The 71,584-nt window shown below is 38.9% G+C and overlaps 4 protein-coding genes across 12 annotated transcripts; 1 reads left to right on the forward strand and 3 right to left on the reverse strand.

The window, feature by feature from the left end:
- Positions 1-7,241: 7,241 nt before the first annotated feature.
- LOC136229012 (transcription factor GTE10-like) lies at positions 7,242-17,710 on the forward strand. Its single transcript, XM_066017554.1, has 10 exons — positions 7,242-9,465; positions 9,606-9,654; positions 9,761-9,919; positions 15,851-15,924; positions 16,035-16,104; positions 16,211-16,291; positions 16,370-16,485; positions 16,591-16,657; positions 16,759-16,889; positions 16,976-17,710. Exons 1-10 carry the CDS (start codon positions 8,152-8,154, stop codon positions 17,225-17,227), a joined length of 2,313 nt encoding a protein of 770 aa, XP_065873626.1. The 5' UTR covers positions 7,242-8,151; the 3' UTR covers positions 17,228-17,710.
- A 13,059-nt stretch (positions 17,711-30,769) lies between these two features.
- On the reverse strand, positions 30,770-36,718 carry LOC136229020 (protein PLASTID TRANSCRIPTIONALLY ACTIVE 10). The gene is made up of 12 exons (XM_066017565.1): positions 35,933-36,718; positions 35,780-35,839; positions 35,649-35,678; positions 33,996-34,069; positions 33,724-33,805; positions 33,500-33,573; positions 33,091-33,157; positions 32,541-32,633; positions 32,242-32,418; positions 32,116-32,166; positions 31,540-31,691; positions 30,770-31,373 (listed from the first exon to the last, which is right to left on the reverse strand). The coding sequence occupies exons 1-12, from the start codon at positions 36,683-36,685 to the stop codon at positions 30,941-30,943; spliced, it is 2,046 nt and encodes a 681-aa protein (XP_065873637.1). The 5' UTR covers positions 36,686-36,718; the 3' UTR covers positions 30,770-30,940.
- Positions 36,719-38,352: 1,634 nt separating this feature from the next.
- Positions 38,353-41,422, reverse strand: LOC136231228 (lysine histidine transporter 2-like). Its single transcript, XM_066020580.1, has 7 exons — positions 41,134-41,422; positions 40,667-41,056; positions 39,345-39,738; positions 38,978-39,083; positions 38,793-38,884; positions 38,638-38,706; positions 38,353-38,533 (listed from the first exon to the last, which is right to left on the reverse strand). The coding sequence occupies exons 1-7, from the start codon at positions 41,313-41,315 to the stop codon at positions 38,435-38,437; spliced, it is 1,332 nt and encodes a 443-aa protein (XP_065876652.1). The 5' UTR covers positions 41,316-41,422; the 3' UTR covers positions 38,353-38,434.
- A 5,909-nt stretch (positions 41,423-47,331) lies between these two features.
- On the reverse strand, positions 47,332-53,991 carry LOC136229029 (kinesin-like protein KIN-7L, chloroplastic). 9 transcript variants are annotated; one of them, XR_010688965.1, is made up of 9 exons: positions 53,756-53,991; positions 53,591-53,676; positions 52,681-52,775; positions 51,535-51,651; positions 50,685-50,828; positions 50,436-50,489; positions 50,014-50,356; positions 48,639-49,319; positions 47,332-48,454 (listed from the first exon to the last, which is right to left on the reverse strand). XR_010688965.1 is itself a non-coding variant. In XM_066017571.1 (7 exons), the coding sequence occupies exons 1-4, from the start codon at positions 53,848-53,850 to the stop codon at positions 51,643-51,645; spliced, it is 285 nt and encodes a 94-aa protein (XP_065873643.1). In that variant the 5' UTR covers positions 53,851-53,991; the 3' UTR covers positions 47,332-48,454; positions 48,639-49,319; positions 50,014-50,828; positions 51,535-51,642. The 9 variants fall into 9 exon arrangements, 1 of the variants encoding a protein (XP_065873643.1); XR_010688963.1 differs by lacking the exon at positions 50,436-50,489; XR_010688958.1 differs by having other exon boundaries at positions 50,014-50,489.
- Positions 53,992-71,584: the final 17,593 nt, after the last annotated feature.

Below are 71,584 nucleotides of genomic sequence, written 5' to 3' on the forward strand. Positions count from 1 at the left end.
GACCAGCTAAAGTCACTTACAAGGGTGGTTCCATGTACTTTGTGACACTTGTTGATGATTATTCTAGATATGCTTGGATTTACTTGCTTAAGCATAAGAATGAGGTATTCGACATCTTCAAGTAGTGGAGAGCAATGGTTGAGATTATAACGGGTAGAAAGCTTAAAACATTGAGGTCTGATAATGGTACAGAGTACACGGAGGGAACTTTTAAAGAATTTTGTGATCAGGAAGGCATTGGAAGGCACTGGATAGTCATAAACACACCTTATCAGAATGGAGTCGCGGAAAGATTGAACTGTATACTACTTGAAAAGGCAAGGTGTATACACTCTAATTTTGGATTAGGAAAAAGAATGGTGGGCGGAGTTGGTTGCTACAGCTTGCTACATAATGAATTGATCACCACATTCTTACTTAGATGGAGACACACCTTATAAGGTGTGGTCAATGGAACATCTAGATTATGGGAGGCTAAGAGTTTTTGGGTGCACAACCTACTACCACGCCAAGGATAACAAGCTTGATGAAAGAGCCAATAAAGCAATATTCTTGGGCTATCCAAAATGGGTTAATGGATATCGTCTTTGGTGTGTAAAAGACTTTAAGTTTGTAATCAGCAGGGATGTGACCTTTGATGAAAGATCCATAGTAGCTTTATCAAAAGCTACGGTTCCTACTGATGGTGATGGAAAGACTACAAATATGCAGGTGGTTGTGATATAATCTACAGATCCACCAAATGTTAGTCATGTTCAGGTGGAGAGTCATGATGTTACTCAAGATGAGGATGATGAGCTTAATCATGAGGAATTCAACAGGAAAATACACATGTATTACAAAAGCAGCAAGATAAATATTTGGTAACCACTAGGCCAAAGAGGAATTACAAACCACAAGCAACCTGAATAAGCAACAAGAACATGTGTAGGAGCTCTTGGGTTGACTTGTTAGGAACATGTGATGCATTCACTAAATAACCAATTGGTGAGACATAAACAAAAATGAAAATCATATCAAAATCCAAACCAGTAAATTACAAACCCTGCAACTTAAACAACTAGCCTAGTTTCCAATTATACTCATTTCATGAAACTCTGGAAATGTACTATATTAGAACTTTAAGTTGATGTGTTAGGTTTGCTTGTATATAATATGATGATTAAGTTGAACGAGTCTACCTTTACATATGTGGCTAAGCTACGTTTATATAATGGTAAACCGTTCACTCATTGAAAACACCAAAATAGAGATCATAAGAAAGAAACTTAAAAAATTTAGAGCGGGACAAGAGCTCGCTGTGTTTTTAAGGTATTTATGGGGATTGCAATTTTCGCCAACTTATTGTGTATAAGTAATGTGGCGAAATTTTTATCCCCTCGTTAATTTGTTCTATTTTTGTGGCAAATTTATTATTCAGCACAATAGATAATATCGTATGTGGCTTGTTGGTCTCGTGTAACATGACAAGGTTAGTTCCAAGGGGGGGTTAGGAACTATTTTAAAAATTCCACGTTAAGGCTGACTTCTTTTTCTTTAAGACTTTTACTAAGTCTTTTAGCATAGTGATGCTGAGTAAGATCAGAGACAAGTTTAGTTAACTAGTAACTAAATCTGCTTATGTCGTGAGTCAGGAGATAGCAGTTAAGTCTATTCATGAGCTCAGTGTTCATATCACACAACTCAGTAAATTCGTTTTACGTTTTACTAGGCACAACACAAAGCAAGTATATAAGGAGTAAGGGTTAGAAAGATATTATTCAGTAGACTTATCCTGGTTCGGCCTCCTTGCCTACGTCCAGTCCCCGGAATCCTTCCGAGCTTTTGAAATCCACTACTGGGCTCTTTCAGGTAGAGCACAAACCTCTTACAATAGTTACTTGAGTATACAAGAGTACCTTCCTCTATTCTTCCACTCAACACTGTCTCCACTACTGAGTGCTATAACTGAGCAACTCAGTGTCTCCTTCTATTCTCTAGAATTGATAAAGTTTTTGTTCTAATTACACAGAACATTTTAGATGCTAAAAAATCTAGACTTTTACACAAGATTAGAATGAGTGCAAGATTTCTCTTTTGCTTGCTTTGGAGACAGAAACTTCAAGTAGCTATTTGGTCAGCGTTTCGACTTGGTTGAAGATATGCATCAAATGAAGCATTTGATAGGCCTATTTATAGTGACATCTGAGGCACCAGTTATTTCAAATTTCGAAATAATCAATTGGAGGGAAATGGCGCACAGTCGCTTTCACTCGGTCAGTGCTCAGTGCCTTCGGCCAATAAGAACGTTGCATTTTCTGCCTTCTTCAGTTGCCAGGTACGTCTGGTCGGTAGGCGTCAGATTGTCCCTCTTCTTTTGGTAAAGTCTTCCCGACAGCTTCCTGCATCTTCTTAAACTTTCTCGAAGTGGAACGACTTTGTCTCAAAGTTACCCAGGTCAACTGCTGCCCTGTCTTCTATCCGTTCGACTCATCAACTTCGGTATGAAGCAATTGAGAATGGCTTCTCGATCCTTCTTGCTGCTGGGCTTCAATTCTTCTTGCTGGGCCGCGTGGCTTGATTTTGTTGACTTGGGCTTTGACCTTCTATTGTGGGCTTTTGGGCCTTGATCTTTTAATGTCTTAAGCTCTTATATTTAAATAAATCATCATTGAACAAACACATTAGTATTAACAAAATCAAAGTATTTAAATTTAATGTGTTAGAATACTTTATCATGAGAATTTAAATCTAACTTAAATAATTTTGTCAAATCAAAATCATTGTGGATATGTGTTTCAACATGGCTAAATTCAATGTTTCCCATAATATATAATATTATTTGTGGTGAATTTAAATGTTCCCCATAATATAATATTTTATATGGCGAGTCTGAGATGTCACCATTAAAAACTAGTTATTTGTGGCGGAAATGATATTCCCACAAAAAAAAGAGTGGCGAAATGTATTCCCTCACAAGTTTTTTCCCACTAAAAGTTTGATTTCTTGTAGTGGATGAAGTAAATATCAATGTAAAACAAAATTATATGAAATGCAAAATTGACTAGAAGTAGCATAAATGGTTGAACAACATGAATAAAACTATGAAATTAATCTAAATACCAACAAACACCTTCCTTCATGAATAGTCATGTCCATTCGTGAATAATCATATTTGTTTGTGAACAGTCATGTCTATGTGTGAACATTCATTTTTGTCCGTGAAATGTCGTGCCCGTTCATGAACATACATGTCCTTTTGAGTTATATTTAGGGTCAATTACATGAATATCATCATTAACTACAAAATTACAACTAAATAATATCACTAAACTTAATTCTTAATATGTCATTCTTCTCTATATATTATGATTCTATATCATAATTTAAAAAATTTAGACTACAATTCATAAATCATAAACTCTAAAAAATATATTCTAGACTTCTAATTTATAAATTTTAATCCTTAAAATATATTAAAAGTATTAATTTTACTAGTTTGACATAATTCAAAATTGTGACTTGACATAGTTGTAAATAGTTTCTGAAACATGAATTTCGGTGTAATTTTCCCTTATATTTATATAGAATGGAATTGTCAAATTTCAGGGACTAGAATTTACATATAGTAAGAGTTCGCTTGCGTAATCTGTTGTATCTTGGGAGACGACCGTCAATAACGACAAAATCTATCTTAAGGAGACTGTTAATACATGCCTTCGATTTGTCTAACCTCATTCTTTAATTTCTAGTTTTATTGTTCACATATTATTCTGCGTTCATTCTGTTTTTTGGTTTAATCACTTATAACATTCTTAAGACATATAATTGTTTTTTGATTTTCCAAAGATCACATATAAAAGTATTATTTGGAACAAATTTTAATTATTCTGAAATGGTGGCAGAAATGCTTAGTTCAGATGGTCAAAAGTAAGTATTATTACCATTCATAAAATTAACCATATATGCAGAGAATAAACTATCTGCGATTGGTAATTTCAATTTTTAAAGGAATTGAATATATTGTTGAATGTGCTCTCATATCCGGAAAAAATATAAACAAAAACTGTCAAGTTTATGATGATTTTTTTTTTCAATTACCAATCGTTGTTCATATTTATTTATATTTCATTGAAAGTTTATAAAATTGGGGGAGTTTTTTTTTGTGGAAGGGAATTTATTGGTATTGCATGTGTTAGATACATATGATGCCCATATTTTCTATTTGAATTTTGTGGCTCTTGTGGTTCTATTGAAACTCTGTTTGAATTGTTGGATAAAATTCTATCAATAAAATTTGTTTGTATTTAATCCTATGAATGCTAGTTTGCGACATGCATATCATTGCATATTAGTTAAATTTATGAAATTGTAAGCAGTTGTCAGTGAATAGACTACCGAAACAATCGTATTTCCAAGTTATTTTGCACATGAATCTTGCAAGTTGCAATTAATGATCTTAATTTTCAAAAACTATACCAATTTTTATTGAGAATCTTTTCCTGCTATAGCAAAGTAGGAACAATATCATGTTTGATGAGTGAAGAAGAGTAAGAGAGGGGTGTTGAAATACATTTCCACAATGATTTTGATTTGATAAAATTATTAAATCTCATTGATAAAATATTCCAGCACATTAAATTTAAATGTTTTGATTTATTTATTACTAATGTGTTTGTTCAAGTGTTGAGTATTTAATTCGCAAGTATTGAAAGACATTAAGACCAAGGCCCAAAGCCCATGAAGACAAATCTAAAGCCCAAGCAACAAATCCAAGCTTATGGATCAACTCAGCCCAGCATGTAGAAGGATCTAGAAGGCTTGCTAACTGCTTCACAATGAAGCTGCTGAGTAGAACGGACAAGAGACAAGAAGAAGTTGACTCAACCAACTTGTAGACAAAGCTAATCCATTTAAGGAAAAGTTCAGACGCAGCAGAAGGCTGTCGAGGAGACTTTGCCATAAATTGAGAGACAACCTGAGGCTTACTGACGAAACGCATCTAAGCACTGATCAACGCAGAAAACACAACGTTCTTATTGGCCGAAGACTCTGAGCACTGAGGAGCGAAAGGGACAGCAGAGCCGTTTCCATCTAGCGGTTATTTCAAATTTCGAAATCACTGAAGGCTCAAGTGTCACTATAAATAGGCCATTCATTTGCTTCATTCGATGCATATCTTCACCAAGTCGAACCGTTGAGCAAATTCTCACTTGAAGTTTCCGTGCAAAAAGCAAAGCAATCTTACACCAATTCCAATCTTTGTGTAAACATTTAAACTAGATCATACAAGTGTTTTTTGTTAATAGAACAAAATTATCAATTCTTAATTTGAGAGGAGACTCTGAGTTGCTAAGTAGTTAGCATTTAGAGGTAGCTAGTGCTGAGCGTAGGTAGATATAGAAGAAGGTACTCTGTAACTACTTTTAGTACTGAGTATAGGTTTGTAGAGGTAGGTACTCTGTAAATCTATTGTAAGAGGTTTGTGTTCTACCTAAAAGAGCTCAGTAGTGGATTAAAGCTCAGAAGGATTCCGGGGACTAGACGTAGGCAAGAGGCCGAACCAGGATAAATTTGCTGAGTAACATCTTCCAACCCTCAATTCCTTATATGCTTGCTTTATATTGTGCCTAATAAAACGCTTAACTAATATAACGCTGAGTTGTGATTATTGATACAGAGTTCAGGAATAGACTCATTAGTGCTATCTCCTGACTCAACGGTAGAAGCAGCCTTAGTCTTTAATTAACCAATGCTGCCTCTAATCTCACTCAATATCAAGTGCTAAAAGAAAAATCTAAGTGATTTAAGAACTAAGTCAACCTTTAAAGGATAAAAATTTTAAATAGTTCCTTACCCGCCCTTAGGAACTAATCCTTATATCACAAGGGACCAACAAATCGCTTAGGGGAAAAAAACCCTAAAGAGACTAATCAGAGAAAATCGTGTCGGATTCTCAATTTTGCACGTTTAAATGGAGACTATACAGCCTTAATTTTGAACAGTGCACAATAAGCAAAAAAGAATTTTGATCGTGCAAGTCTCGTTATTGACCAGAGATAAACTGATGCAATTCCATATAGAAGTTGTTGAATAAAAGCGTTATATACTGATTAATTCGTGTAATTAATATGTCAAATGAATATAATTAAACCAAATTGTTACAACTATCTCAATTGAATACTATTAAGCCCTACCGTTACAATCATTTTAAAAATTGAATACAATTAATCTATGAGTTGAATGCAATTAATTTTAAGTGGTTCACTTTGAACTTTAATTTCTCATTCATTCGCTGTCCATTTTGAATTTATAATATACTATTAGAAAACTCTCATGGCACAGACACATTGAAGTATTTCTAGTTATTCTAAATACCATTTATTCATTATATATTTAAGTTTCAAATTGATAAAATAATGCTTGTTTCAAAAAAAAAAAAAAATTAAAATAATACTATAAAAGTGTTATATTATACATATTTTTTCCAAAACGTTTTCGGTCTGTAATTTCTTCCGAGTTTGGTATCTTTATCCATGACCGTAAATAATCAAAACTTTTCAATCTCTTTTATATTTATATTTAGATCAGTGAATACAACAACATATTTAGTTGTTACATATGCTGATTCCATTTTATTTTGTTTTCTTTCCTTAGTTCGCTTTTTGATATTGATATGAACAGATTGAAATATAAATTAAGTGATAGAAATGATTTCACAAATAAAAAAGTGATAGAAATGATGAATTAAAATTTTAATTTGTGACATGAATTTACTAAGCAGGCACGTGATATCAAATTAGCAATGTGTAAGCGATTTGTAGTGTCACATGGCTGGAAAAAGTTGAGGGAAACACGTGGTCGGTAGATATAATTTCTCACTCTCATAGCCGCATTCTCATTCACACGCTGCCGCAGTAAATAACATCTTTGGTCTCCACATGAATAAATAACACGTGTCACTATAATTCGGAGAGTACCACATTTAATCTAAGTCGAGGGCACGTAGTATTTTCTTTCTATGAACTCTTTTTAAATTTTTTATTATTCTTTAATATTCAGGGTTCTAGAACCTAGAATCATACTGTTACTCTTTTTTGAATGCGGCACGGTCTATCAGAGCCGTTAGATCTCCAATTTGACGGTGGCCGAAAAATAAATTAATTTGAACCGTTGATAGTGACGGTTCAATTCACGTACGGTCGGATTTGCGCAATGCAGAGAAATGGGCCTTTAAGTAGAGGAGCGAAGTAGCCCAAAAATGAATTAAGATTGTAAGCATTTTTCTCTCTCGTTTTTACTCGGGTGTTTTCTCTTCTTGGTTAGCTCTGTGGGTGGAAGAATAATTTGCGAGGGATCTTCCGAATCTTTGCTTGTTTAAGGTTCGTTCGAATTAAGAGCTCTGGCGCGAGATCCAGGTGTTGAATTGGACTTTTTGTGAAAGATAAACCACCTGACTAGGGTTTTGTGCACATTCTATTCGAGTTTCTTCGCGTCGATGCGTTTATTTAGTTTCGATTCGATCTAGGGTTTCCTTCTGACTCTGTGGGGGGTTTTTGCTCGAAGGAGCTTAGGTATTTATATTTGTTCTTCTTACGGTGTTATACTTGTTTTGTTTTGGAGAATTTACTTTAATCGGAAATTTTGGGGGTTATAGGAAGCTCTTTTCTTCTATTTTTCATTTTATTCATTTGGGATTTGCGGTTGCGCTTTAGGTTTTATTGTTTCTAATTCAGGATTCGGAAGGTTAACATTACTTTAATTCAGTGAATTGGGGATTTCTCGGTCTTCGATTGATATTTATTTATGATTCATCTCCAATTGGAGATGTTCATGAGTATACATTATTTGGTTTAATATCCGTCCACATTACATCCAGGAAGACTACAAAGAGTAGTGAGTGGTTTCAATTTTTTACCAGAAAAGGATCAACAATTTTGCGAGAAATAATGTTGGTGCTGTTGAGCCGAAACAAATGTACTTTCGATCAAACTGTAATGGATTTCATTAAACTGGGCCTGCTATAGGATTCGAAGCTAATAACATTGAATCAGAAGTTGAGTATCTTTAGGAATTTACACACATTTTGGGATATCCAGACTTTTGAAAGTGAGGTCAAGGATAAAACATAATTTTCAAGGTTGACATGTGCAGTAATTGGGATTTTATCTTATGGCACCAACTGTTCCTATAGAGTTTGTTGGGCAGAAGGAATCAAGGAAGTGTTGGCTTTCACAACCAATGGGGAAATCTAGAAAGTATTCCAAGGGGCATTTGACTGGTTTTGTTCCTGATTACCGACATGCTGTTGAGACCGTGGGTGAATCAGAGGGATTTGGGAGTTCTGGCCGACTTGACACTGAGATGACAGTATCAGAGGGTTCCTATGCTCCTAAGAGGAAATTGATTAGTTTGAATCCTGATGGCCATGATAGTTTTGGTGTCCCAGTCGAAGTCTTGCCATTGTCGAAGATGTCAAGGTCAGAAAGGAAGAATTTAAAGCTGAAGTTGAAAAACGACCTCCAGTTGGTCAGGGTTCTTCAGAAAAAAGTGGCTTCTTTGAATTCCAATGCAGTTATATTGTCACCTTCTAGTGATATTTGGAGCTGTAGTGATGGCCAAAAGAAGCCTTCAGTAGAGGGCTTACATAGGTCAGTTGAAGTGTCAGCTTCACAGAGCAGGAAAAAGGTCCCTCCTGGTCGTAATGGGGCTAAAACTAAAAAGGCTGCAAATGGGCATCAAAAATCAGTTAAGCCAGCTGCACCTGGAAGTACTTTGGGTGATACATTAATGAAACAGTGTGAGACATTATTGCAACGATTGATGCAACATCAGTTTGGTTGGGTTTTCAATGAACCAGTTGACGTGGTTAAGTTAAAAATACCGGATTATTTCACTGTCATTAAACATCCAATGGATTTGGGTACAGTGAAAAGAAAGATAACCTCAGGTGCATATTCAAGTCCCTTAGGGTTCGCTGCAGACGTGCGTCTAACTTTCTCAAATGCACTGAAGTACAACCCGCCTGGAAATGATGTCCACATCATGGCTGAGGCACTTGGTAAACTTTTTGAATCAAAATTTAAAGCCATAGAGAAGAAGCTTCTGGGTGCAGAACAAGCGCCCCCAGGTGCCTGTGTTGCTGTTAAAATGGAAACTAATATAGCCACACTTCCATCAAAAAAGAAAAAAATTGCACATGACAACAATAAGGTTAAATCAGAACCTGTTAGGCGGGTCATGACAGATGAAGAGAAGCATAGTTTGAGCAAGGAACTGGAGGCGTTGCTGGGTGAACTGCCTGAAAGCATTATTGACTTTTTAAAAGAGCATAGTCATAATGCTGACCAGACTGGTGAAGATGAAATTGAGATTGATATTGATGCTCTCAGCAATGACACATTGTTTAAGCTGAGGAAGCTTTTAGATGATTTTTTACTTGAGAAACGGAAAAACCCTGGTAAAGCTGAACCCTGCGAAATGGAGGTATCTCTTCCTTCCTTGTTTTCTTTGCATTCATGTGAATGTAAACGAATGCAATTCTTTGTTCTTTTAAATTTCTTAGTTGGATGAGGTATGATCTCTTCTGCAAATCTCATCGTAGTCATGATTTATTTTCCATTCAGCTTCCTAACGAGTCTGGATTCAGCAATTCATCATTGCCACAATGCAAAGGTAATGTTTCTATCCATATTTCTGCAGATTGAGTTACTAGAAAATCCTTATGCATTATACGTGGTTGTTTTGTGGTCAGTTTAAAACCTATGCATGATATCTTCAGGCAATGAACCAGTAGATGAAGATATAGATATTGTTGGCGGTGGAAATGATCCCCTGATCTCAAGTTATCCTCCAGTGGAGATTGAGAAAGATGCAGCAAATAAAAACAGTAAATGCAGTAGCTCAAGTAGTTCTAGCGGTGAATCAGGATCATCTTCTGGTAATCTTTGCTCATTGTTATCTTGTTTGGAATCCACTTGAATGATTTGAGCTTCAGACATGCAGCATTTTGTTTATTTGTTGTCTTGGGACTTTATGAGAACATGCAAATTTTAGATTTTATGTGATCTTTGAAAACTCTAGATATCTTGATTGAGAAAATTATCTTTGCCTAGTTTAAAATTTTGAATTGCTTTTCTTATTCAATATGCCATACATTTTGAATCATGGTAACGTTTTTTGGTTTATTCCATAAATATGTTGTATTCAGTGTGGTGGTCTTTTTTCATCTCAATTCTTTCACACGAAGAAAAGAAACTTCATCTCCATCAACTTTGATGAGCCAGTTTGAATCTCCGACTAGCATAGTTATTAAAGGCACACTAAGGGGCAAGGGGTCCTGGGCCCTTGGCGCTCGGCGATGGTGCCCGCCATAGGGAGACAAGGCGCACTTACAAAAATAAAAATTATAAAACTAACATAAAAATGCAATGAATACTAAATCATGTAAATATTCTTAACAACAACAACAAAGCCTTAGTCCCGAAATGATTCGGGGTCGGCTAACATGAACCATCATATAAAACCGTGAAATCAAGTCGTGTCAGCGACACAAATTCTCTCCCTCCACTCTTTCCTATCCACTACCATATTTTCCTCAATCCCCAATAAACTCATACCACTCTCGATCCCCCTCCTCCAAGTTTGCTTAGGTCTTCCCCTACCCCTCACCACTACATCCCTTTGCCACTCTTCAGTCCTCCTAACCGGCGCATCAAGCGCTCTTCGTCTTACATGGCCAAACCACGTTAGTCGGTTTTCCCTCATTTTATTCTCAATCGATGTAACCCCCCTACTTTTGTCCTAATTATTTCATTACTCACCCGATCCTTTCTCGTATGGCTACACATCCATCTCAACATACGCATCTCCGCCACCGACATCTTATGAGTGTGACAGTGTTTCACTGCCCAACACTCCGTACCATATAACAATGCTGGTCTGATTGCCGTGCGGTAGAATTTTCCCTTCAATCTATTTGGCATGCCGGGGTCACAAAGGAAACCCGTAGCACTCTTCTACTTCGTCCAACTAGATTTAATCCTATGAGCAACATCTCCGTCTACTTCTCCATCCGTTTGGATAATAGATCCTAAATACCGAAAGCAATCCGATGCCTGAACAACTCTCCCATCTAGGGTGATTGTCCCTACCTCCCTACTCCTATCGCCGCTAAACTTACACTCCAAATATTCAGTCTTACTTCGGCTCAGCTTAAAGCCTCTAGATTCTAAAGTTTGCCTCCATAGTTCCAACTTCCTCTCCACGCTTTCTTTCGTCTCATCAACCAACACAATATCATCTGCAAACAACATGCACCATGGTATACCAGCTTGGAGTGAGCTCGTTAGTTCATCCATAACGATGGCAAAAAGAAATGAGTGATGCACTCCAATCGTAATAGGGAACTCTTCAGTCTTCCCAACACTGGTGCGTACACTCGTGCATGCTCCCTCATACATGTCCTTTATGATGTCAACATATTTTCGCGAAATGCCTTTCCTTATTAAGGCCCACCAAAGTACTTCCCTTGGTACCTTATCATATGTCTTCTCCAAGTCAATGAAAACCATATGCAAGTCTTTCTTCTTATTTCGATTGTGCTCCATTAATTGTCTCATTAGATGGATGGCTTCCATAGTTGATCTTCCCGGCGTAAAGCCAAACTGGTTTTCCGAGATCTTCACCGTCCTCCTTAGCCTTTGTTTGATCACTCGCTCCCACAGTTTCATAGTGTGACTCATTAATTTGATTCCTCGATAGTTGGCACAATCTTGGACATCGCCTTTGTTCTTATACAACGGGATTAGGATACTTTTCCTCCATTCGGATGACATCTTATTGTTTCTCCAAATTTTGTTGAAGAACGTCGTCAACCATTCGATTCCTCTCTCTCCCAAACATCTCCAAATCTCAATAGGGATGCCATCAGGTCCTACTGCTTTCTTCAATCTCATCTTATTTAATGCCATTTTGACTTCACCCTTTTGAATTCTCCGTATGCATTCACGATTTATCATATCGTGAGGGATACTTATATCTCCAACCTCTTGTCCGCGATCTCCATTAAATAAGTTATCAAAATAGGACCTCCATCGTTCCTTGATATCCTTATCTCCAACTAGGACTTTTTGGTCCACATCCTTCACACATTTAACTTTTCCGAGATCTCGCGTCTTCCTATCTCTCATCCGAGCAATTCTATATGTCTCTTTCCCCTTCCTTCGTATCCAATCTTGTGTACAAATCCCGATTCACCTTTGCTCTAGCATCTCGTATGACCTTCTTTACTTCCCTTTTAACCTCTTTGTACTTTTCGTAGTTCTCATCACTCCTGCACTTCCCTAATATTTTATAGGATTCTCGCTTACTCTTTACTGCTTGTCGTACTTCTTCTGTCCACCAAGATGTGTCCTTACCCGGTGGCATGCTACCTTTAGATTCCCCTAAAACTTCCTTCGCTACCTCCCTTATACTATGCTCCATCTTAGTCCATATCGAATCTATATCTAAATCCATATTACAAGTTCTACTCCTAATTAAAACTCTCCAAATTCATCACTATCACACTCCTCATCTAAAGCATCATCAAACTCTTGAATTTGAATTCCCTTTGGCTTCTGTGTTTCTCTTGTTTGAATTCGTTTACTGTGTTTTCTTCTACTAAACTTTCTTTTATAATGACTCTGTCTCTTCCTTTTTAATATATATTTTTTTTAATAGAACACGTGTTCCATTCCAAATTTGTAAAGTAACTGACAAAAATTCCTGAAAACTGCCCCTAACTGCCAAGGCGTGCCTTTGGCAACTGCCTCTTGGCGCACCAGGTGCGTGCCATGGTGGTTGTGCCTCGCCATGGGGGTGACATGGCGCTAAGGCCTGTGCCTGGTGCGCCATGCGCCAAAGGCGTGCCTTTAATAACTATGCCGACTAGACTAGCATATTTTATAACGTCTCGTATCTAATTTGTTTCTGTGGTTACTGGATAGTAATCTTTGATAATGAAGAAATTCATAATATCTTTTGTTGGCATATAGCTTGTCTAGTGTGAAGGCCGCCTAATTTTCTTAGGTGATACGTTTATTGAGAGAAAATATAGTCAAAACTTCAAATTTTTATCTTTTGAATTGCTATTTTGGTGATTGGATGTGTTGTTTGGAACAAGAACTTCTTTTAATGCCTGAAGTGGAATTGGGTTGTATATTGTATACAATCGCCTCTCGCATTGGTAGTTAGCTAGCCAGCTAGGATCACATCCCTGTTTTTGAGCTTTATGCTCATGTGCAGTATGGTTTATGGAATTTGGATGCTTTAACAATCGGGATAGAGGAGTTGAGTCTTATCTAAGCATGTTTTGATGCATAGATCTGGGTCGACCTTTGATGTATTCTTATAAGGGTCATTTTTGGCTTTTCACAAGTGGACAAAGTCCAAGCCTACTCAAATACACTTTCATGCTTGGATTTATTTGATTTGTTGGGCATTATGGGTAGATATATTGGTTCATTTCATGCATAGTCTGCAAATATTTTGGTTCTGTGGCCTTTGGTTGGTAGTGGTTGGAGGATAGGGCGGCCCGGTGCATTACGCGTCCCCGCTAAGCGAGGGTCCGGGGAGGGGTCCCACCACAAGGGTGTACTGGGGGCAAGCCTTCCCTTGCCAAATTTTTTGGCAAGAGGCCGCTCCTAAGACTCGAACCCGTGACCTTCGGTCATACGACAACAACGTTTTTACCGTTGGAGGATAAAAGAAAGAATTTGGAATTTGCAATGGATCAATTTCATGCATAGTCTGCAAATATGATATCCTTCTTAAATTCGAGCTTGCGGACAAGCTCTAGTCGAAGAGGGAATACATGTTACGGTTGTTTTATTTAAGAGTTGTTATTACTTAGGAGTCTTTTTATTCTTTATTATTAAGGCAGATTTAGGTGTTTTTATTATTATTTAGGAGTCTCTTAGTTATTTAGGAGTTTAAATATTTAGGAATATCTTTAGTATTTATCAATTAGAATTCTCTTTTGGTAGAATCCTATTTGGGGAAGGATACCTTATATGATCAGGAATCATTGTACCTCTTTAAAAGGGGATTTTCATCAAATATCTCTTAAATAAAAAAATCCACCATCGATCGTTAAGAAAATAGGCCCTTCAAAGAAGGGCAGAAATACCAACAAAGAATCACATCTGATTTCATTGTGGGAAGACCCTTGACGAGATCCCATTCGCGGACCCATAACAAGTGATAGCTTCGAGATTCCAGATGTGGTAACACTATTTTAATGTGATTAACAAATGTGTGGGGCATGGGAAAAAGTTAATTTATTGCAACTAAAGCTCACCAAGTCTAAGAATGGCCCAGTTATCCATTAAGAAGGGGGGCCTAAATCATCATAAATAGAAGTATCCCAGTTGTGGTGCATAATATTCTACAGAGTTTCTTGGATATTAATTTAATGGTGCTTAATAGGGGATGTGGTTTTTCTTTTTCAACAACCTTCAGCTAGTTTGGATGGGATTGTTTCGGAGCTCATTCCTTCCCAGGGGTCATATATATAAATGCTGGAAAACTACATTTTTGATAAATTTGCTCACTGGAATCTGAAGCTACCAGACCATAAAGGGCATGTGGCATTATAACAATTAAAAGTGTTTGATGGTGTATGGTGAATTTTTTGGTACTAGTAAAAACTTTATTCATTTTACAGCATGGTTTTGCAATACTTTTGTGTAACCGCAGCTATTAGCTACTGCAGTTGGAGTTTTTAAATCTAATGGTGGTATTAATATATTTTATTTTCACTAAGAAATTTGTGCATTCCATTTGAATGGAAGTTTTATTTCATCTGAACACTAGAGCTGGCTAGTGAGCATAACTGGTGAGAATATAGATGAGAGTTAACCGTCTTATTGTGAAAATTAAGTAATAAAGATGCATATTGTGAGAATTAAGTAATAAAGATGCATATTGACAATCATTTCTTGCCAAAACTCTGAGCAACGGAACTAGTTGGTTTAAACTCCTTTTGCATATATTTTGAGTTTTCAGAGGTAGATGATTTTGCATAATTACATGAGATGTGGAACTTCTTTAAGTGCTTCCTACCTGTCTGTCAGAACTGAAGTTGGGCAAAGGATTTTGTTCTGTTTTATTAAAAACTGATATTTTCATCTAATTTCTACTTTCTGGAATTGATGTGGAATGCAGAGGGCCTCATATTTTTTATAACTTATTTCAACCAGGGATCGCAAATAACTTTTTTGATATTGTAAGGGATTATATAATAAAAGCTATTATTGGTCTTAACTATCAGTTTGAGCATTTGGTTAATAAAAGCTATTATTGGGTCTTAGTTATCAGTTTAAGCTTTGGTTCAATTGGCTCCTTGAAATGGTATTAGGTCTTTTTAGACCAAGTGGTCGAGGGTTCAAATCCTGACAACTCCCCTTTATTAAAAGGAATTTCAACACAACAAAATGGGTTTATGCTCTACACCCGCAAGCTTAGGGGACATTCGTGTGCGGGACGTGTTGGAGATTATAATAAAAGCTGTTATTGGGCTTCAACTATCAGCTTAAGTTTTTGGTTCAATTGGTTCCTTAACATATATGTTGCATATTGCACTAGTTGTTGTAACTTAAATGTTCAAAAGATACCCTTGGCTAGGGGAGGAAATGAGAGGATGCTTTCCATTTCGTTCATGCTTCTTGATGTTAGCATACATGGTTCTCTAGTTTATTATAAGCTATATATCCACTTATTATTATTAATATAAGTTTGTGTGTTCATTGTGAATTTACACTTAATGAAAGTCACTTTTGTTTGTTTATAATCTAATGTTCTTTTGCTACTTGTTTAATTTTCTTTTCAGATTCAGATTCTGCTAGCTCATCTGACAGTGAATCTGAAGCAGCTAAAGCTCCAGTTCCTGGTACGGCAACGAAGGTATATCTTGATAACATTGTTGGCTTAGGTCAGTACATTCTGTGGGCTCATTTCTTTATTTGTCTCTAACATGTAGTTTTTCCCTTCTTTTTATCTCATGGTCATTGTAGGAAAATGTGGGATCTGTAGACAATTTTGAGCAGAAGAGAAGTGATCTTGTTGATACGGACATTGGGAATCGTGAGTTTTAGTGTTGAGTTACATTGTGAACGTGTCTAATGTTTTGCTCTTTCTTGCTTGCTTAGGAGGCTGTTATCCTGAATTATGTTTCCATTTTGATTCTTAGAATCTGCAAATGGATTGGGTACCGTTGAGCCAGATTCTCGGGGTAAGCCAACAAGTATGGAGGTAGATGGCCTTCAAGATGGTAAGCATAATCATTAGGAAGACCGTATTCCATTACTTTTTGGGGCTTTATCTTACCCAATATGCTATAATATTACAGGAGAGAGTGATCCACCTGAGAGACAAGTCTCTCCTGATAAATTGTATCGTGCAGCTATTTTGAGAAACCGTTTTGCGGATACCATATTTAAAGCTCGAGCGAAGGCACTTGAAAAGGTTGGTTTCAGCAAAAGTTGTGTTGACTACCCTTGATGTTATTGCATTCGGCTATTTGTGAATTTTACTCAATGGACTTATGGTCATCAAATATAATCATTTCAGGTTGAAAAGTTGGATCCTGAAAAATTAAGACTGGAGAAGGAGGAACTTGAGCGGCGGCAAAAAGAAGGTTTCAAATCATATCCTAACCTTGAAATAGAGTTTTGTTGGCAATATTGGTATTCTGAGTTGTGTGTATGTGGATGATTTATCTGTTTACTTGGTGATCAGAAAAAGCACGTTTACTAGCTGAGGCTAGGGCTGCTGAAGAAGCTCAAAAGAAAGCTGCTGCTGAAGCGGCGGCTGAAGCAAAAAGGAAAAGGGAAGAGGAAAGAGAAGCAGCACGTCAAGCATTGCAACAGGTAAGTAAATATTCAATACATCAATTTATGCAAAGGCTTATTCCTTGTATGAAATGTGTCAACAAGAGTTTACATGGTGTATTCAGATGGAGAAGACTGTTGATATTAATGAGAATAGTTACTTTATGGAAGACCTCGAAATGCTAAGGGCGACACACGACGAAGAGTTGTTGCCTAGTTTCATTGAAGAGACAATTCAGGGAAGTAGTAATCCATTGGAACAACTTGGACTATATATAAAAAACGATGATGATGATGAGGAGGAAGTAGTTGAACCACCCCAAAGGGTTCCAGAGCCGGTGAAAGATGTAGATGTCGAGGAAGGAGAAATTGACTGATGATGTTTTCATACGAAATGATTATCCTGAAAGATTCGGGTGGGCATTTTGTTGCTCTGGGCCCTCAGATTGTTGAGTTGTGTGGGAACACTATAGATTGTAGCCTGCAACAGGTGAAAAGATTGAACTTGAAACTTTGTGGATGAAGAGAGTTGTGGTTGATACATCTTTGTGGTGGAGAAGGGGTTGAAAATGGAGAGAGGCAGTCGGGTATGGGTTTGTAATGTAAAAACGGAAGTAGTAGTTTGTTGGGAGTGATGCACGTTTTAAGGTGCGTGTGTCTGGTCCGGTCTGTCTTTAGAGTTGAGGTTTTTGGGGTGGGGTGGGTTGGGTGTATGATGATGATGGTGAATTTTAGGGAGGGAGGGTAAAAGCTAGGAATTGTAAAATACTCAGTCAAGACATATAAATGGCATTCATTTCGTTTCTTTTTCTTAGATAAAAAAAAAAGTAAAATAAAAATAAAAATCTGCATATTTCTGATGTTGTAGTTAATATCAAATGTTGGGAATTGCAGAAGTAATGATTTTATTTTGGTTCAGTTTAAGAGTGCTAACTCGGATGTTAAGTTTCTTCATAATTAGAGTAATCTTGTGATATTTTGAACCCAATTTCTTTTAATTTAGAAATTTACAATCACATGCTATCTATCAGGCCCAGATTATTGAAAGATCACTGGGCAAGGTATATATTATTATGAAAATGAAGATTATAGAAATTCTCTTATAATTGACAATTTCATACCTGTTTTACATACTACACAAAACCCAAAATCAATAATGCAGAATAAGAAAAAGTTCATAAAAAATATGAACCGTAACAGAAAAATCTGAGCGTGTTTATTCTTTCCTATATGTGAGTGACTTTCGTGTCTTTAGGGAACACTACAATCCGTAAATTATGGAACAATCTGTAGCCTGGTAAGAATATTTCTTTGGAATCTACAATGGTCTTTTTGGGTATTGGTGATAAGGAAAATCAAGTAGATTGTACTTTGGTTATCTCTGGAAATAATATCAATCAGTAACTGGGACATATCTTTTAGTATAGCTTTTAGAAAGCAAATTTCATAACACAATCTGCAAATTATGAAAATGTTATGCAACAATAAACTATTAATCATAGTAAAATTATTCTTTGGGATCTCCTACGATGTTGTTTTTTTTTTTTTTTTTTTTTTTTTTGTATATTAGTGGTAAGGAAAATCAGTTGGGTTCTTCTTTAATTTCATTAATCATAGTAAGAATATTTATTGGGATCTACAATGTCTCTTTGGGTATTGGAGGTAAGGAAAATCAGGTTCGTCATATTTTGGTTAGCTCTGAAAATAATAACACCAATCATCAATTGGGACCCGTATCTTATAGTATAGCTACTCATGCAGGGGATTAATAGTCGTTTAAATTAAAACAAATTTTATCTACAACAATCAGCAAATTACGAAAAAGGTATGCAATTATGGTCCACTAGTTAACAAGCTATTAATCATAGTAAAAATATTTCTTTGGGATACAGTAGTTTCATTGTATATTGGTGGTAAATAAAATCAGCTAGGTCTCACTTTGACTATCTTCTAAAATTTAGACTTGCATCTTTTAGAAATGTAACTCAAGCAAGTAACGATTTCCAATGCCAACAAATGATTAATAGTCCTCTAAATCAAAGTAATATTTGGCAACAATAAATCAAAGATTATGGAAAGTTTGTGCTATTAGGGTCCGCTAGTCAACGACCTATTAATCATAGTAAGAGTATTTTTTTTAGGATATGTAATGGGCTCTTTTGATATAGGTGGTAAGGAAAATCAGATGCATCCTACTTTGGTATCTCCTAAAATAATAACGTCAATCATCACTTGGGACCCGCATATTTTAGTATAGCTACTCACGCACGAAATTAATAGTCGCCTCAATCTAGGGATGACAACGAGTAGGGTATCCACGGATAGTGTCAAACCCAAACTCTTACCCGTGTAACTTTTAATTACCCGTACCCGTCCCATTACCTTAACGGGTATACTTTTTGTATTCCATACCCATCCCATTTAATTCACGGTTACCTGCGGATACCCTTACCCGTTAATAATCAATAAATAAAACAAAAAATATTATAAATTTAATAAAGTATAAATTTAATAAATCATTCATCTAAAAATTGAACAAATTGAACTTTAATGGATAAGAATAAAATAGCTTATTGGTATCACTCAATGGTCGAAGAACAAAAGGTCGAAGTTCAAATCTTATATTTTATATCTAAAAAACAATAATATTTTTTAATATATAAAAGAGTGATGACGAATAATGGGTACCAGGTATCTTAGGGGTATTCCCATACCCGTCCCATTACCTTAATGGGTAATGATTTTGATCTCATGCCCGTTCTATACTTTTTTATACAGGGTACAGATAGTCCCATTAGGATCAAATAGTGTCGGGTACCCGCGGGTATATTACTCGTTGCCATCCTACCTAAATCAAAGCAAATTTTTTCGACAACAATTTGCACATTATAAGAAGGTTATGCAATTAGCATTCACTAGTCAACAAGCTATTAATCATGGTAAAAATATTTCTTTGAGATCTGCTATAAGGGTGTCTTTGTATATTGGTGGTAATGGGCCCATTTTGATTATCTTAACAGTTTCCAATGCGAGCAAATGATTAATAGTTTTCTAAATCAAAGCAAATATTTGGCAACAACAAACCGCACAGTATGGAAAACTTGTGCAATTAGGAACCACTAGTCAATAATTAATCATAGTAAGAATATTTCTTTGGGATTTACAATAGTCTCTTTGGATATTGGTGGTAAGAAAAATCAAGTTGGTCATATTTTGATTGTGTTTGAAAATAATAACATCAATCATCACTTGGAAGACGCATCTTTTAGTATAGCTACTCATGCAAGGATTAATAGTTGCCTAAATCAAAGTAAATTTTATCGACAACAATCCGCAAAGTATGAAAATGTTATGCAATTAGGGTGCACTGGTCAACAAACTATTAATCATAGTAAAAATATTCCTTCAGGATCTACTAAAATGGTCTTTTGGATATTGGTGGTAAGAAAAATCAGGTGGGTCCTATAATGGTTATCTCCGAAAATAATAACATCAATCATTTATTGGAGCCCGCTTCTTTTAGTATAGCTACTCATGCAGAGGATTAATAGTCGCCTAAATCAAAGCAAATTTTGACTACAATAATCCACAAATTTTGAAAATGTTATCCAATTAGGGTCCATTAGTCAACAAGCTATTAATCATGGTAAAAATATTAGGCTTAATGCATATCCAACCCCCTAAAGTTGTCCATTTTATTCATTTAACCCCCTCAACTCAAGGGACATCCTTTTAACCCCCTTAACTTACCAAAAACACTACTATTGGCCCCCTTTTTTCAAATGTTGAGCTGCACTCATTTTCGTATACAACACGCGCTCGACACGTGGCAACAAATTTTGACATGTCAGCAGTGTAAAGAAAAAGTCTAAAATACCCTCTAATAATTATAGTGAAAAGACAAAAGAACCCTCTTCTCTCCCCTACCTTCTCCTTTCTTCTCTTTCTCTTTGTGTTATGCTTTCATTTTCCAGGAATTCAAAGAACTTCTGTTTCCTAATGATTCAATCACAAATTCCAGGTTTAATTTCTCTTCTCCTTCACTTCTTCTCATTTTTATATCTCAATTTTATTTTTAGTTTTCGTTTTTACCTTTCCAAAGATCTTAACAGATTTTAACAGATTTCGATTTCCATAAGAAAAGAAGATTTTGATTTCACTAAGCCCAATGACCGAATGAACAGATTTCGCTTTCAATAACAGCTGACCGGATGAAAATCGAACTTGATTTCGATTACAGAACACAAAAAAAAACCCAGAAAAATGGAATCCGTGAAGAAGAAGATGAAAATCCGTGAAACTCGATTTCGATTACAGAACGCGATGTGAAGAAGAGCTGCTGAAGTGAAATGAGAAGAACTGCTTTCACGCGAAGAAGAGCTGCTGAAGAATGGAATTCAGAGGAAAAGAAGAGTCGAGGAAGAAGAGAATGGAGTTTACGGATTTTTTGATTAATTGAGTATTAAATATGGGTTTTCTTTTGTTTTTTAGTGTTGAAATTGATTAATTCAGGGCTTTCACGCTCCTTCAATCCGTGAAGCTCAATCATTGACCAAGTGAATGCCACGTAGGATTATAATGGTCAATAGTAGTGTTTTTGGTAAGTTAAAGGGGTTAAAAGGATGTCCTTTGAGTTGAGGGGGTTAAATGAATAAAACGAATAACTTTAGGAGGTTGGATATGTATGAAGCCAAAATATTAATTGGGATCTACTACTATGTTTCTTTGTATATCAGTGGTAAGAAAAATCAGTTAGATCCCACTTTGATTATTTTCAAAAATAATGAATTGAGCCATGCATCTTTTAGAAGCGTAACTCATGCAAGTAACGGTTTCCAATGCGAGAAAATGATTAACAGTCTTCTAAATTGAAGCAATATTTGGCAACAACAAACCGTAAATTATAGAAAGCTTGTGCAATTAGGGTTCATGAGTCAACAACCTATTAATCATAGTAAGAATATTTTTTTGGAATCTACAATGGTCTCTTTGGGTATTGGTAGCAAGGAAAATCAAGTGGATCCTACTTTGGTTATCTCAAAAAATAATAACATATTATTGGGACCCACATCTTATAGTATAGCTTCTCATGCATGAGATTACCAGTGGTCTAAATCAAAGTAAATTTTGTCTACAATAATCTACAAATTATGAAAAAGTTATGCAATTAGGATCCACTAGTCAACAAACTATTAATCATAATAAAAATATTACTTTGGGATCTACTACAATGATTTCTTTGTATATTGGTGGTAAGGAAAATTAGTTGGATCATTTTGATTATTTTTTAAAATTATAACATTAATCATGAATTGAAACCTGCATATTTTAGAAATGTAACTCATGCAAGTAACGATTTCCAGGCCAACAACTGATTAATAGTCTCCTAAATCAAATCAATTTTTGGCAACAACAAACCACAAATTATGGAAAGGTTGTGCATTTAGGATCCACTGGTCAACAACTTATAAATCATAGGAAGAATATTCTTTAGGATCTACAATGATCTCTTTGGATATTGGTGGTAAGAAAAATCAGTTGGGTCTCATTTTGATTATTTCTGAAAATTGGGGTTTGCATACTTGTCTTCAGTTATTGATACTTCTGTTGATGTTGACATGAAAGGAGGGTATTGGGTTAGGTTTGGGTCAAAACCTTTAGAGAGATATTGTTCAAATCAATATTTCTAAAACTGTTTTTTTTTAAGAAAGGATAAACCAGTTTCTATCAATCATGATTTGGAGAGGTCTGATGCTCAGACCCGCAAGTGAAAATGAGTTGCCTTAGTTGGAACTGTAGAGGTTTAGTCAATACCCGTAATGTTCGTGCTCTTGGGGATTTAGTCAAGTCAACTAATCCAAAATATATTTTTCCTTATTGAGACTGTAATTGATAAGCATCAAATTCAGAGTTTTTCTGCTCACCACATTTATTTGAGCATTAATAAAACTCTCTATATTGATTTGAGTATTAGTGATGCTATCATTGGTGATCAGAGGTTGATTAGTTTCTATAGTTTTTTGATGACCATAGTAAGCACAAAGATTCCTGAAAGTTATTGGATAACATTGCGGCTTCTCCCCTCTGTATCCCTTGGGCTATGATCAGAGATTTTAATTGCTTTCTGAGTGAGGATGAAAAAAAGGTGGTTCTCAAGTGGGATGACAATAGATAATATTCTCCAATGGGCCTAATGAGACTTGGTAGACAAAACTGTCATCTCATAATTTTAGCCATGATTATAGGAATTTGACATCCCGCGGTTTCAAACTTCTCCTACAGCAATCCACTTGTTAATAGCAGTTATACTCCGATTGAGACGTGTTCATTAATCCACATATCTTTTTTTTGGTAGACAGGGAAGGCTGTAGCCCGGAGGAATAAAACAAAATAAAGAATACTAACTAGTAACTATTCTCGATAAAGATCTACCACAATGATCCTCATAGAGAATATCATGGAGGCCTGTAGGAGGCACACCACACTCATGATGACCCAAACTAAGAGCACATGTGAAATTCGCCATTTAGTGAGCTGCCTGATTCGCTTCCATGCAAGTATGAATGAATATGACTTCCCACCTTCTATCCCGAAGATCTTAGCATTTGAGAATAAGCCAGGCAAGTGGATGGTGGTTCCCCACCTGATTATTCATAAAAGTCAGGATCGAGCTAGAATCCAGTTCAACAATCACCTTCTGAAATCCTTTGTTCCAAGCAAGTGTAAGACCGAAGAAAAGACCCCACAATTTTGCCATAAAAGCAGTACAAATTCCCAGATTGACTCTAAAGCCCGCTAACCAAATTCCATTAACATCCCTGATCAAGCCCCCTTCTTGAGCAAGCCCATGATTGCCTTTGCTAGCACCATCCGTGTTCACTTTAACCCACCCCATGTTAGGAGGTGTCCATTTTATCTAAGTAATTTCCCTTCTCTAGAATTACTTTCACCACATTGGTCATAAGTAGTGAAGACCTCACGGGGCTCTAGTCAGAATGAACTCATAGCGGGACTAGGTAAAAGCTTTCCCTTTAAAGACATATTGATTCCACCATTTCCACATCCACCATAGACCTATTGTAAAGATAGTAGGCCACAACACCCTATTAAGCAAATCTTGAGATTCAAGATTGACTATCAATTAGTCAGACCAGGGAAGTAAGAAGAAAAGAGAATGAAAACGACCTGGAACCAGCTGTCTCCAAATGAGTCAAACCCACAGACAATCCCTAAAGACATGTAATAATGTCTCATCCATACTGCACTACATACAGTACACATCTGTACTAAGGTGGCGACGACCTCTGGCCACTTGTAAAGGACCACCTCTCGAGTAGCTAACCATAGGAAAAGCCACGCACATTCTGAGATATCCAGGCCCCAAACAGCCACCCTACGGTAAAGAGTAGTTATTGGCTGGATGTGGTTGAGCAGTAATATCAATTCCGATGCCCCTGTGTAATCGCCAGAATAGGACAATCACCAACACCAATCATCCGTCTTTCCCTCCATCAGGTCCAAGCTAAAAGAAGCCATCTGGAAAAGAACCGTAGTCGGCAGAATATCGCCTAACAATGTCCAATCCCAAGTTCCCTGTGTAACCCATAAATCTCGCACTAACAACCCCAACCAATTTGTAAGAATCAGTCCCACAGCTTGTTCTATTAAAGGCGCATCCCCGCACCAGCCGTCATACTAGAAGGACGTGCCATCCTCTATGAAGACGACTCGTCCCAATCCCAACCAAAAAACCATATTGGCGATAAAAAATGTTGCTCCAAACAAAGGAGTTAGAGCTTCGGGAACTGAACACTTCAAGGCCATGTCGTTGTCCTCCATATTTAGCTCGGACGGTACACACCCATACCGTATTCTGATCATTCAGACACTTCCACCCCAACTTAGCTAGAAGCGCAATGTTTTCTTCCATGGCTGTCTTGATACCCAGACCACTATTTTTCTTCGGTCTACAAACCTCTTGCCAGCGGACAAGGTGAAGCTTGCTCTTCAAAGCAGATGAACCCTAGAGGAAGGCCCAATTCAGGGCATCAAGCTTCTTGTAAATACTCATAGGGAGAAAGACACTCTACATGACATACGATGGTATATCAGAAGCCACATATTTAATCATAGTAAGTCGACTTGCGAGCGATAAGCATTTCGCTTTCCAACCCATCATACGTTGCATCACTCTGTCCACCAAGTAAGAAAAAGTTAGTTTACTAGTGTGCTTATGGAATAACGGACCCTTAAGTAAATCCCCAAATCATCAGTCCTAGCAATTCCCAGGATGCCATAGATCCCTCTGCTAACTGTATCTGATATGTTGGGTGAGCAGTAGAGTTTTGATTTAGCGAAGTTAACACGTTGTCCAGAACATTCATAAAAGTAATTAAGGATCTGCCAGATATTAAGTGCTTGATCCACACTTGCTTCTACCATGAGAATTACATCATCTGCAAATAAAATATGAGAAAGCGGAGGTCCACCCTGTGACAATGTCAAATGCGATAAGATGACTGAGCCGCTCCATACACATCACAAAAAGATAGGGCGTCTTCCTACCAGAGCCCCCGGGAGGGTTGAAACCCAGCTAACTTTTCCCCATTCCCCAACACATGCATCGAAGAGGTTTCCACACAACTCATAATAAGGTTAACCCAATGAGCTGTAGAGTATCCCTTGAGAACTGCCAACTAATCCTATCATAAGCTTTCTCAAGGTCGAGGTTAAGGACCATACCTCCTTTGCTTCCCCGTTTCCCTTTCAGCGAGTGAATCACTTATTGTGCAAGAATGACGTTATCCATAATGGAGCGTCCAGGGATAAAACTGCTCTGAGTCGGACCAATCAAGTTCCCAAACAAGGGTTTCAAACGGTTCACTATACATTTAGTGATAATCTTGCAGAGAACGTTACAAAGGCTAATAGGCCGAAATTAGTTCAAAGATTCAGGTGCTGCGACTTTTAGAATAATTGTGATTAGAGCAGAATTAACCTCCAGCTCCACTAGACTCGAATGTAAAGATGAAATTACATAACTGCATACCTATCCCTTCACACTTAGCCACATCTGTTGGAAAAAAGCAGCTTGAAAATCGTCCGGATCGGGGCCTTGAAGAGCCATGTCAAAAAGAGCCCGTTTAAATTCACAATTCTCAAAAGGCCTAGTTAGACAAAAAAATGACCCGATCTTCAAAAGGAGGGAAAGCACAAAGAGTCAGCAGCTGAGGACAAGTCAAGTTCTCCTCACAATAGAGTTTAGCAAAGTGATCCACCACCATCGATCAGACCTAAATCTGATCCAAACACTACAATTCGAAAGCATCTCGCAACCCATCAATTTTATTATGCCACCGCCGGACCAGCATAGTCAAATGGAAGAACTACGTGTTACAGTCCTAAAAACACAACCAATTAATATGAGACTTTTGAAACCACCAAACCTCCTCCTGATAAAGAATTTCATTCAATTCATCTCTAAGCTTCCGTTCAAGAATCAACAAACCATAAGTGACCCGACGACCAAGGGAAAGCTATACTCCTGTTAGACGCTTGAGGGTCTAATGCTTCCTAAAACTAAGATTTCTGAAAACCATCGAATTCCACACCCCGAGCTGCAGTCCCAAGTTCGCTAAACAGTCTCGAATGCTCAAGGTCGACTGCCAGTTATCAGCAAAATTATGGAAATCAGGGTGGCAGAGCCAAGCGGCTTGGAACCGAAAAGGTCAGGTCTTCAAATAGATGGAGAACTAAAGAGAGAGCATAAGCGGCACATGATCTGACTTATTACGAGGCAAGTGGCAAAAGAAGGCCTCTGGGAAAGCAGCCCACCAACTGGGACTGCATAGCACCCTATCCAAACGACAAGTAATATGTGTCCGAGCCGTAATACCACGGAACCAAGCGAAAGTAGGGCCCTGGAACACTAAAACCACGAACTCAATCCTATTAATCCATCGAGAAAAGGAACTACAGTGGCTCAAAACTCCCAAATTATCCCTTTGTTTTTCCTTTAGCGATTTAATGCAGTTTAAATCCCCAATAATAAGGGTGAATAACATGTGTTCAACATCTGTTCCATGAAAAGCTTCTTATACTGCGTCCGAGGTTTTACATAAAGAAAGGTAACATTGAACATACTACCGTGAGTAGATCCCCCAACCAAGAAAATCTAAGCATGGATGAACTGTGAGTCAGTAGAGACGATAGTCAAGGATACCGTCGACCCATGCCACAACAGCCAAATACCCCCACTGAAACCCTCAAGTTCAATAATGGCGACATCAGAGAATGAGAGCTTGCAACATAATTCAGTAGCATGTGCCCCTGACATACGAGGCTCAAGGAGAACCAAGACCTCGCGCTTATGAATAGATAACAAGTGCCGAAAGGCACGATAAAACTCAGTGCCTTCCCGCACCACAACAATTCCAAGAGACATTATTCATGAATAAATATATATAGAGAAACGATACCATACCCACGTCATCCCTTAAACAGGCGCACGTGCCCCTCCCTCATGCAATGGGATGCCTGAACTCACCCCCTGAACACTCTGCACCATGTTGAAATCCACAGATTTTGAAAAAACCTCCTTTAGCCCGCTTGAAGGACCGCCATAACCACTCAAGTGGAGCTGGAGAGCAGACTTCCCTTTTTCCTTGCGTGTATTAGGTGTCACATTCTCCTTGGCCGAATCTGCATGACTCCTCTTCACACGACCAAACTGTAGAGAATCATTCTCCAAATCAGTATATGGAGCCTCGACCTTAGTTTGAAGGCCCGTGAAGATGTTTTGGCAGGTAATCTCACGGAGTGGAGTTTGTCCTGGCGACTTTATAGGGTGGCCAACCAGTCCAACTATATTCCCCATCAACAGTGCTGCTCCCTGAGGCTTCACCGATGTTTGTTGATCCCCCATCATTCCCTTTGCCGGCGTAAAAACCATGGGACTTGGATTATTTTGCTCAGGGAGCCCATCAGTCAGTACATGTCTAGGTGTCTGATCATGCTTCACCAAACGAGGGGTATACTTTTTCTAGGGAACCATCATCCATGGACCATACTCTACCTCAGGCTGCGCAGTTTCCATGTTCTCAGGATGCACAGATTCCTCCACACCAGTTTCTGGCACTTTATGACTTCCTTCGACGGGCCGATTGATTAGTGCCGAGGAGGCAATATGACTAGCAGTAGGTGCAGCTCTAGGGAATAGGCATCCCGCTCTAGCATGGCCATAACGTCCACATTTCGTGCATGCAATGTGTAATCCTTCATACTCAATACGATATGTTGCCTCATTAACCTCGAACACTGCAATGAGGGGCTTCATCAGGTTAATCTTAATGCAAACCCTGGCAATCTTCCATGTGTTGCCTTGAGGGTGTTTTTATCTATTTTAACTGCCTTACCAATGCTGTTAGCAACTGTCATAATGAAGTCTTCATCATACATCTGCACCAGTAGGCCAGGAAGACGAACCCATACAAAGGTAGACACAATGGTAGCAGAGGCTGCAACAAAATCGGGGGACCACTACCGAACTGTTAGATAATGACCTTGAATTGTCCACGGACCTTCACAGACTACCCTTTTCCAACCAGCCATATCATCAAACCTAACCAGATGAAAATCATTTCCAACATCCATAATATCCACCCATGCCTTGGGCTTCCATCATTCAAGCGCTCGTTTCTGTAGTGCGATATAACTCACTCTTGCCAAGGATCTTCATAATTAACGCATCGTTCCACTTTAACGCCCAGTCTTCAATGAGCTGAGGAGCCACCATGAACCGAGGTCGCAACATGTTATCGTGGTTCACCGTCACTAACCCTTTTGCCTGAAGGTCGTGCAAAGGTGATGCTCGTAAAGTATATAGCAGTTAATAGGACAAGTGTATCCTATCGCAACAAGTAATAAAGTGCTAAGCACGAGATCGAACCACAAAGACTATTCGTTATAACTAGCAAATCTACCTAGAATGATCTAATTGTTTAGAGAGTTTGGATAAAGGTTTGGGTTTGGAATAACTAAATAACTAAATTGAAAGCAATAATAAGATAAAGCGAACAATTGACAGGGTAGAAGGTGGACAATCTAGGCTGAGGAATCCTTCGATTAAATCCTATGTATGGGTTTAGGGAGTTCAGAAGTATGTTTTACCAGTGATTTGACGGTAATTGCCCTAAGTGAAAGACTAATGTGATCAGTATTGTCCTTCCTATTCACATGCATTTGGGTGACGGCTTGATTAGGCATATACCCTAGGTCATGCAAAGCATTAGGTTCATTGGCAACTAAGGCTAAAGCCGTAGCCCAGCCACGAAGCCGCACTCCTAGTGGTTCTAGCGAGGTCAAGTTTACACAGATTCAGCATAGACAATTCCGTGGTCAGGTTCTCATCTATCTATAATCCTATTTAATGTCAGGGTCACAGGCATTAAGCATATTATATACATAAACAGGCTAGTTGATCATTATCAATGTTCATTCTAGCATAAATCCTGTTCCTAACAATATCTAGGCATTAAGCATGCATAAACTGATCAATCAAAGGTCCTAAATCCCTAATCATACATATTCATACAATCAATTTCATCCCCATCCCAAATTGGATGGGATCAGTTCATAGACAAACCAATCATAGCAATAGGAGTAATGGAAAAGAGCTTCAATTGAATATAAATGTAAGAGACAAAAGGGAAAGAGAGAAGAAATCTAGAACCCGTTTGTCGATTCCAATTACAAAATAGAAGATCAAGCGCTTCCCCCATCAATCGTTCTTAAAAGGAAAGACAAAACTGAAAGTAAACCTAATCTAGAAAGCAAGGAAATAAAAACTAAAAATTCTACATTACGACGGCTCTTAAGGAATCCGTCCCCGAATAACTGAGAGGAGCTCCCTATTTATAGAGATAGGGTGAAACCCTAGTGTCTCCGGGGGTACAAAGGTCATTTTCTATATTAACAGGGGATTTTTGGGCATAATAGTTCGACATTCCAGCAAGGGAGAGGCGTTTTTGTGCCTCTCCCGCCTCGTCTCGTCGAGACAGGAAGTGTCTCGTCGAGACGAGGACCTGTCTCGTCGAGACACTTATGTGTCTCGTCGAGACAGGCCTTGTCTCGCCGAGACGCTTTTGTGTCTCGTCGAGACAAGTGCCAAAATGGGGCAGAACTCTGGTTTTTATCCGTTTTGGTTCCTGGGCTTCCGAAATATGCTCTAATGGTCCCTGGCGAGTCCCAAAAGTGCTCCGACGGTCCCTGAATTGTCCAGAATTGCTCCAAAAGGCTCGGTCTGGTTCGGGAATGCTCAAATAGGCCTAAAAACACCTGAAAACACAGAAAATGCCATAAATAACAGAAATTACTAATTCTAACTAAAAGACAACAAAACGATAATAAAACTGAAAGGAAATAAAGCAAAAAGAAGCTAAAAGGGGCCTAAAAACCCTATACAAATGGGAGCTATCAAAAGGCTGAACTGTACATCGGGGCTCACATCCAATAACCGAATCCTTATACGATCGAGAGTCCGAAGTGTCCATCCGCACCGGGCCACCGCTTGACCCCGGTGTGAAGGGGAAAACGCCAATCATGCGATAGTTAGGTCTTCCTGCTTTTTCCGAACTGTTTTTTCGGAGCTTTTAATCCACATATCTCGTATAGCTATTCGGCTATCTATCTGTATAATTTAAAGTTATCGTTTTATATTCCAAACTTGTAGCTGTATCATTCAAACTCACCATATTTTTCAACTCATTTGGACATGCTTATGGAAATTACTTTTTCGTGTTCTGCTCTATTTTTGTTGCTTTGAGATTATCTATTTTGTCATTTTGGAAAATCAGCCATGTTGAACTATTTTGATTCACAATCACGTGTTTTTCATTTTGATATATGTTTAATATTAAGGATAACTCCAAACAAAAAAGATCACTCCTTTAGCTAATACAAAAAATAACCAAACAATGAATTCTGGCGTTGGACAAAGAATCTCAAAATTCCAAAAGGATTACAACTCAACAGTTTATCAATTAGGGGTACAAGATTTTCAAATTATATACTAACCTATGTAATAATTTTCTTCAATTCTCAAACATACCCTCCTCCGACAATCCAGAAGACCTTGTACCGTTTACAACAGGCTGTTCTGAAATGTCACTCAAGTCGCTTAAAAAGCTGTAATCAAGGTCATCATCATCATCATTTTCTTCATTGAGATCTAGGCTTGAATCTTCATCTGGGTCTGGTTTCGCGTCCTTGGCACGAGCTTCCCTTTCCATCCGCTGTTTGATGGCATCTTCATAAGACATTTCATACCAAACAGTACCCTTCCCCACAATAGATTTGTTGTGAGCATCTCTCATCCTCTCTTGTTTACTCTTTTCCGAGTTTTTCGGTTCTCCCCAGTAGTCATATCGGTACAAAGGATCTTCAGGATCGTATTGATCCTTCCCGAAGAAGCTTGATGGTTTATACCTTCCTGGTTCTTCCAATGGCAAACCAAGAGCTTGCCGGCTGTAAGAAACCATGCATCTTTAATCAAGTGAGCACATGGCGAACCATCGAATAACATACAATTTGACTACAACTAAAGTACATTTATCCAATCTACGTCGCAAAACCAAATAATGCAGCTAATGACATACTAAAGTTACTAAAAAACTCTTACTAAAGCACATACCAGCTAATATCTCTTATCAAAGCTTCCCTTTCTTCAAATGATCGACGCCAGTGCATTAAGTCATACTCATCCATCTCGACATTTCGCCTCAACGCAGCAATTTTATATTTCTCTCCTCTTTCTATTGCTTCTATCCTTAGTTTATTGTGAAACTGAATGCAGAACAGATGATAACAAAGCACTATTATATAATAGAGTTCAGCATATTTACTAGTCTTAGTTGTTCTTTGATAATTTCAATGTCAACATAGCACAACATGCTAGCATCACTTTAACTTGGAGCCTTATCAACAAAAAAACATGCTCTCAAGAGCCAATTTGTTGCACATGCAAAGCCTAGTCAAATAATGGCCAATTAAGACTGTAGGTACAAGTCGTTGAAATCACATAATGGACGCGGAAAAAAGTTGAGGTAGCAAAGGTGCCATTATTGCACTAAATTTTGCTAGTATCCACCATAAATTAAGAATTATGATGCATATTAGCATGTGAAACAACGACTTGGGGACTGCAATAGATGATTAACCACTACACCCGGAAATCTAGTAAACAATGGAAAAATGAAACAATAGCTACCTCTCGCTCTGCTAAAGCGGCTTCCATATCTAGTTCTTTAACACTTTGTTTCTGCCAAAGAACAGGAGATCATTATAAGAGTTCATTGTGTTCTAATTGATTCAATGTAAGAAGAAAAATACAGACCACAATTATTTTTGGCAATTTGGTTTTCTTGTAATAAGCTTCTGTGTATTCAACACTATTTTGCTCGTCGAAATCTTCATCGTCAGTTAATTCTGAAAGTTTCTTGTCCTTGTATTTCTCAGGATTAGTCTCATAGTCATTCAAAATCATTTGCTCAGCAACATGGATTTGCCACAACTGTTAAAAAAAAAACACCAATAATGAATCAATGTACAGCTCACTGAAAAGGGAATATAGCTCCGCATTAGACATCAGCTACAATTTCTTGGCTAAACCACAGTATAGTATATGCTACAAACCTTCTCAACATAAGGGTGATTTGACAAAAGAGGTTCTTCTTCTGCTTTTGTTTCTGGATATTTCCTAGGAACAGGGGGCCTTCCACTGTGGCGCTGCAAAAGGTGGTTCACTTGATATATAAAAGAAGAAAGAGCAAAAAATGGAGCCGAAACAAAATTCTTTAGATCATGCCAAATCAAAAAGCACTCCTGCAGAAATTATTCCCCTCATATTCCAAAAATTCCACCCAAGGAATTTAGTCCCACTAGCAGACTACTATCTCTAGTATTGATGAAGCTGAGTTCAAGTAGATCACATTCCTTAAATTAATTTAATAAAATACCAGGTGAAAGATAATATGGAAATAAGGTTAATGGACCATTTGTCACCCACAAGAAACGATGACTCCATTAGCCACTCATTGGAGCTTCAGTCCGTAATCCAAAATTCGAATTATCTCATCCATTGTTTTAGAAGATTATGCAGGGTGAAAAAGAACATGAACAACAAGAAAGAAAAGCTTATCATGATCAAACTAAAAGAAAAATGGTGCAAACATGCAAAACATACTCGTAACTCGTCAGGGTTGGTATCTTCATCTCGATGAAATATTGGTGGAAATTCAAATTTGTTGAAACTGAAAAAAAAAACAATAAAATTCAAATACATCAAAAATATGGGCTAGCAAATATGGGGTAACCAATTTAGTAATCCATGACTACTTCCACGATAGACTAGCAGAACTCAACTGAATATTATTATATTATTAACTCTTTCCTTTTTCCTATCTTTTTTTTCTTTTTTGTCAATTGATATGCTCTGTACAATGAAGATCATGTAGTGATTTCCCCTGCTAGCAGGCACAAGCAGCAACCTCCCACAAGACACCAACATTCTTAACTCATAAGCATCAAATATGGGAAGAAGTGTTTGAAATTAGTCAAAAAATACACTAAATAAAGGAACAGAAAATACATACACAAGGTGATCTATGTTGGGCCACACAAAACGCATTTCGATAGGAAACCTAAAACGGTAAGGATCTCTCTTAGCCTGCAAAACAATCCAACTGATCAACATGAATAAGTCCAGTATAAAAGGAATTTAAATCCATACAATTTGAAATATTATACAAGAGGAAAATTAGCAAGCAAGCAGACAAATAATAATCATTTCTATGTGTCTTAAAAAAATGACACTCACCAGAATTTCAACAATGACATGCATACCAACTTTAATGTGATGACGGAGCCAAAACCAATCATTACCTCTGATCGGAACCCACCTGAAACACAAAATATTCAAATCTGACTGTAAACTTCTGAATTCAATGATTTTCTGAACTTAGAAACAATTATATGAGTCTGACAAAGCGTTCTAGGAAGGTTAGACATTGCAAATATATGATCTTCGAACTATCTAAAATATCATTTGTATTATTACTACTATGAAAGACAAATAGAGATTGTATTCACCCATCATGCACGCCACCGATATCAATAAAGGCTCCTTGATATAAGTGTATAGTGGTTACTTTTCCTTCGCAAATCTGTGTACAAATTACCCAAAATGCCAACAATCAGCATACGTACAGATTAGAAATCATGCAACACTTGAGAAATGCAAGGAATACTTATGCTCACCCTGCACATCACCTTTCACATGCATGTAAATCACAATGGGAAACTAATTTTAGGATGATGAAAGCTAATGTGTCCATCTTCCTTGGTGTTCATGAAAGACAGACCACTGATGTTTTCCTTAGGAAGAAAAGGCATGATAATGATTGCCTCAGAAAGAGCCGTTTGAAATCAATAATGGTCCTTTCAGATATATATATAACTGTAACCAGCCTACATAATTTTTTTGCATATACAATTGGTATATGCAAAAAAAATTATGTAGACTGGTTACAGTTCTATATATATCTGAAAGGACCATTAGTGTACGTACTAGTGTTGGGAAGACTGAAGAGTTTCCTATTACGATTGGAGTGCATCAAGGTTCCGCACTAAGCCCATTTCTGTTTGCCATCGTTATGGATGAACTAACAAGTTCACTTCAAGATGGTATACCATGGTGCATGCTGTTTGCAGATGATATTGTGTTGGTTGATGAGACGAAAGGAGTGGAGATGAAGTTGGAACTATGGAGGCAAACTCTAGAATCTAGAGGCTTTAAGTTGAGTCGAAGTAAGACAGAATATTTGGAGTGTAAGTTTAGCGGCCGTAGGAGTAGGGAGGTAGGGACAATCACCCTAGATGGGAGAGTTGTTCAGGCCTCGGATTGCTTCCGGTATTTAGGATCTATTATCCAAACGGATGGAGAAGTAGATGGAGATGTTGCTCATAGGATTAAAGCTGGTTGGTCGAAGTGGAAGAGTGCTACGGGTTTCCTTTGTGATCCCGGCATGCCTAATAGATTGAAGGGAAAATTCTACCGGACGGCAATTAGACCAGCATTGTTATATGGTACGGAGTGTTGGGCAGTGAAACACTGCCACATCCATAAGATGTCGGTGGCGGAGATGCGTATGTTGAGATGGATGTGTGGTCACACGAGAAAGGACCGGGTGCGTAATGAAATAATTAGGACAACAGTAGGGGTCACATCTATTGAGAATAAAATGAGAGAAAACCGACTAAGGTGGTTTGGCCATGTGAGACGTAGAGCGCTTGATGTGCCGGTTAGGAGAACCGAAGAGTGGCAAAGGGATGTAGTGGTGAGGGGTAGGGGAAGACCTAAGCAAACTTGGAGGAGGGTGATCGAGAGTGATATGAGTTTATTGGGAATTGAGGAAAATATAGTAGTGGATAGGACGGAGTGGAGGGAGCGAATCTGTGTCGCTGACACGACTTGATTTTCACGGTTTTATATGATGGTTCATGTTAGCCGACCCCGAACCATTTCGGGACTAAGGCTTTGTTGTTGTTGTTGTTTGTTGTATACAATTGGTATAAAAGAACACTTGTTTGTCATTAAACATTAGTTTATAAATAGCACTATTGGGCCAGTATATGTGTGACAACGAAATCAAGCTCCCATCCATTTTAATGTTTTATAGGATAAATAAAAAGGTACAGAAAGGTATAATCATTTTAAGTAAATCAGTATAAGCTCCTGCTTACCTGCCCGGGATAATAAAACGGAAGTTCATACTGCAAGAAGAACAAAAAAGACAACCATTACCATCCATCTGTGGTTGACAATTAACGGATAATCAAGCAGCAAAATTAAGAAAATTAGGAATTAATTCTACCATGCCCTCTTTGTAATCTTTCCCTCTTTTCCTTCTACCAGGAAAATAATCTTGGTCATGCTGAATTGACACGAAATATATATTAGTCCCCAAACTTAGTCAATTAAGTTGGTCTATTGAAGTACTGAATCCATAGATATTAAAATGCAGTACCTTATAAGACTCTTCTTCTAATTTATCCTTATTTGCCGCAACCCATTCATTATACTGCTTCAAGAAAACCTTATATCTCTCAAAAGACATCCCTTCAATGTCAGTCTTTTCCCGATTGTCTAGCTCCTCGATATCAACTCTCTCAGATTGCAACTTATGTGCTTCCCTAATAAACTCCAGCTCCTTCCTATCCACCTCCCAACCTCTAGGCGGCCAATCTCTGGGTGGAACGTGCCTTAGAACCAACGGCGCCGTCCATTGCGTCTCGAGTGGTTCAGGAATCTCTCCCTTATAATCGAACTGTTTCTGATACCACTCGTCTTCAGTCAATCCCATTTCTTTGATTTTTTGAAGCCGATATTTAGGGGTCAGCATTTTGAAAGCCTCAATAGCTTCAGGGGACTGGAGTGGAACCTCTTCGCCTTCGTTGAGCGATTTGCGGGCAAAATCAGCTTCAGGAGTCAAAATTTCCTCCCAGGGAGCCCAGCCCCGCTCGATCCAGTTCTTACGACGCCATTCCTCCTCTTTTTGGTCGTCTCTGGGACCGAAATTTTGGGCGAAAGTCTCGTCCACTGGAAATTCGTCGGAGCTGAAAGAATTCAGAGCTGTTGAGGTCAAGAAAGAGAACGGAAATACAGTTTTTGAGAAGATAGGGTGCCATGTGCGGCGTTGGTGGGAGAGGGAAGAGCGTTCAGGGACAGGGTTTAAGGGTTTAGGGAGAGAGAAGAAGTGAGAAGTCTGTAGGACTTGCATTTGGTAGCTGCTATCTCAGTGGATAAACTTCTCTTTGGAAAACCGGATTGAAAGCAGCGGGAACAGAAAGATATATTCAGACGGCCCAACGGCCATAAACGGCGTCGTTTCCGTAAATTCAAACAGAAAGATATATTCAGACGGCCCAACGGCCATAAACGGCGTCGTTTCCGTAAATTCAAACTCTTATACGTAAATTGACCTTCCCATTTTACAAAAGCTTAATACATCATTTGCCTCCTTCCAAAAAGCTTGATTGGCTCCCTAAATTTTTAAAGCGTCCCAATAGCACTCTAAAATTATATAAAACATTCAGTTAGCCCCTTAAACTTGCGTAAAATATAATCAATTGATCACTTGATCGCAAAAAAATAAGTTAAATGCGAAAGATGTATTACACTCATTTTAGAATGTTATTACATAATTTAAAAAACAAATTAAAAATGAAGTTATTATTTGCTCAATTATACAACTTATCTTCTCTAATATTAGAAATGCATACCCCGATTTTGGTCGTTTTACTTTTTTTAAGACTCGTACAATACATCTTCTGCATTTAAGTTACTTTTTTGCAACCGAGTGATCAAGTCATTATATTTTGCACAAGTTCAGGGGGCTAACTGAACGCTTTATGCAAGTTCAGAGGGCTATTAGGACATTTTAAAAGTTTAGGGGCCAATCAAATTTTTTGGACAAGTTCAGGGAGCAAATATGTATTAAGCCTTTACAAAATGTACCAAATTAGTCTCTTTTATTTGCTTAAAGTGTTGGGCGATTAACTTTCAAATTCCCGTGACAAAATAATAGAGAATTTAAATAAATTCAAATATATATTACACAGGGAAAGTGGAGTCTTGATCCGAGCAAACTGTCCTATTCTATTATCCGACATAATTGGGAGAAGCTTCCTCAAAACTAGAGCTAGAAAGCTCTTATTTCTTTTTGTTTCCTTTTTCTCGAATCCAAAGAGGATTTCTCATATTTAGAATCTTGGTAATCTCATCTTACTTGTTGGGAGAGAGGAAGCTTTCAGACCACATTTTTCTGCCAGATTGCAAGCACTTAACAATGAACACTAAAGCGGCTGAAAAATGCCATTTAAATACAAGTAAGCTTTGAAGCTAACTGAGACATTCTATAAACCAGAAGACTAATCAACTTTTTGGACCAAATTAAATGAGTTTTTAATATATTAAACCCATAATATAGCTTTACATGAACCTTCAATATATTAAACGCATATGTAGTTTTACGAATGGTGCAAGTGGGGCAGAGAAATATGATTCTATCCTCATTGTATTACGACTTTAAGAAAACTCTATCGTCATCTCATCTCAACAAAGGAGCTTTTTTTTCCTATATCCCCGTCTTTTGGAAAAAGTAAATAGAAATTTCCGTTTCCATGGAGTCAAATACTCGTTCAAATTATCCCGTTCTATTAACAACTCATTTATATATAAGAAAAAAGGAAATCGGTATATATAGCATTGTGAATTTAGAAATAAGGGTTTAAAGAAGCTAAATTAGAGTTATATAAAATAAATAAATAAAAGTAGGACTAAATATATATCTTTCATTAATGGATTGAGTTGAACATTCTTGATCATTGAATAAAAAGATAATAATCAAGAAGCGTCTCTTATTTGAAAGAGATAAAATTATAAACAGATCTAGAGCTACAAACTAATAGTCTTGTTGAAAAAAAAAAGCAAGACTTATAGATGAAAGCCCATCCCATTTTCATCATCATCATGAGTAGAATTTGAAGTCCTTTGATTGTAGTATTAATTGCCTAAGTGCCCCAATTGGAGCTAAAACCATCAATGACACCCCTAGTATAATGCACACCTGTTCAATATTCATAAATATACATATATATTAATATCAATTAAATAATTTAAGTGTATAATTATATATTAAATCTAAAAATTAAGATATCATGATGAAATTACCCAATTGGTGATCCATGACAGACTGAACCTCTTGGGTTTGTATAGTGCAAGCCACATGATGCACGGCAGCTGCGTAAAATGTTATTGTTTCATATGAGTTTTCGAGAGTTTCGCTTTTTGAAATAGATATGGAAACATGAAAGGCTTTAACTTACGAAGTAAGAGGCAGGAGCGAAAGCAAAGCCTCCGAAGAAACCGAGAAGGCCACCGAAAAAAGGGAATGTCAATGCAATGAACATTGTCAATGCTGGCATATATCAACATTTGGATTATGTCATTTCTGGAATCAAATTGTAATAAAAAGAAGAGTTGAATCCAAAATTGTAAAAATAATACTGACCAACATAGCAAGTCCGAGCAACGAATCGAAGCTTCCAAGTAGGCTTGAATTTCATTTTCAGTACTAGGAACGTTTCCATCATGTCGTACACGGGTATGGCGAAAACCTATATACAATTACAAAGATTACGACATTCATTAGAGAACAACCCAACTGACACGATAATTGACACACTTGTCATTTTTCTAGCATTTATATATAACCATATGGAACACATATACGAACTAACATGATTTTTACACGAAATCCGAAAATTACAACTCTTTTGATAACATAAATTACAACTCTAATGTGACATTTTTCAGGTGGAGAGTTCTTGAAGGACCCGATCCCTGTATAAAAGAGTAAAAGAGTGACGGGATATTACCTGGTAACTTCCAATGACATGAATTACGACGAACATGTTAGCAGCAGCGACGAGCCAGCGAGGTTTGTGGAGGGAAATAAGGATATTGTCTTCAACATTGTTGCCAAAAGTCCAATAGCCAACGAAAGCAACAGGGAAATAGCACAAAGCAACAATAATGTAGGCAACAATTACACCTTTCCACATGGGTTTCTTGGAGGGTTTTTCAGGTGTGGAAGGGATTGTTGCTTGGATTTCTAGTACCACACTGTGTCCTGCGTAGGCAAAGGCTACATCGCCTAATGCTCCGAAAAAATTGAACATTTGGCCTGCCGATGTTGATTCCCTCGGACCATACTGCACATCTGGCTCTCGCCCTTTGTTCGCCGAAGCTACCCATCCAATTGTTGAGTAACTACACATTTGAAAGGCCTCAAAATAGGTTATCATAATTAATGACAGGAAAAATAATAAATATTAAACGGGTCGTGTCAAGCGGATTGTCACTATAAATTGTATTGTGGTAACTATAAATTATAAAAATGCAAGTTAAAAAAGTGAATTCATGCTTCGAGCCCAATTGACCTTCCAAGCTAATTATTAGTTTCCCTACCGTTTAGGTGTCTCCTTTCAGATTGATTATACTAAAAATGCAAGTTAAAAGAGTGAACTCATGCTTCGAGCCCAATTGACCTTCCAAGCTAATTATTAGTTTTCCTAACTTTTACTCTGCAAGACATGTCGCACTTTTTACATGAATCGTTAAGAGGGACATCATCATGGAATGGAAGGAAATAATGTTTCTACATCCATCCATATTTTATTATTTTTCATCCCAAATCTACAACAACAAATCTACATCAGTTGTGTTCACATGGACTTTGATGACCACTTAATCATTCACCCTAGCATTTTAATCAGCTAGATCTAACGGTAAATGACCAAACTTACGTGGTCCTCAGGATCCAATCAAGGTCCATGGACAAACATATACTAAAAACTACAACACTATTTGGAAATTAACTATGACAGAAAAACCGTCACAAATCCCATCCATGACAAATCTGGAAATTACTGACAGAATTTATACACTTCGCACAATAAATGCCGTCGGAGAACAAAAGAATAGGTTACATTTAGGGAGTTGGACAAAATCCTTTCCCCCACCATACTAAAATGTATTTTTGAACTGGTCGGGCCAAGCCCCTGCTCGGTCCACCCCTAGGATGTCTAAAAACTAAGAATTGAGGGACTAAACATCAAAAAAAATCAGTGATCAATCCAACTTTGGCCAAACTTATAATCAAAAGCAATAGATGTTAAAGAGAAAACAAATAACCAACCTCAAGGACATAGCAGCAGCAGCAATAGAGACAACAGTGATGGAATTAAAACTAGGGAGATGAGCGAGACAAAAGTGAAGAGATGCAAAAATCATAATGAAACCAGTTGTGCTTATCTCCTTGCAATGATCTGGACCACAAACTGTGTCATGGAACTTCTTCAACGACTTCCCTCCGGTGATCATATAAACTATATCCGATCCAACTTCTACCATTAACTGAATCGGCACCACGATCCACAGCCCCAATTTTTCCCCAAAAGCATGTTGCCCTAGCTCATGGTACCTATCAAACCTCTTTCCGGCCACCATTTCATGCATCTCCACCATTTGCCATAGCGTGTATAGAGTTATTATCCACGATAGTATCAGTACTGCCGAACCTGGACCCCTGGAAAACGAAAACTTCGATTTTAAAGCGTTTTGCGGCGCTAAAAACGTAATTAGAATGGAGGAGAACATACGTACCATCCGAGTTGAGACATGGCGTAAGGGAGGCCTAAAACGCCGGCTCCGACCATTGCGGTGACATTGTGGAAGGCGGAGTACCACCAGTTGCCGTTTCTGGAATTGGTTATCGGAAGCCAGTCATTCAGGTCTTTTACTTTATCGGAGCTTGATGAGTTCTTGTTTACTTCGGTTTCTGCCATTTTTGTTGTTTGTTTTGAGAAATGAAGAAGGATCGAGGAGATAATGAGGGTTGTGATTTATCCAAATAAATAAGTAGATACTGCAACTGAAGTTGAGTTTAATTAGGAGTCTTTGATTATATGAATAACTGAAAAATCTATGATTTAATCCCTTTCTTCCTTTATTCTCTCCATTTAAATTTATTTTACCATTTCTCTCTATCTCTTCCTTTTTTTTCTCCTTTCACAGTTTACAGTATTCTTTTGAATATGACCCAACAACAAATCAAGGAATGTTAATAAAATTAGGCTTAATATTCCAAGCCCCTCAAGTTGTCCCAATATTACAACTGACCCCCCGAACTTAGATTTGTGACAACTAACCACATCAACTTGCTTATTTGAAACAAATAACCCCTTAAATAGGTTATTTTGGGAGTTTTTTTTTTGCCCTTTAGTTAATGTATCAGTAGATTAGTTAGATTTAGCAACCGATATTTTGAAATCTTTTATTTCTGATGTAATATTATGTTGAATGTTTTTTTGGGTTTAAGATTTATTTGTTCTTTTTTTTGGTAGAAACAGGAAAGGAAAAAACAAACAAAGAACAATTAACCTGGGATTAGCCTAGGAAAGCTAACCCCAATCATATCCTCTAAAAGAAGAGAAGAGAGAAAGATAGGGGGATCAGAAAGGGTAGTAACACCTAACATCCCCTCATGGCCTGCCGCAGCCAAGCGATCCGCAACTCGGTTCTGCTCTCTGAAGATGTGACTGAACTTTAAGATCTCAAAGGAAGAGCAAAGCCTTTTAATAGCTTTAATAAGGTTGCGGCTATTAAGACCAATAACATGATTATCAGAAATCATTTTGATGACCTCCATGTTATCAGACTCCATAGATAGCCTCTTAACGCCCAGGCTTTTAGCAAGCTTGATACCAGATAGAATACCCCAGAACTCCACAGAGAAGGAAGAGTCCAACCCCAGATTCTGGGTGAACCCAGAAAGCCAGGCGCCCCCCGCATCTCTAAGAACACCTCCGGCAGCAATCTTACCATTGATAAGGCAGGAGTCATCCGTATTCAATTTTACAACCCCCTCTCTCGGCCTGCTCCATCCCACGAGATGGACATCACTTTCCTGGGTAGACCTGGCAAGGGAATCCCCTTTGAAACTCTCAATAATAGTAAAGAGTTTTTTCGAGAAGAACTCTGTTAAGTTTGGAATAAAAACAGTTTTATTACCAAAAATCTCCTCGTTTCTCCACTCTAAATAAGCAACTTGAGGATTTATCTATTCCAATTGAGCAATTTGAGAGGTTATTCGTTCTAATTAAATAAACAAGTTGAGGGGGTTAGTTGTCACAAGTCTAAGTTCGAGGAATCAGTTACAGTATTGGGACAACTTGAAGGGGTTGGGAAGATATTAAACTATAAAATTATAAGAGATTAATCAGAGTTTTTCCAAACCTAATTGAAGATGATGATAATTAATAAGTTCTGTTCTCCCATATAAAGTACAATTAATATAATTTTTTTAACAGGAATGAGACTGAGATTTGAATTTAATTCATTTTATGATTAATTTGAAAACATTTTTCCAACTGAGAATTTCTTATTTTTACAACTGAGTTAGGAAGTATTTTATTTGCAAAAATTAAGAAAGACTAATACGGGTGTATGAATACACATTTTAAAAACTTGTTATATTTACATGTTACATGTCAAACATGGTGTAATGCAATGAAAAATTTAACAAATGGATTAGTTTTTGATCCAAAATACATTAAAGGTCACTGTTAAAATATTTCAAAAAGAAAGAGTCATCAAATGATAAAATTTTGGATATAGGTTTCATTCTTTTAAAAATATTTTAAATGTTTGAGATATTTTATGAGTAAAAATAAAGAATTTAATTTGTGTACGGAAAATTAGGAAAAATTACAAAACTAGACAGTTGCAGAAACTCATTTATATATTTAGATTCATTCCATCACATGCTATCTGAATAGACTCTTCAAAGCATTTCCAAGAGACTCTTATTAATGCACTCTCTAAAAATAATATAAATAATTGATTCTTAGTAATTTAAGAGTGACTAAGACATTTCATCTCCAACAATGCTCTTTATATTCACTCCTTATTTATCATTTTATCATTAAAATTATTAATTGTTATTATATTACCAATAGTGTGAGGAGAGAGACTCCTTAATAATAAATTATTAATAAAAAATGAATTAAGAGGCACTAAGAGGTGGAGAGAGACTCTCTATTAATAGAGAGGATGGAGAGTCTCTTAGTGATTTGAGGAGCCACTAAGAGGCTGTTGGAGCTGACTTTTCATTCTCCCTCCTCAAATTTTAACTTAAAAGTCAATTTAAGAGGCTGTTGCTACAATACCCATAACACCCCTGAACTACCCAATCCCTTCACATTCTCCTCCTATTGCGATTAGTAACTTGACTTGCGAAGACCACTCAACTCCGGTGATATGGCTAAAACGAGAAAGAAGAAGGTAGATGAGAAATTGAAATCAAAGGTATATGATCTACTGCTTTATTTATGTTAGGTTTGTGTCGATATATGACTGGAGTTGTATCGAAATATGTGTTGAGGTTATGTATTAGTATTTAATAACTACATTGGTGATTTTTGGACTAATTTGTATTATATGTATATGAACCATGCATAGTCGGGGGTCATTTCGTTCCAATCAGTCTGAGAAATATGGGTTTATGACGTTCGCATTTTATGAATTCGCATCGCATTTCATGTAATGCGAATGTCTTATAGCTGTGAGCAGGGACTTTTTCCGACCCTAGTGATGAGTCTATAGCTAATAGTTGGTGTAGGTGAGTTTCACACGACACGCTGTGAGATATACGAGTTAAGGATCTGCACCCCATTTTTTTCCTTATCCTCACCATTTGGGAAAAATAAATAAAAATTTTCATTTTCCTGTACTCGTTATGAATTTAGAAATAAGGGTTTAAAGGAGCTAAACTAGAGTTATATAAAATAAATAAATTAAAGATTGTTTGTTTTCAAGTAGGACTAACGAGATGTTTGTTAGAAAGAATATAGGAGGTGAGATATGGATAAAAAACATGAGATAAGTTATCTCGTGTTTGTTTGAGAGATAGAAAAGTGAGACAGATGAGGGATAAACCTCTTATCCCTCAAATCCTATACCCAGGAGTAGGTGGTATAAGGAGGTGGGATAAGCTCCTGCGATTTTAACAGGATGAAAAATTTCATCTTATCCCTCAAATTAATGTTATATAGTTTAAATAAAGTTAAAATAGTAAAATGTATTATTTTATCCTTATTCCACGTACCAAATATTGAATAATAATTATCGACTATCATATTTTTATCTTTATCCCAACCATTTATCCTTGTCTCTATCCCAACCTTTATCCTTATTTTTATCCCAATAGAATACCAAATCCTGTAAATATATATCTTTCATTAATGGATTGAGTTGAACATTCTTGATCATTGAATAAAAAGATAATAATCAAGCAACGTCTCTTATTTGAAAGAGATAAAAATATAAACAGATCTAGAGCTACAAAAATAATGGGAAAATTACACAGAAATTCATCTTTCAAAAACTATCTACAATTGTATTAAAAAATAATTTTAATTTTATCAAATTAAAAAAAATCAGTTATTTTAAAGAAAATCAGGTAACAATCCTAGAATGGTAGGAATTTAACTACTGACATTTTTTAAATATGTTTACTGCTTTTGATATTTTATTAATTAAATTGTCCATATTGATTAAAGTATAAATACTATCCTATTCATGAGATTCGTGTAAAAGACCCAAAAATAATAGACTTGCTGAAAAAAAAAGCAAGACTTATAGATGAAAGCCCATCACATTTTTATCATCATCATGCGTAGAATTTGAAGTCCTTTGCTTGTAGTATTAATTGCCTAAGTGCCCTAATTGGAGCTAAAACCATCAATGACACCCCTAGTATAATGCAAACCTGTTCAACATTCATTAATATACATATATTAATAAATAGTTTAAGTGTATAATTATATATTAAATCTAAAAATTAAGATATATTATGATGGCATTACCCAATTGGTGATCCATGACAAACTCAACCTCTTGGGTTTGTATACTGCAAGCCACACATAAAGCACATCAGCTGCAGCTGCAGCAACATCAACAACAAAGTCTTAGTCCCGAAATAATTCGGGATCGGTTAACATGAACCATCATATAAAATCGTGAAATCAAGTCGTCTCAGCGACACAAATTCTCTCCCTCCATTCTGTCCTATCCACTACCATATTTTCCTTAATCTCCAATAAACTCATATCACTCTCGATTACCCTCTTCCAAGTTTGTTTAGGTCTTCCCCTACCTCTCACCACTACATCCATTTGCCACTCTCTAGTCCTTCTAACCAGCACATCAAGCGCTCTTCGTCTTACATGACCAAACCACCTTAGTCGGGTTTCCCTCATTTTATTCTCAATAGATGTAACCCTTACTTTTGTCCTAATTATTTCATTACTCACCCGATCCTTTCTCGTATGACCACATATCCATCTCAACGTACGCATCTCCGCCACCGACATCTTATGAATATGACAGTGTTTCACTGCCCAACACTCCGTACCATGTAACAATGCTGGTCTGATTGTTGTGCGATAGAATTTTTTCTTCAATCTATTAGGCATGTCGGGGTCACAAAGGAAACCCGTAGCACTCTTTCACTTCGCCCAACCAGATTTAATCCTATGAGCAACATCTCCATCTACTTCTCCATCCGTTTGGATAATAGATCCTAAAAATCGAAAGCAATCTGATACCTGAACAACTCTCCCATTTAGGGTGATTGTCCCTGCCTCCCTACTCATATCGCCGCTAAACTTACACTCCAAATATTCTGTCTTACTTCGGCTCAACTTAAAGCCTCTAGATTCTAAAGTTTGTCTCCATAGTTCTAACTTCCTCTTCACGCCTTCTTTCGTCTCATCAACCAACACAATATCATCTACAAACAACATGCACCATGGTATACCATCTTGAAGTGAACTCGTTAGTTCATCCATAACGATGGCAAAAAGAAATGGGCTTAATGCAGAACCTTGATGCAATCCAATCGTAATAGGGAACTCTTCAGTTTTCCCAACACTGGTACGTACATTCGTGCATGCTTCCTCATACATGTCCTTTATGATGTCAATATATTTCCACGAAATGTCTTTCCTATTAAGGCCCACCAAAGTACTTCCCTTGGTACCTTATCATATGCCTTCTCCAAGTCAATGAAAATCATATGCAAGTCTTTCTTCTTATTTCGATAGTGCTCCATTAATTGTCTCATTAAATGGATGGCTTCCATTGTTGATCTTCCCGGTATAAAGCCAAACTGGTTTTTCCCAAATCTTCACCATCCTTCTTAGCCTTTGTTCAATCCACTACAAAAAAAAATAGCTTTTAGTAATGGGAAAATCCGTTATTGAAAGTCCAAATACACTTAGTAAAAGCTTTTAATAAGTGGAAAACCCCCTTATGGACCCCTTGTTAAACGTTGCCTTGCTAATTGTTTTTAATAACGGAATTGAATCCGCTTATTATTAAACTTACAATAATGGAAAATCAACCATTATTAAAAAAATGTTTGTAATAATTAAATATTCACTTATTAAAACTAATTATAATAACACAAAAAAACACTTATTAAAAACTATTTAGATGGTTAAAAAACCCCTTATTACAAACTAATTATAATGATTAAGGACACTTATTAAAATATATTAAAAAAAATTTAAAAAAAAATTTCCAACTCTACCCCTTGTCACGTCAGCATTTTTAACGTTGTTAAAGCCTTTTCCGTTTTTCGGGTAACGGTGAAACCACGGTCCCTTTTTTTTTGTAAAAACAAACCACAATGATTTTTTTGGAACAACATCAAACTACAGGGGTTTTTTTTGGAATTTACCCAAATATTTATAATGATTAAAACCTCTTAAATCATCATTTTTCACATTTAAAGAATCTAACATATATAAAGATCGAATGATCAACCATACAATAATTACAATATATATATAAAAAAATTGTTTGTAAAATTAATTTCATCAAGAGAGATATATACAATTTCCTATTTATCTAACCAAATATATCTAAAAAGTTGTTTGGAAATTTAATCTCTATCTTCAACCAAAAAGTTCACTGAATAGAGAAATATGTGCCTTGCTTGCATGAAACTTCTTGTGTTGAGTATATATGGCCTATTTGTATCTTCCAAATCTACGCAATTAAGTTCAATATATTTATCAGCTCGCTCTGCCTCATTGTGCTTTAGCAGGCCGACTAAGTGCAGTATATTCACCCACTCCATTGCTCTGCCTCATCATTGAGCTCTGACAGGCCGACCCGAGGATCCAAAACCTAATAAATCTTAGGCATTGCAAAATCCAATACACTTGTTGGTGCTCTTCCACTTTACTCTTCCACTTTACACTTCCACTTTCATCACAATTGAACAAAGCTCTCTTGCATGTCAAAAGTTGCAACAATACCACACCATAGCTATAGACAACACTCTGCTATTAAAACATTTAGCTCAAGTATTTGGATCAATATAACAAATTGTTCTTGTTGCCTTCTGTCTAGTAATCCCTACCTTCACATAATTTTAAAAGGTCCAACTCTATCTAAAAACATACTTCTAGATATCTAACAAGATTTTCAAGCCTAAAAGTACTACCTATTCCCTAAAAACAGTTCATCCCGAGCAAATTAACAGTTAGTCTTAGCACATATAAAAGGACATCTCCCTATGATAGAAAATATACACGTGAATGCAATTGCAATTTAGCATATACACGTGATGCATTTATCTGGTGGAAAAAGGAGTAAAAGAAGGATTACTAGTGGGTTCTAGATTACCTTGAAAGGATCAAAAGAGAAGATGGAACAGAGTGATTGAGAGAGAGATCCAGCCAGTCAAAAAGCTGCAATTATGATTTAGGAAGCTAGGAAATTAACATACTGAACTTCATATATTTACCTGTAACAGATCAACATTAGTAGACAACAACGTGGAAAATCATCTACGGAAGACATGTCAGACTTTATACTTCAGGGATGCTTCAGGGTTAATTGATTTAATTAACACCTGCACAGCAGAAGACAATATTTCAGACTTTAAACCCTTGACCACATATACTACACAGAAGGAAATTGAAAAGTTTTAAAGGTTACATAGCTATTCGATAATGACCAAATAATATCAACAACAAGACTTATGATCTGTTTCTTAAGTTAAAAAGATTACAGGTCCAGGAAACTTATCTAACTACCTTTTGATAATAAGCTGGCCCATTCAGAAATTTTGACAGTATGCAATCCTTGAAATCATCCACTCCATTTGCTTCCTTTGCCAGAGCTTGGAAATAAAATCCTAATTTAACATTGAGTTGTGTTGTTATTCATAAAACGTATGAATAAAATGCAAGTGATTTATACTACAAAGCAATAACATAGAAAGAAAGAAAATAAGCAAACTTGGTAGTCAGGGCAAGAACATATACCAAGAATCTGATGCCTTATAGTCTTAGGTTTATAGTAACAATTGACAACTATTGGCCTACCATTTGATTCGAAAAGGTACTCTGCCAAACATTTGGCTTGCAAAGAACAGCCACATACCCTACATTCTATCAATTCACCATTAAAATTATCAATTGCAAAATTTAAAAGAAAGAAAGAAAGAGAACTAACAGCTTCTACGCGTAGGGTCAGAAGAGTATTCAAGTTCTTCCATTTCATAGTCATCGAGTAGCTATGTTCTTCTCTGCTTTCACACTCAATGATAAATTCTTCCACTCTTCATATTCTTCTTCTTCCTCCTCTTCATCTTCTTCGATTTCTTGTTCGCTAATCCAAAGTTGCTGCTGCTTATTTGAAAAAGATAAGCTGGGTTTGTCATCTCCGGCACTTTTGGGTAGAAATTGAAATTGGCTGCTTCTTTTTTTATGCTTCTGATATATATTTGCCAAAGTCATGAGAATGAATATCAGCTATGAAAGCAACAATGGCAGAAGCATGAAATTCAAAAAAAATGGAGATGCTTTAGTCGTAGTATACCAATTCTGTTTCGAGAACTGTGGTATACAGTTATGTCATTTTTAATATTGGGTATAATAATTATCTATTATTTATCTAATCAAAAGAACAGGGTTACCAACAAAACTCATATATCACAGTTATGGAAACAGAACTGGTACCCGTTCTGTTTCCATAGCTATGGTATAAACATAACTGTATACAAGTTATTTTGGTAGCCCTTAGGACTTCAAAACAAGGATATATAACTAAAATTTTGGACTTCAAAACAAGGTTATATAAATACCCCTTACAAAGAATGGAGAAAAGGAATATACTAAATAGGCAAAAAAATAAAACATAGAGAAGTAAGTGCAGATACAATTTCAGTTAATTTAACTAATGCAGTTAGGCTGGCATATTAGAAAGGCCTTACTATATTGTCTTTATCTAAGAGATAAAGGTAACATGGCTTTCATGTGCTTCGCTTAATAATTCAGGGTTCATTTTCTACGTTTGAATTTTCTCTTTTCCTTCCATTACCAATCAAAATCTCCATATAATAATTCCTGCTTTTCAAACACAGCCTTTTGCATTTGCATATAATAACTATGAAAAGTAAACTCTCACAATTTTTATGGAATGAAGGTTCCGTCTAAGATGCTTGGTTTAGTTGTGCTTCTAATCAGGTTTCCGTCCATGATTCATAAAACATTCTGTTTACTCGTGTTAAGCTTCTTAGGCCTACTGATACGCTTGCACTTGGCCATGCTTATTGCCTTGTTACATCTCAAGGTCAGATCAATTTCTCTTCATCCTTCTTCTCACTTCCTGCATATCTTCCCTCTCTCACTTTCTGATTTTCTCTATCTCTTCTTGACTGTAGAAGTTATCAAGGTTTTAAGAGCCAAGAAACACGCGAAAATAAAGAGGCAACAACCAGATTCATCAGAGGAACATATAGCTTCAGATTCTGAGAATGGAAGCAAACCTGTCAGTATGTACTCAAATAAAGATAAAGAACATCAGGTATGTATATATGTGTTTCTCACTCTCTCTATCTCAGAATATTTTTCCAGATTCTTGTATATGTCCTGAAACCTCACCTGTTTTTTGAACAAGTTCCTCTCTGTTTTAATATTTCATACATAATCAACAAAAGGACATTGGAACACTGCTTCATACATATTAGTTAAACTCATTAAAATTATTCATTTGGAGTTAAAAACCGAACACTGCTTTCAATCCTCTTGTTTTAAGATGATATTATAGAGCGATTGATTTGGTTGAACAAAACTGACCATTGTGATAATGCTAATCGCAGGCAACAAAACATGAAAGGCAACAACCAAGGGCCCAAGCTAGCAACTCCATTGTAATGAGGTCCAAGTCATAGCGGCCGCCATATACAGAGTATCTCTGAGTCTGGGATCTGACTACTGCATCTGATTGTAATATCTTAAATAGTCAATGAAGCATACAGTTGATAACTTCCACAATTATCAATTTCAAACTGACTCAGCAAACAAAAAATGAAAAGGTTCCTTCTGAAAGAGAGAAGTTTGTAGGTCACAATTTGATGCAAAAGGTTTCAAATTTCTTATTTAACTAAATTAAGGTTATATTGACATAATGAAATCATCACTTGTTTGGCTCACATTAATGCAACAAGATAAATACAAAAATTTCTAACATAGATCAAAACAATCTTGAAATTCTGGAGAGAATATGCTGGTAATGGAGAAATTCTGGACCGTACTTCAGTTGGGCCAAAGGAATAGAAAGTTTATGTACATAAGAAAAAAGGCTATGCAACAGGACAAAGGCAAGGATAGGAATTGATAGGATATTGCGTTATAACAGCTAGGCAGTTTGTATTGGATAAGGATAAAAGATAGTTATCCTCTAGTGTAAGCTGGACACTCTGTTGCTCTGATCCTCAATTTATGTTTCATATTCTGTTTATTCTTATCAGAAACAGTGGCAACTCATTAGGGAGTAACAAACTGTGTCTGTGACACAAGATCATAATGAAAGACTGAAAAATGACCTTCAGAATGCAAGTGAAAATTTCATGCCCACATATAAACATTCGCAATACATGAGTAGAATTAAGAGAGAGAGAGAGAAAGCATAGACCAATTAGTTGACCTCTATCTTTGGAAAGATTGCTGATGAGTTCTTGGACACCATCCTTGCCTAACATATCCTTCAAGTAGATAGCAGCAGCGACTTACTTCCTTAGGTGTAACTTTGCCATCATAATCCCTGCCAACAATGAACATAAATTAATATAAGTTTTCAGATCTAGTTGCATGAAGAAAGGGGCTACAAGGGTGTATTAACCCCTGAACTTATAGTCAAATAAAACCTGATGACATAACATATAAAAATTTGCACATAATAGGCATGGCCGCTTTGCATCAGTGACCTTTCAATAACAAGATCTGCCAGAAGTTGACTAAAATAATCAAATTGTATATCAACATAAATTCAGTCATAGTTTATGTGCATTAATTATCAACCAAGCTCCAATCTTGTAAACCAGGAACCTAATAATTTCAACATTTAGTGCCACTGGAAATAGCTGTTCATGAATCATGACACCAAGAGCAATACACGGAAGCATACATATAAGCACATGCTAAAAAATTATCAATTTCAAACTGACTCAGCAAACAAAAAATGACAAGGCTACGCCTGAAAGAGAGAATTTTGTAGGTCACAACTTAATGCAAAAGGTTTCAAATTTCTTATTTAACTAAATTAAGGTTATATTGACATAATGAAATCGTCACCTGTTTGGCTCACACTAATGCAACAAGATAAAAACAAAAATGTCTAACATAGACCAAAACAATCTTGAAAACTCATCACAGTTTATTCTATTAAATTAAGAGAACAGTTAATGAGGATATCATGATTCCAAGAACAAGAATAAAAACAGTAATAACCTTGATTATCTCTTCCTGCATCTCAAGGTACCCCAATTTCCTCCTTTCAAAAATAGAATCTTCTGGTGGTAAAGATGTAACACCACCAGTATCTACAGACAGTACTTTTGGCTTTGCAATTTGAGGGTGAGTCTATATTTAATGTCACCGTAGAGGTAACTGACACCGATTATATTCAACACGTTTGTACTTTGCCAAGTATTCAACAAGTTCAATGCAAGAAACTTTGAAAAGCAAAATGTGTTCAAAAGGAACCCATAGGAACAATTTCAAAGCTCATATTAGTATCAGCTTCAGTATTAAGTGCACTCCCATTACATGATCATCTAGGATGATAGCATACCTTATTACGAGAGGCACAAATTTTAACTCTCTTTGCCCTGTTAGCAAACTTCAATGTATTATGCGTTTCCTCCATACTACTAGATGCAGAAATAACTGTAGATATAAGCCGTATAACAAATTAAGAGAAGGAATCCATATATTAATGTCACTGCAAGACATTTGCTCCATCCTCTAGTTAGAAACCAGACGAAAGCAAAAAAACAATAAGAAAATAGATACATGAGCAATTCCCACTGGATTTTATAGAAAACATAATCTATACGATAGTCTAGCATCAACACATTCTGCGCATTTCATGTGTTATACATAATTTGGTTATAAAATTCAGAGTATATGCATGGTCAACTAATGAAAGCAATAAATTTGAAGAATTTTAAATTAATATTTTCTTTTAACTCCTTGAAGTTGTTAACTCTGCTTATTAGCTCAGCCTCAGGGAGGAAAGCCTGCAATCCTTGCTAAATCCAACTCCCAAAATGTGCTTTTGACACTATGCAAAAACAAGAACACAATCAAATCAATCACACAAACCTCAATCCTTGTAAGGAGTCTCCCAGTATTCCACTTTATGCATAACACCATGTAAAAAGCCAAAAACGATTTCAGCACTCATTTTCAATTTTGAAAAACTAAGTCCAATCTGACTGCTGAAACCTAAAACACTATTCCACCTCTTCCATGTACTTACAAACTTAGGAAGAGAAAACAAGAAGAAAACCCTAAAATTAAAGCAGCTAAGACAAATAATGGGCATGAATTAAGAGGGGAAACCTCATTTTTCAACTAATAGACACCAAACAAAGATTAAATAGAATCTAATCAAAATAAAAGTTCAAATGTATCCAGAATCAATAAGCAAAATAGCTCAAGAATAAGAAAGAAAAAGAAGAGACTTTTAAGGTTTTTACAAATTGGATATGTGATTCGGTTCTGGAGACTCCATGTGGATCTGTTTTTGCTTGGACTTAACATTCTGTGACTTCCTTCTCTTAACCTGCAATCAATAGAACAGGTTCGTAGAAAACACAAACATACATGGAGAACGATTACAAAAATGGAAGAAAGAAAGAAACCTTAGCAGTGAGACCGAACTGAGGCAGGAGGTGAGCGGCCAAGAGAGGAGAATGACGTTCATGGAGAGCGGACAAGAGAGGAAATTGACGTTCATGGAGAGTGGCGAAGAGAGGAGAAAACATCAGTCATTGTGTTTGACGGAAGAAGAATAGCAGTCATCGGATTAGGGTAATGACCCTTAATTTGGGGGGAACAAAAAGAAAGGAGGGAGAGAACCAAAAGTTTGGGAGGGAAATGAAAATTGATGGGGGGAAATTTAGGGCATTGAAAATAAAAGAAATTAATAAACGATTAACTTGTTATTATTATAATTAATAAGTATTTAATTTTTTTATTAGAATTTATAAGAGGTTTTAATGTAGATATTAAAATAGAAAATAAAGGGGTTTTAATTTAGAATGAATTAATAAGGGGGTTTTTTTGGTAAAAGTAAATAAAAAAAAGTTTTTGCTTATTATTAAATAATAATAGAATTTGTGCTTATTAAAAGTATTTTTTATAAGTGAATTTTAGACCCTTATTAAATTTTCCTTACTAATACTCCTTTTTCTTGTAGTGATCACTTGCTTCCAAAGTTTCATAGTGTGACTCATTAATTTGATTCCTCGATAGTTGGCACAATCTTGGACATCGCCTTTGTTCTTGTACAAAGGGATTAGGATACTTTTCCTCCATTTTGATGACATCTTATTGTTTCTCCAAATTTTGTTGAAGAACGTCGTCAACCATTCAATTCCTCTCTCTCCCAAACATCTTCAAATCTCAATAGGGATGCCATCATGTCCTACTGCTTTCTTCAATGTCATCTTATTTAATGCCATTTTGACTTCACCCTTTTGAATTCTCCGTATGCATTCACAATTTATCATATCGTGAGGGATACTTATATCTCCAACATCTTGTCCGCAATCTCCATTAAATAAGTTATCAAAATAGGACCTCCATTGTTCCTTGATATCTTTATCTCCAACTAGGACTCTTTGGTCCACATCTTTCACACATTTAACTTTTCCGAGATCTCGCGTCTTCCTATCTCTCATTCGAGCAATTCTATATATGTCTCTTTCCCATTCATTCGTATCCAATCTTGTATACAGATCCCGATTCACCTTTGCTCTAGCATACCGTATGACATTCTTTACTTCCCTTTTAGCCTCCTTGTACTTCTCGTAGTTCTCATCACTCCTGCACTTCCCTAATATTTTATAGGATTCTCGCTACTCTTTACTGCTTGTCGTACTTCTTCTGTCCACCAAGATGTGTCCTTACCCGGTGGCATGCTACCTTTAGATTCCCCTAGAACTTCCTTCACCAATTCCCTTATACTATGCTCCATCTTAGTCCATATCGAATCTATATCTAAATCTATATTACAAGTCCAAATATCTTTTTTGGCCATCTCATCCATAAATTTTTGTTGATTTTCCCCTTGCAGTTTCGACCACTTAATCTTAGTCTCCACTTGTGGTGTTCGTTTTCTCATACATCTCCTACTTCGAAAACCAAGCACCACTGCTCTATGCTGGGTTGTCGTACTCTCACCAAGGATCACCTTACAATCAATATAACTCTTTCTACAAGCACTCCTTACTAGGAAGAAGTCAAATTGGCTCGCATTACCGCCACTCTGATAAGTCACTAAGTGGGATGTTCTTTTCATAAACCATGTGTTCATGATACTCAAGTCATAGGCTGATGCGAATTCCAAGATATCATTTCCTGCTTCATTTTTATCTCCAAAACCATACCCTCCATGAACACTCTCAAACCCATCTCACATAGAACCCACGTGTCCATTGAGATCACCACCCAGTACCATCTTTTCATCCCTAGGAACCTGTTGCACCACTTCCTCTAAGTCCTCCCAAAAAGCTTGTCTTATAGAGACATTTAATCCTATTTGTGGCGCATATGCACTTATGATATTCACAACCTCATCCCATATCACAAGCTTAACACTCATAATTCTACCGCTCTTTCTAGACACCGCTACTACATCATCAATATACTCTTGATCAATCAGAATACCTACTCCATTTCTACCCTTATCCTTTCTTGAGTACCAAAGTGTATAACCCCAATGAGCTATCTCTCTAGCCTTGGCTCCAACCCACTTGGTTTCTTGTAGGCATATTATATTTATTCTCCTCCTCTTCATAACATCTACAATTTCAACTAATCTTCATGTCAAAGAGCCTATGTTCTATGTCCCAAAGTGTAACCTACTACCCCTACCCCTACCATTACCGTTACCATGGACTAGCTTTTTTACCCGCAACCCTTGCATATTTGACACCACCCCCGGGTCCTGGGGTGGCGCGCCGCTTCGGGGCGACTGTTTGGAAATTAGGCTAAGGTATAGCAGCGGAAATATAAATTTTTTAACCTATTTCCATAAACCACAAGATCCGTTAACCGTTATTTCATATAAAGAGGGATAAGGAGAATTACCTCTTGATGATCAATCTACCGTTGTTAATGAAGTGCCCACAACTCTTCTCCGAGTTCCCAAACACGAAATAAAACACGGGAGGATTAATTTAGAATCAACCGTTGAATAGCAACCAAAGTAGATTGCCTCTAACTAATCAACACAAGATCAAGGATAAAAGAAATAGATGAAATCAATTGATCAAAGGAAGCCGTAGAGAAATCTCGTCCTCAAACTAGGGGTGTCGAATTTCCTCTCTCTTGCACTAGGTGGATTTCGAAAATCTCAACTAGGAGAATAACTTGTTAGATTTCGAAAATATCATAGGATGGGGTATTTATAATCTCTTGTATCTAATCCCTAGTTAGATAGAATTAGGTTACTGAATATGAATTCAATTCGGAATAGAATTCCTAATTATTATCTCACTATATATCTAATATATTAAGGATAATAATAATAACCTTATTGGATAATAATAGGAGTATAATAATCTAATTAAAACTCCTAACTTATTTATCTCTTAATTAATTTAATTCATAATCCTAATCTAATTAGGATTAACAAAATCAAATTAATTATTCATGTATTTAATCATATGAATTTCGACCCCCCTATGTCCATGGGCCTTCTTGGGCTCAATTGGGCTTCCATCAATTAATTAACATCTATCTCTCTTTTAGGTTCCAAGTCTTATGTGTGACCCATTAGGTTCTTATTGCTTCTAGCCGTATGCAACGTTATTAAATTAATTTTCAAAGAATTATATTTAATCTTTGCATAACGGAATGATGTACAGAGTATGTGATTAGCAAGTCCGTAATCATTCCCCCAGAGCCATAAGAAGACAGGTTGATTCTGTCGTTAACCTTTCCGTATTAGTTACAGTATAATTCGATCCTTTATCAACTACATCCTTGAACTGAATCTTATGACCATGGGTGATGTCAAGTCACATATAGCGAGACGTTCGTTTTACTTGTACAGGCCGAGTCAACTCAAATAGATAGGTTAAGTGAAATCTGTATTTCTACTCTTAAGCTATCACCTTGCAAGGATTTAGAGTCGAGTCTTCCACAAGCGATCCATGGATGTATCTCCCATTTATCGGGAGTGATAAATGCTCAATCCAATATATAACAATCCCGCAATCACTTCCTGTGATACCCAACGTCTACCGTTCACACCCCAGAGTCATCTCTGTTAAGGATCATGTTACACCAGAGTCAAAGCATCACATTCCGTAATCCAGAATACCAATTAATATTCCTTTGAGTCCGAGGATTAGTTATACCTATTAATACCAATGAGATGAACAGGTGACAATGATGAATCTACCCATCCTGTTATCTCAAATCGGATCCCCAATCCTAATGAACAACGTTTCATCGGATTTATTTAACTGTCTAGATATCTGTATATATGAAGCTTGTGAGATCAGCTTTCTGTCGGACAGAAGACATTATTACATACAAGTCTCAACAACGATATGTCAATCCCAAACATATCACTTGACTTGGGGTGGTTTTAAGTTTATCAGTTTACTATGAAGTTTTGTCTCACTTCATGCTTGTATGAACACTTTATAATCACTTTAAATAAACTTACGGATTTCCTTTTATTAGACTTTATTTAGTGCTTAAAAGGGATTGCCTTTATATAGTTATAAAACATATATCTCATTAAAACAAATGATATAAAGAACAATTCATTTACATTAAGTTTGTATCCTAGAACAATTGTCTATAGGACACTAAACCCCAACAGCGATGACCTAGCAACCCTTGCACATTTTTCACTACACCCGGGTCTAAGAAGTGCAGCGCGTCGCTGAGTAGGGAACGCTCCCACGATATTCATATTTTGGTTCATGTCATAAGATGTGGCTAAGTTTTACGTTGGCTACCACAAACCTACCGCAACCCTCCTCCTTTATCTGGGCTTGGGGCCGGCTGTAAATGCAATAATGTACGTAAAATTTTATGTTTCATATGAGTTTTCAAGAGTTTCTATTTTGGAACATAAACATGAAATGATTTAACTTACGAAGTAATCTGGGAATGCGGAACAGTGATCCGGTTCTCTGTCGGATAGGTCTGGCTTCTTCGGGGTTCTGCTCTGTGCGGGGATCGGTCCCTGCGGACACTCCGAAGATTAAGACAGTTGGTAGTTCTAGAGAGTTTAGTAATCAAGTGTGAATGAAGTAGAGCAAATGAGTTACCCGATCCTTTCTCCTTCCTTCATTGGCCTATATATAGCGGATTGACTTGGGCCTGCGGGCCTTCTGCCGTTCTGGCCCATTCGTTTGTCGGACGTTGCTGGGCTTCTTGGGCCTCAAGGTGATATTCCGAATCAAGTGGTCCCCCCTGGCGATGCTAGCCGAGCATTTCATGTGAGGAGACATTAGTCTAATAGGGTTTACTCCCCTCTTAAGGAGTGGTGGACAGCTGGATGGAAAAGGTGTTCGATTTGCCCATTTGAGACCTTTCAGAACTATGCACGCGCCCGTGGATTTTAGTGCATAATTTATTGTCCCTTCATTAAATGCCCCTGCATGTGCCGTAAAAGAAACATTGAACATCGTGCGTTGCCGGCGCCTCCGTTTTTTGCTGGCTATAAAATGCAGGGGGAAAACCTCTTTTGCGGTTTATTTTGCCAGAGCTTCCTCCCATTGTGCTTTTGTATCGTCTCGTGCTATATTTGAAGCCGCTGTTTCCTATTGATCGTCCCGTCGGTGCTCTCCTATTGTAGTCGCGCTTTCTGAGTACCGAATACATTAGTTGACGGAGCTTCGCTGATCATTCCTTACGACGTCTGTCGTAACCTTTGCGAGGTCAGTCGTACCTCTAATTTCTCCTATCTTTCGCTCTTTTCTTTAGTTGTTTTTTTCTGGGGAGGGGGAGTATGTCAGAGGGTTCTTCATGGGGAGCCCTAAGAAGATTGCCGCCAGTGACACCGGGTGATTTTACGCTGCGTGATGCTTCGCGAACGCGGGTCGTAAAACGAAAAAGGCGGGCGATCGCGGGGGAGGAGAGTGCTTCTGCTGCGACAAAGAGGAAGAAAACCGCAGAGCGTGCGCCGTCTAGTGTCGAGCGGCCGTTAGGAGGTGTTGCCGCCGGAGTTCTTCAGGTAGTGGTTGTAGTACCAGAGGGCTTGATGATGCTCGTAAAGTATATAGCATTTAATAGGACAAGTGTATCCTATCGCAACAAGTAATATTGTGCTAAGCACGAGATCGAACCACAAAGACTATTCGTTACAACTAGCAAATCTACCTAGAATGATCTAATTGTTTAGAGGGTTGGATAAAGATTTGGGTTTTTGATGACTAATTAATCTAATTGAAAGCAATAAAGATAACAAAATAAAGTGAACAATTGACAGGGTAGAAGGTGAATTGACGGATGGCACAACCTAGGCTGAGGATTCCTTTGATTAAATCCTAGGTATAGGATTAGGGAGTTCAGATTTATGTTTTACCAATGATTGAAGGTAATTGTCCTAAGTGAAAGACTAATTTGATCAGAATTGTCCTTCCTATTCACATGCATTCGGGTGACGACTTGATTAGGCATATACCCTAGGTCATGCAAAGCATTAGGTTTATTGACAACTAAGGCTAAAGCCGTAGCCCAGCCACAAAGCCTCATTCCTAGTGGTCTCTAGCGAAGTCAGGTTTACATAAGTTCGGTATAGACGATTCCGTGGTCAGGTTCTCATCTATCTATAATCCTATTTAATGTCAGGGTCACAGGCATTAAGCATATTATATACATAAACAGGCTAGTTGATCATTATCAATGTTCATTCTAGCATAAATCCTGTTCCTAACAATCTCTAGGCATTAAGCATGCATAAATTGATCAATCAAAGGTCCTAAATCCCTAATCATACATATTCATACAATCAATTTCATCCCCATCCCAAATTGGATGGAGATCAGTTCATAGACAAACCAATCATGGCAAAAAGGATAATAGGAATAATGGAAAAAGCTTCAATCAAATATAATCGCAAAAGATAAAAAGGAAAGAGATAGAAATCCAAAACACGTTTTGCCGATTCTGATTACAAAAATAGAAGATGAAGAACTTCTCCCATCAATTGTTCTTGAAAGAAAAGACAAAACAGAAAATAAACCTAATCTAGAAAGATGGAAATCTAATCTAAAAATATAAATTACATTGTGGAGGCGAGAAAGCCCTAGCGGCTCTCCGATTTATTGAGTGGCTAATCCCCCCTGAAAGATTAGGATTAGCTCCCTATTTATAGAGTTAGGAAGGAAACCCTAATGCCTCAGGGGTAAAAATGGCATTTACAAAGTGTTGAATGAGCTTTTAGGGCTCTGATCCGCGAATTTCAGCAAAGGGGAAGGCGCAGGCGCGCCTTCTCCCGCCTCGTCTCGTCGAGACAAGGCTTGTCTCGATGAGACGAGGGCCTGTCTCGATGAGACAGGTGATGTCTCGCCGAGACAGGTCCTATTTGAGGAACTGTGGCTCCGGCTTTTATCTGTTTAGGTCTATGGGCTTCCGAAAAGTGCTCTAATGGTCCCTGACGAATCCCAAAAGTGCTCTGATGGTCCCTGAATGATCCGAAAATGCTCCAATAGGCTTGGGTCTGGTTTAGAAATGCACGAAAGGTCCCTGAAAATCCCTGAAAACACCGAAAATACCATAAATAAAGGAAATTAGTAATTTTAACTAAAAAGTAATAAAACGATACTGAAATTAAATAGAAACAAAGGGAAAACAAACTAAATTAATCCTAAAAACCATATATAAATGGGAGCTATCAACTGATTACCGAAAAGCGTCCCCTGGCCTCAATTTATGAGGAGATGCACCAGAGGGTGTGGACTCGTGTCGCGGGGGTCACCAGTATTGATGGTCGACGGTTTGAGGGAGTGGAGCGACCAAAAAGGCCGGAATCTTTTTTGGTCGAAGACGTGCATAGCATTATTGTTGTCGAGGATTTGGTCGCTATTTCTGTTGTGTATCGATTGGGGAAGCCGTATGAGTTAGTCGCGCTTGGGGAAGATATCCGTGCTCATCATGCGGGTGGCACGAATGAGCTTATCGTTTACGAGGAACAGCTTGAATCGGGGATGCGGTTGCCCCTACTCCCTTTTTTGTGGAGGTTCTAAAGGAGTATGACCTGTGCCCTGGTCAGATCCATCCGAACGGGTGGAGGATGATGGTGGCCTTCTACTCGCTATGTCGGTCGGCTGGGTATCGAGCAACTGGGTTGGTATTTCGTGAGTTCTTTCGGCCAAATAAGGGGCCCCAATCTCAACATGTTACCTTCTCGCACCAAAAGTTCAAGGTGATTGGCGGATTGAAGGACAAAGTTCATGAGTATAGGCACCGTTACTTTTTGGTGCGAAAGCTAGACGGCGACTTCCCTTTCCGAGTAGTGTGGAACGAGGAGCCCATGGATCCCAGTCGTTGGCTGAAGTCTCGAGAAAAGTTGCCTTTTGAGGAGCAGCTCGTGTCATACCTAAAGGGGCTTACGACAGATAAAGATCGTAAGAAAGACGTCGACGAGCTTGTTCGTCACTTCTTAGCCACCGGGTACTATATTTGGAACCAATGGCGAATGGCTCAGATATCCGGATGGACAGCGGCGGACTTTGAGAGGTGGAAACGTGGATACAATTTCAAAGCCGGAGAGTTGGCGGAACTAGAAGCGATTTCTGTGAACGTCGCTGTTGTAGGTGAGGGGTCGGGGTTGTAGGTTTTGTTCATTTCTTTCGATGTGCTGTTGTTACTATGTAGTCTATATGGTCTAAGTTTTCTGCTCTTCCTTGTCATGTAGGTCCAGGAGATCCCCGTGTGAGCATGGACTTTGATCCAAACGAGTTTGGTGTTGGCCTCGATACTGCGGAGGAGGCTTTTGCTGTTGCTTTCGGATCTCTGGCGTCATTTTCTTTGCTTGAAGATGCGAACCAGGTGGTTCAGATCATGGGGGGCGTGCTCTCGGCGTATGAGGACCTTGAGGTTGTTGGAGACATTCCGCAAGGGACGTCCGTGGTGGAGCAGGAGGCCGAGTAGATTGCTGAGGTGATGGCTGTTAAAGAGGAGCAGGTTGAGAAGCAGCTTCAGGGGCCCCTTACCCGGAAACGTAAGAAAGACAAGGGTAAGGCCATTGCTGGGATGAAGAGCGACCAAGTTCATGCTGAAGATGATATTGGTGGAGAAACCGACAGCTCTAAACGAGCGTGTACCGAAGGTGGTTCCGATCTCGAAGCAGGGGTGATGGATCGCGTAGGCGATCATCCGGAGATGATGAAAAGAATGGATGTTAAGATTTTCAAGTTCCGCGAGTATGTTATGGGCTTGTCGGTCCACTCGGATATGACGACATCTGAGATAGCTCGGGCGATGGCTCGCGTAGCTAAGGTCCCCGGGGAAGTTGTCCGAATGGACGGTGTGTCCAAGATGAACCTTGGCGTGGAGACCCTATCGGCGCTTGGTGTGGTGAGCTTTCTAGATTTGCTCGTCTAAATTTGTTTCTAACAACCGTGCACTAAGTTATGCGACTTTTATGCAGGCTATTCAAAATGCTAACACTGTCTTTGACATGTGTGTTAATGACGAGAACCTGTTTCGTGATATGGAGCAAGGCCTGCGGAACGCAGTGAAGGAGCTGGAAACGGCGAATGGGAAAGTAGCCACCGCTGGGGAGCTGTTGGAGCGCCGAGAGGGCGAGATTGCTGTGCTGGCCGAGAAGCTAAAGGTGGAGACAGGAGGCCGGGTGGAGCTGGCGAAAAAATTGAAACTTGATGTGGAGAAAATTCGCTCTTATAGAGTTATGCTCAAGTTCGCCACCCTATGGACTCGCCGAATGAAGGAGAAAATTGACGAGAGAGCTAAGCAAGCCAATGCGCTGTCCGAGGAGAACGAGAAACTGAGGCGAGAGCTTGAAGCTACTCGGAAGGAGGCTAGCGAGCTGCGTGCCCTTGCGGGTCAGCGCGAGGAGAAGCTGATCAAAATGGGTAGGATGATGCTGATCGCGGCTGCTCACTCCGCCGGTTATGATGTGCCTCCGGAGGTCATATTTTCTCCGAATGTGTACGATAAGGCGGCCCAGGCGAGAGCCGTAGAGTTCTGCGGTCGATTCAAGAAGAAGTGATTGAGACTGTTATCCAGTGTTTTTATTTTTCAAAGATGTAATAATTTATGTACGGTTGGTATCTTTGTGGATCTTTTGGCAGTTTAATGTGATCATCATTTTGCACTTTGATTTGATTTGAGCTTGTATGATGTGTTTTTCAAGTCTTGTCCTGTTTTTCTATAGATAGAAGTCGATTTTTGCTAGCGTTTTTCGTTCATGTGGTGCTCTCACCTCAAGCGCTTATATTTCTAGTCGCCTTTCTACTCCTAGTTTCGTTGTGATGTCACTCCGGGATATCGTGGACTCTGCTAAGGTGCTCGAGGTCCAGAAAGCTATATCGGCGATGCCCCATCCCTATGTGTATTGTCCCCCGAGGGATGATCATGAGCTGGACAAAAAAGTGCGATACGCTTCCCTTGTATGGATGAACCAGAGTCTTTCGCGGAGAAGTCGAAACGGGGAGAGTGAGAGTTTCGCACCCTACACTGGATCCGCGACGGACTCATGCGAAGTTGTTATCAGCGCTTTTTCTTCAACTGAGAAGAAAATCTGGTCGCAGGATGGGATTGGGTTCTTGAATCCCGATGAGTCAGTGGTGCCCGTGACAATTCCTCATCCTGCTTGGGTTAGGCGGCTGCTGGCCGATGAACTAGACAGGGTTATGAACCTTCCTCTTGAGCTGGAGAACCGTCTTCCTGGGCGTCATGCTTCGCCAAGTCGTCCCAATGGGTTGATGTTCGTCGATCCGTTGAAACCTCACAGCGTAGTTTTTCTTGAATTCTCGAGACAGGGATTTCTGGGGCCTATTCCGGCCGACCCGAAACACCGAGTGACTCATGTGGGGAAAGCATGCTTATACCATAGGCAAAACGGGCATAACACCGATGAATGCATTGATTGGCGAGTAGTGTATCAAGCCCTTATGGATACGGAGGCTATCCCGCACCCTGACAGTGTCCGTGCTACTCTCGAGTGATTGTGACGCGTTTGATCTGTAGTTTTCTGTAATTTTGGCCGTGGTTGTGGCCTTTCTTTTGTAATGAACTTGTGGAATGTTTTGCTTGTTATAAAATATGTCTATGCCATTTTGCTTGTTGGTGTGTACCCTGAAATTTCTTCGTTAGTGAGCATTTACTATGTTTGTTTAGTGCTGTTTAACGAAGCATGAATCGAAGTACTTATTCATGATAACATGGTTATAACATGAGATTGTTTCAGTGGCTAAGAAAACACCAGAGGTGCTCGACTAGCCTTGCGGATAGCATTTTGATGCTTTTATATCGAAGAACGCGATGTGGTGTCCGCCCGTAAACCATGGATACCAAAATGCGATGGCTAGGCTAGTTTGAAGATGATCGAGATGCTCGATAGGCCTTTGGGTAGCATATAGATGCTCTTGTAGCGGTAAACGCATCGTGGTGCCCACTTTTAATCAATCGATAACAATATGGGATTGTTGGGCGATTGCGACAGCAATCGAGATGCTCGATAAGCCTTGGGATAGCATATAGAAGCTCTTGTAGCGGAAAACGAATTATTGTGCCCACTTTTGAGCAATCGATAACAATATGGGATTGTTGGGCGATTGCGAAGGCAATCGAGATGCTCGATAAGCCTTGGGATAGCATATATATGCTTTTGTAGCGGAAAACGCATTGTTGTGCCCGCTTTTGAGCAATCGATAATAATATGGGATTGTTGGGCGATTGCAAAGGCGATCGAGATGCTCAATAAGCCTTGGGATAGCATATAGATGTTTTTGTAGCGGAAAACGCATTGTTGTGCCCGCTTTTGAGCAATCGATAACAATATGAGATTGTTGGGCAATTGCGAAGGCGATCGAGATGCTCGATAAGCCTTGGGATAGCATATAGATGCTTCTTGTGCTGCGAGGACCGAAACAGGTAGCTCGCTTCTGGTTGTCATCAAGGTGAGGTTTTTCAACAAAAAAGGAAAACAAAGAACGAGAACCTTTTATTGATGATTTTCCTTACAAGCTATTGATAATACTTCTTCAATGTCTGGATATTCCAGCTATTGTCGTAGACCAAACCGTCTAAAGAGGCGATCTTGTAAGCTCCATTGTGGAGGACAGTGTCAATCTTGTATGGTCCTTCCCATGATTGGCCGAGCTTGCCTTGAGCCAATGGGGACTGTGCAGCTGCGGCGTCTCTGAGCACAAGGTTTCCGACTTGAAAAGTGCGGGGGCGAACTCTCCTATCGTGATAACGCGTTATGCTCTGCTTATGGGCCATGATGTGCAAAAGAGCATTAAGGCGCTCCTCTTCTAGTCGATCACTAGCTTCCACGAGCTCCGCGCTGTTGTCGATTTCTTCGAAAATGGTCTATCGAGGGGAGCGAAGGATGACCTCAAACGGTGCCATTGCTTCTGCTCCGTAAGCGAGGAAAAAAGGAGTGCGTCCTGTACCCGAGTGAGGGGTAGTGCGGTATGACCATAATATTGCCGCAATATGGTCGGGCCATGCCCTGCCTTGGTCGGATAGGCGCGTTTTGATTCCTCGCAGGAGTGTTCGGTTGCTTACCTCAGTGAGGCCGTTGCTCTGAGGGTGCGCCACCGAGGTGTATCGCCCATTGATGCCCCATTCCGTGCAAAACTCGCGGAACTGACTGCAGTCGAATTGCCTCCCATTATCAGTGATGAAGGAGTGAGGGACCCCGAATCGGTATATGATTATTCGCTTGAGGAAACCGATTACGTTATCTGCTGTTATCTTGGTAATTGCTTCAGCCTCGATCCATTTGGTAAAGTGATCGACTGCCACTACAACGAAACGCTTTTGTGCTAAAGCCATCGGGAAAGGGCCGAGTAGGTCGATGCCCCACACCGCGAATGGCCAAAGTGTGACAATGCCTTTGAATGGAGCCACCGAGGCGTGATGAGTGTTGGCGTGTAGCTGACATGCCTGACAACTGCGAACTAGACGCATCGCATCGGAATCCATGGTCTGCTAGTAGAGCCCCTAGAGCCGGGCCTTCTTCGCAATTGTCCGGGCGCCCTGATGCGAGCTACAGACACCCTGGTGAATCTCCTTAAGACAGTGATCCCCCTCCTCCTCGGATATACAGCGCAACCAAGGATGCGTGGCGGACTTTCGATAAAGTAAGACACCATACAAGGCATAACGCCAAGAACGCCGAACCACAAGGGACGCCTGTGTCCGATCTGTGGAGCATTCCATTCTGAAGGTATTTGATAATTGGACTTCTCTATCCCCCAGCCGCGGCGTCCGCTGAGTCGATCTTTAGCAAGCTTTCTACGCGAATGAGGGTGTGCGGGTCATTGGACTGTTCGCCTGCTGCAAGAGCGGCGATAGCATCCGCCTCTTCGTTCTCCTCTCACGGCACCAGTATGAGGTCGAGGGTTACTCCTTTTGTTTTGAGGTCATCGATCAAGGATGTGGCGAGGGCCAAGTACTGGCACATCGTCGGATCTTTTGCCTTGTAGGTGCCGCTTACGTGGTTGACGACGAGCTTTGAGTCCAAGTATATCATCAGCTGTCCGCTCACTATTGTTTTTGACAGTCGAAGAGTTGCGATCAATGCCTCATATTCTGCCTGATTATTTGTGGTTGGGAAATCGAGCCGGACGGCGTACCGCATGTGGAGATTGTCAGGTCCTTGAATGGCTATGCCAGCGCCTGCCTGTCCTGGAGCGCAGGACCCATCTATGCTCATAGTCCAGACGTCGCTGGTGCGAGCTGTTGTTGTTGTGGGGTTGGTGATAGATGAGCCGGTGAATTCTACGATGAAATCGGACAGTACCTGAGCCTTGATCATCGTGCGGGGCTCAAACCGTACGTCAAACTGGGATAGTCGGACGGACCAGTTGGTGATTCGACCGGAGACCTCTGGTTTCTGGACGACCTTTTTCAGCGGGTAATTGGTTCTAACCACAACCGTATGCGCTTGGAAGTACGGTCTCAGACGCTCTGATGCTTGAGTTATAGAGAACAGAGCTTTTTCAACCTCAAAGTATCGAATTTCGGCTCCCTTCAGCACTTTGCTCAGAAAGTAGATCGGGTAAAGTTCCGTTCCCTCTTCCTGAGTTAAAACGACTCCTACTATTTCATCAGCGATGGTGAAGTATAAGTGAATGTCCCGCTCTGGTATTGGTACCGACAGCAGTGGGGGTGTGGCGAGGAAAATTTTGATGGCGTTGAAGGCGGCCTGGCAGTCCGTAGACCACCTAAAGGGATGCTCCTTCTTGATTGCTTTATAAAAGGGCAAACACCGTTGTGCCGAGCAAGAGATGAAACGTCCCAATGCGATGATCCTTCCATTGAGTCTTTGAACCCTCTGCAGGTCGCGTGGTGGCTCCATTACCAAGATTGCCTCGATCTTCGCGGGGTTAGGCTCGATGCCTTTCTCTGACACCACGCAACCCAAAAATTTACCGCTGCGAATTCCGAAGAAACATTTCTCCGGGTTTAACTTAAGGTTGTAAGCTCTGAAAATCTTAAACACCTCCGCCAAATCTCGCGGATGGTCGCCTTCTTCGGTGCTTAGGACCACCATGTCATCGATGTACACTTGTACTGTCTTGCCAATGAGATGGGCGAACATCTTATCTACTAACCGCTGGTACGTGGCCCCCGCATTCTTTAACCCGAAAGGCATGACATTGTAATAATAAGTGCCTTCATGCGTAATGAAGGAGGTTTTCTCCACGTCGGCTGGGTCCAGAGGGATCTGCTGGAATCCAGCGATGGCATCAAATTGGGATAAGATCTTGCGACCAGCAGTTTGATCAAGGAGCTGATCTATATTAGGCAGCGGGTAAGAATCTTTGGGGCAAGCTTTATTAACATTTGTAAAATCTACACACATGCGGTACTTTCCGCTGGCTTTCTTTACAAGTACAACGTTAGAAAGCCAGTCCGGATAGTGGACCTCGCGAATAAATTTTACAGCTAGGAGTTTGTCAACCTCTGCCTTTACTGCGACCTGCTTGTCCTTCGCCTGTACTCACATCTTCTGCTTCAAGGGTTCGACAGAGGGGTCGATGCTTAGTTTGTGTATTGCTTGATCAGGTGAGACCCCCGTGATGTCTTCGGTGCACCAAGCGAACACATCCGAATGCTCTGTCAGGACAACCTTGATTTCGTCGGCCAAAGGGGACGCGAGTCTGGTCCCAACCTTCACTGTCTTGTTATCCCCGAGGACACAGTCATCTACCGGCTCGATAGGTATGGGATTATAACCCCTCATGTCAATCAGGACATCCTCCAAGTAGAGCGCTGTCCGAGGCTGAGTCGCCTCCCACAGCAATCTTTTGGCCAACATGCGATCTCCCTGGATATTGATCCTTCCGTGCTGAAGCGGCAAGGTCAAGCATAATCCGGAGATATCAACCGTGGCCTTCAAAGTAGCCAGCAGAGGCCTCCCGATAATGGCATTGTAGGCTAGAAGGATATCGACCACCACCCACTCTGCGATGTCCTAGATTTCCTCGACCCCTTCGGCGAAGATAGTCACCGGGACTTCAATCTCTGAGAGACCAACCAGGGGGAAAGTTTCGGCTCGGAGGGCAGTGTGAGTATTCTTTATCACGCGGAGTGCCGCCCAGGTGAGCAGGTTCACCGAACTCCCCGTGTCTACTAGCACTCGGTGTGTTTTAAAGCCGGCGATATTGATGGTGACAACAAGAGCTTCCGAATGGCTGGTCCGGAGTGGGGGTTGTACCGTCAGGGTCTGTCCGACTGCCTTCCTTTTACCGGAGCTCTCCGGTGGCGCGGAGAGCGCTGGTGCCCCTTCCCTTATGACGTGTATTTCCCCATAGTACCACGGCCGTTTTGGCTCCTCTGCTCGGCCCGCTTCCCGCTGCTTCGGGCTCTACTCCCTTTGCCTGATCACCTTTGGTGGCGCGCCCTGCTCCATGATCCGCTTAATCTCCTTTTGTAGCTGATAGCAGTTTTCCGTGGAATTTCCGGAGGATTTGTGATATTTGCAGTACTCTTTCTCTGTACGGGTCTTGCTCTTATCGACGGATGGAATTTGCTGTGTGAATCGGCAAGGCTGGCTTTGAGCAGCGTAATGCACCTCCTTGCCACGGGATCTATCTCCCCTATGCTCCAGGTTTGCCCGCTCGGTCCGAGCCGGAAAAGGCATTAGGGCCTCCTTGCGGGCCCGACCCTCCTCACACGCCTCTGGGATCAGCCTGCCTTTTTCTTGCTTGTGCGTGTCTCCTATGGCCTTGTCCCTATCTGACTCCTCGTACCCTGCGGGCCGGTCACAGTCGTCATATCTGACGAAGGTCTGTGCCATGGTCATGAGTTCTTCGAAAGATCTTGGCATCTTTCGGAAACATTTCTGCTTTAGAGGCTCGCACGAGGTTGCTTTTTCTAGGGCGTCATGGGCCACCTCCAGGTTAAGGCCCTTAACCTGTGAGGCCATATGGTGAAACCTTGAGAGGAAGTTGCGCAGAGGCTTAGTTGCTCACTGCTTGAGCCCGTTGAGGTCTGAACTGATCTTCCTAACCTTTGCTGCCGCGGAGAACCGGGAGAGGAAAAGATCTTTTAGGAGATCAAAAGAGTCGATTGATTCCGGAGCAAGTCCTCGATACCACTCTTACGCACTAGACGAGAGGGTGGTCGGAAAAACCTTGCACATGATGTCCTCGTCTTTCGAGTACAAGTTGATGGTGCTCATGAATGATGCCACATGGTCGTTTGGGTCCTCGGTCCCCGAATACTGGGATAGCCGAGGAGCTTTCCAGTCCCGAGGGAAACTCGTCTCGATGATCCTTTGCACCAGTGGCATTTTGCTGGATGTGATGGTTCCTCCTATGATGCCCCCGAGGGCCCTCTTGTTAAGAAAATGCTGGATCCTTAGTTCCAACAAATCTTCGCTGCTCGCGACTGCCATCTCCTCGCACCACGCGCCGCCCTCACTGGCCGAAAGGGTCCTGGCCCCTCTTCTGGCGAGGACCCCGTGCCCCGCGGCCTCCCCTGGCAAAGTCCCTTCTTTTTGTATTTCTGCCGTCTCTTTAAGGTATTGCCAGATTTTGGCGTTCTCCTCCTGCAAGCTCCTTTGTTGGTCTATGATCTTCATCTGAGCCACTGTATGGATAGCCTGGGTTGTCTAAAAACCTTGGATTGCACTGAGGAGTTGAGTTGTGTTGTAAGTCTCCTCTTCTTCAGGGCTCACCTCCTCCATCAGTGGCCCTAGGTTTCTGGGGGAGATTGGAATGTTCGGAGTGGAACGCTTAGCGTTCGTCATGGAGCTAGTTGCCCCAATTTCGGGTACTATAGTCGGGGCAGATTCAGTAGGGGTCTGCATTTTGTTTGAAGCTCTGAAGTCACTTGTATTCCACGATCACCGCACCAAATAATCTGGGAATGCGAAACAGTGATCCGGTTCTCTGTCGGATAGGTCTGGCTTCTTCTGGGTTCTGCTCTGTGCGGGGATCGGTCCCTGCGGACACTCCGAAGATTAAGACAATTAGTAGTTCTAGAGAGTTTAGTAATCAAGTGTGAATGAAGTAGAGCAAATGAGTTACCCGATCCTTTCTCCTTCCTTCATTGGCCTATATATAGCGGATTGACTTGGGCCTACGGGCCTTCTGCCGTTCTGGCCCATTCGTTTATCGGACGTTGCTGGGCTTCTTGGGCCTCAAGGTGATATTACGAATCACGAAGTAAGAGGCCGGAGCAAAAGCAAAGCCTCCGAAGAAACCGAGAAGGCCACCGAAAAAGGGAGTGTCAATGCAATGAACATTGTGAATGCTGGCATATATTAACATTTGAATTATATCATTTCCGGAATCAAATTGTAATAAAAAGAAGAGTTGAATCTAAAATTGTAAAAATAATACTGACCAACATAGCAAGTTCAAGCAACGAATCGAAGCTTCCAAGTAGGTTTGAATTTCATTTTCAGTACTAGAAACGTTTCCATCATGTCGTACACTGGTATATCGAAAACCTATATATAATAACAAAAGATTACGACATTCATTAGAGAACAACCCAACTGACACGATAATATTGACACACTTGTCATTTTTCTAGCATTTATATATAACGTATGAAACATATACATGCATGAACTAATATGATTTTGATACGAAATCCGAAAATTACAACTCTTTGATAATATAAATTCTAACAAAATATTATAAAAACATATACAGAATAATTTTAAAACTAACATAATTAATAAGTAATATTAATATATGGGGTTAAATTTGACCATTTTCTTCTCATCAATCCCAAGCCCGATCCAAAAATAAGTGGGCCTATGTGGCTTGCACCTGGCATATTAA

The sequence above is a fragment of the Euphorbia lathyris genome, chromosome 1, assembly GCF_963576675.1.
Source record: "Euphorbia lathyris chromosome 1, ddEupLath1.1, whole genome shotgun sequence".
Lineage (NCBI taxonomy): Eukaryota > Viridiplantae > Streptophyta > Magnoliopsida > Malpighiales > Euphorbiaceae > Euphorbia > Euphorbia lathyris.

Excerpts from the sequence above, each read along its gene's own strand:
- LOC136229012 (XM_066017554.1), top strand. The coding sequence starts at position 8,152 with ATGGCACCAACTGTTCCTATAGAGTTTGTTGGGCAGAAGGAATCAAGG. Across the intron at positions 9,466-9,605 it reads CTGAACCCTGCGAAATGGAG|CTTCCTAACGAGTCTGGATT; the intron begins GTATCTCTTCCT and ends TTTTCCATTCAG. Across the intron at positions 15,925-16,034 it reads TTCCTGGTACGGCAACGAAG|GAAAATGTGGGATCTGTAGA; the intron begins GTATATCTTGAT and ends TGGTCATTGTAG.
- LOC136229020 (XM_066017565.1), bottom strand. The coding sequence starts at position 36,685 with ATGCAAGTCCTACAGACTTCTCACTTCTTCTCTCTCCCTAAACCCTTA. Across the intron at positions 34,070-35,648 it reads CGTTTTATTATCCCGGGCAG|ATTTGCGAAGGAAAAGTAAC; the intron begins GTAAGCAGGAGC and ends ATTTGTACACAG. Across the intron at positions 33,574-33,723 it reads ATGTCATTGTTGAAATTCTG|GCTAAGAGAGATCCTTACCG; the intron begins GTGAGTGTCATT and ends ATTGTTTTGCAG.
- LOC136231228 (XM_066020580.1), bottom strand. The coding sequence starts at position 41,315 with ATGGCAGAAACCGAAGTAAACAAGAACTCATCAAGCTCCGATAAAGTA. Across the intron at positions 41,057-41,133 it reads GCCATGTCTCAACTCGGATG|GGGTCCAGGTTCGGCAGTAC; the intron begins GTACGTATGTTC and ends TTCGTTTTCCAG. Across the intron at positions 38,707-38,792 it reads TCGCTCCTGCCTCTTACTTC|CTGCCGTGCATCATGTGGCT; the intron begins GTAAGTTAAAGC and ends CATTTTACGCAG.
- LOC136229029 (XM_066017571.1), bottom strand. The coding sequence starts at position 53,850 with ATGAACGTCAATTTCCTCTCTTGTCCGCTCTCCATGAACGTCATTCTC. Across the intron at positions 53,677-53,755 it reads AGTTCGGTCTCACTGCTAAG|GTTAAGAGAAGGAAGTCACA; the intron begins GTTTCTTTCTTT and ends TATTGATTGCAG. Across the intron at positions 52,776-53,590 it reads CCGAATCACATATCCAATTT|TTATTTCTGCATCTAGTAGT; the intron begins GTAAAAACCTTA and ends TTATATCTACAG.